The sequence below is a fragment of the Triticum urartu genome, chromosome 7 (assembly GCF_003073215.2).
Source record: "Triticum urartu cultivar G1812 chromosome 7, Tu2.1, whole genome shotgun sequence".
In the NCBI taxonomy this organism is placed as follows: Eukaryota; Viridiplantae; Streptophyta; class Magnoliopsida; order Poales; family Poaceae; genus Triticum; species Triticum urartu.
Genome location: NC_053028.1, coordinates 430079863 through 430151951, shown reverse-complemented (window position 1 = coordinate 430151951; position 72089 = coordinate 430079863). Strand labels below are relative to the sequence as shown.

General features: G+C 45.2%; 1 protein-coding gene and 1 long non-coding RNA gene across 3 annotated transcripts; one reads left to right on the top strand and one right to left on the bottom strand.

Moving 5' to 3' along the window:
* The first annotated feature begins 34461 nt into the window (after positions 1–34461).
* LOC125519781 (N-acetyl-D-glucosamine kinase-like) lies at positions 34462–38790 on the top strand. 2 transcript variants are annotated; one of them, XM_048684550.1, is made up of 7 exons: positions 34466–34771; positions 35428–35575; positions 35918–36109; positions 36649–36777; positions 37381–37550; positions 37975–38105; positions 38475–38790. In XM_048684550.1, the coding sequence occupies exons 1-7, from the start codon at positions 34576–34578 to the stop codon at positions 38550–38552; spliced, it is 1044 nt and encodes a 347-aa protein (XP_048540507.1). In that variant the 5' UTR covers positions 34466–34575; the 3' UTR covers positions 38553–38790. The 2 variants fall into 2 exon arrangements, with proteins under 2 accessions (XP_048540508.1, XP_048540507.1); XM_048684551.1 differs by lacking the exon at positions 36649–36777 and having other exon boundaries at positions 34462–34771.
* Positions 38791–42037: 3247 nt separating this feature from the next.
* Positions 42038–49116, bottom strand: LOC125519782. Its single transcript, XR_007288316.1, has 5 exons — positions 48654–49116; positions 47804–47868; positions 47264–47459; positions 46582–46902; positions 42038–42393 (listed from the first exon to the last, which is right to left on the bottom strand). It is a non-coding gene; the product is annotated as an uncharacterized LOC125519782 (long non-coding RNA).
* Between the last annotated feature and the right edge of the window lie 22973 nt (positions 49117–72089).

Below are 72089 nucleotides of genomic sequence, written 5' to 3'. Positions count from 1 at the left end.
CATCATTCTCCTAATGATGAGATCACGTTAATCAAATGACAACTCATGTGTATGGTTAGGAAACATAACCGTCTTTGATCAACGAGCTAGTCAAGTAGAGGCATACTAGAGACACTCTGTTTGTCTATGTATTCACACATGTATTATGTTTCCGATTAATACAATTCTAGCATGAATAATAAACATTTATTATGATATAAGGAAATAAATAATAACTTTATTATTGCCTCTAGGGCATATTTCCTTCAGCACGTACATCGGCCAGGGTGCAAGAAAGAAAATACGTCCATGTACGTACGTATGGGCGGGGCCTCGAACGCCTACTCGCATGTACGTATGGCCAGGGCTCGTGTACATGGCTGGGTCGAAACGGAGAAACTGCATCGTCGTCATGTTCATGGGGAGGCAATGGAATACGTCGTGTTCATCGGGAGGCAACGGAACATGTGCTGTTCATCGGGATCCAACCGGCTTGTACGGAACAGTCGATGGAAACGAGGCCTGGCGTACCGCAGAACGGGGGAAACGGCCTTGTGTTCGACCGGCCACGGTCGAAACGGGATCCTGTTCATCGGGAGGGATCTGGCGTACCGCAAAACGGAGGAAAGAAACCTCCTACGGTCAAAACAGGGTCCTGTTGATCGGGAGGGGTGTGGTGTACCGCAAAATGGAGGAAACGGACTTGTGTTGGAGCGCTACGGTCGAAACGGGGGTCCTGTTCATCGCGAGGGGTGTGGCATACCGCAAAACGGGACTCCACGGGATACTGTTCATCTCCACCATCGACTGCCTCGATGGGCTACTGTTCATCCACCGTCGACTGCCTCCACGGGCTCTTGTTCATCCACCATCGACCTCCTTCAGCCTCCACCTGCGACTGTTCATCCGCGGGCTCCTGTTCATCCAGCCTCCACCGCTCCTCCACCGGCTATTGTTCAGCCAGCCCTCTCCACGGGGTCTTGTTCAACCACCCCTCCACAGGCTACTGTTCATCCAGCCCTCCACCGGCTACTGTTCAACCAGCCCTCCACGGGGTCCTGTTCATCCAGACCTCCACGGGGTCATGTTCATCCACCGGCTCGATCGATCGAGGTACTGTTCATCCAACGGCAACAGCCTCTACTACCACGGGGTCCTGTTCATCCAACCCCCCACCAGGAACTGTTCATCCAAACCCCCTCAACAACGCTCATTGTTCATCAAGGGAAGGAGGCAGCAGTGTTCGATCGGCTTCAGTTAGCAGAAGTAGCAAAGGAATCATTCAGGTTCAGTTAACAGCAAGGGATCGATCGATCGCTCGGGTCCAGTAACACGTAGCTTGTAGTGCAATCGCTTGGGTTCAGTTAGAGCCCAACACCTCGCACACACACGCGTATGTACGATAGAAACGCGCATCGCTCCGCCCCCGACCACCCACCATAACCGGGAACTCCCCGATATTTTCCTCGCCCTCGCTTCTACCATGATTTTTTCTGTCATGGACGGCCCAAAGAATGTCATGCAGCTGCGTCTCCGGCCCGCCCAGGACGAAAAGCCCATTTTCTGTCATGTTTTTTGTCATAGAAGTAGGACCCCACCACATCTATGATGATACCGGGTTTTGTCACAATTATCGTCATAGAAGTGTCATAAGTATGACAGAATTTTTTTTGTTCGACCCAAAATGTCACGGATGTGTCTTTTTTTGTAGTGTTCGTCATGGTCTAGTAACATGTCTTCCAGAACAGGGTTACCGTACCACTCTAGTGCGGAACGTGCTATGGTTGACCTACGAGGTTCGGTAGTAACTTGATCTGAAGTTTCATGATCATTATCATTAGCTTCCTCTCTAGTTGGTGTAGGCATCACGGGAACGAATTTATCTGATGTGCTACTTTCCAAATTGAGAGAAGGTACAATTACCTCATCAAGTTCTACTTTCCTCCCGCTCACTTCTTTCGAGAGAAACTCCACTAGAAATGTTCCATTCTTGGCAACAAAGATCTTGCTTTCGGATCTGTGGTAGAAGGTGTACCCAATTGTTTCCTTAGGGTATCCTATGAAGATGCACTTCTTTGATTTGGGTTCGAGCTTATCAGGCTGATTGCCTTTTGACATAAGTGTTGCAACCCCAAACTTTAAGAAATGACATTTTAGGTTTCTTGCCAAACCACATTTCATATGGTGTCGTCTCAACGGATTTAGACGGTGCCCTATTTAACGTGAATGCAGATGTCTCTAATGCATAACCCCAAAACGATAGTGGTAAATCGGTAAGAGACATCATAGATCGCACCATATCTAATAAAGTATGGTTATGACGTTCGGACACACCATTACGCTGTGGTGTTCCAGGTGGCATGAGTTGTGAAACTATTCCACATTATTTTAAATGAAGGCCAAACTTGTAACTCAAATATTTGCCACCTTGATCAGATTGTAGAAACTTTATTTTCTTGTTACGATGATTCTCCACTTCACTCTGAAATTCTTTGAACTTTTCAAATGTTTCAGATTTGTGTTTCATCAAGTAGATATACCCATATCTACTCAAATCATCTGTGAAGGTTAGAAAATAATGATACCCGCCGCGAGCTTCAACACTCATCGGACCGCATACATCGGTATGTATTATTTCCAATAAGTCATTAGCTCGCTCCATTGTTCCAGATAACGGAGTTTTAGTCATCTTGCCTATGAGGCATTGTTCGCAAGTGTCAATTGATTCGTAATCAAGTGATTCCAAAAGCCCATCTGCATGGAGTTTCTTCATGCTCTTTACACCAATATGACCTAAACGACATTGCCACAAAAATGTTGCACTATCATTATCAACTTTGCATCTTTTGGCATCAATATTATGAATATGTGTATCACTACAATCGAGATTCAATAAACCATTTACATTAGGTGTATGACCATAGAAGGTTTTATTCATGTAAACAGAACAACAAGTATTCTCTGACTTAAATGAATAATCGTATCACAATAAACATGATCCAATCATATTCATGCTCAATGCAAACACCAAATAACTTTTATTTAGGTCCAACACTAATCTCGAAGGTAAAGGGAGTGTGCGATGGTCATCTTATCAACCTTGGAATCACTTCCAACACACATCGTCACCTCGTCCTTAACTAGTCTCTGTTCATTTTGCAACTCCTATTTTGAGTTACTAATCTTAGCAACTGAACCGGTATCAAATACCCTAGGGTTAATATGAACACTAGTAAAGTACACATCAATAATATGTATACCAAATATACCTTTGTTCATTTTGCCATCCTTCTTATCCGCCAAGTATTTGGGGTAGTTCCGCTTCCAGTGACCATTCCTTTTGCAGTAGAAGCACTCACTTTCAGGCTTAGGTCTAGCTTTGGTCTTCTTCACAGGAGTGGCAACTTGCTTGTCATTCTTATTGAAGTTCCCTTTCTTTTCCTTTGCCCTTTTTCTTGAAACTAGTGGTCTAGTTAACCATCAACACTTGATGCTCTTTCTTGATTTTCACCTTCGCCGATTTAGCATCGTGAAGAGCTCGGGAATCTTTTCTGTTATCCCTTGTACATTATAGTTCATCACGAAGTCCTAGTAGCTTGGTGATAGCGACTAGAGAACTCTGTCAATCACTATCTTATCTAGAAGATTAACTCCCACTTGATTCAAGTGATTGTAGTACCCAGACATTCTGAGCACATGCTCGCTGGTTGAGCTATTCTCCTCCATCTTGCAGGAAAAGTACTTGTCAGAGGTCTCATACCTCTCGACATGGGCATGAGTCTAAAATACCAATTTCAGCTCTTGGGACATCTAATATGCTCTGTGGCGTTCGAAACGTCTTTGAAGTCCCGGTTCTAAGAAGTAAAGCATGGCGCACTAAACTATCAAGTAGTCATCATATCGAGCTTGCAAAACGTTCATAACGTCTGTATCTGCTCCTGCAACAGGTTTGTCAGCTAGTGGTGCATCAAGGACATAATTCTTCTGTGTAGCAATGAGGATAATCCTCAGATCATGGGCCCAGTCCGCATCATTGCTACTATCATCTTTCAACTTAGTTTTCTCTAGGAACATATCAAAAAATAAGGGTGCTAAATTGCAAGCTATTGATCTACAACATAGATATGCAAATACTATCATGATTAAGTTCATGATAAATTAAGTTCAGTTAATCAAATTACTTAAGAAGTCCCACTTAGATAGACATCCCTCAAGTTATCTAAATGATACGTGATCCAAATGAACTAAACCATGTCCGATCATCACATGAGATGGAGTAGTCATTAATGGTGAACATCTCTATGTTGATCATATCTACTATATGATTCACGTTCGACCTTTCGGTCTCTAGTGTTCTGAGGCCATGTCTGTACATGCCAGGCTCGTCAAGTTTTACCCGAGTATTCCGCATGTGCAAAAACTGTCTTGCACTCGTTATATGTGAACGTAGAGTCTATCACATCCGATCATCACGTGGTGTCTCAACACGACGAACTGTCGCGCGGTGCATACACGGGGAGAACACTTATACCTTGAAATTTTAGTTAAGGGGTCATCTTATAATGCTACCACCATACTAAGCAAAATAAGATGCATAAAAGATAAACATCACATGTAATCAAAATATGTGACATGATATGGCCATCATCATCTTGTGCTTTTGATCTCCATCTCCAAAGCATCGTCATGATCTCCATCGTCACCGGCTCGACACCTTGATCTCCATCGTAGCGGCGTGGTCGTCTCACCAACTATTGCTTCTACAACTATCGCTAACGGATAGTGATAAAGTAAAGCAATTACAATTTACATGGCGTTTGCATTTCATAGAATAAAGAGACAACCATAACGCTCCTGCCGGTTGTCAGATATCTTACAAAACATGATCATCTCATGCAATAACATTTATCACATCATGTATTGACCATATCACATCACAACATGACCTGCAAAAACAAGTTAGACATCCTCTACTTTGTTGTTGCAAGTTTTACGTGGTTGCTACGGGCTTCTAGCAAGAACCGTTCTTACCTACGCATTAAAACCACAACAGTGTTTCGTCAAGTTTGTTGTTTTAACCTACTTCAAGGACCGGCCGCAGTCAAATTCGATTCAACTAAAGTAGGAGAAATAGACACCCGCCAGCCACCTTTATGCAAAACTAGTTGCATGTCTGTCGATGGAACCGGTCTCATGTGCGTGGACAGGTAAGGTTGGTTCGGGCCACTTCATCCCACAATACCGCCGAATCAAAATAAGATGTTGGTGGTAAGCAGTATGAAAATCACCACCCACAACTCTTTGTGTTCTACTCATGCATATCATCTACGCATAGACCTGGCTCATGATGCCACTATTGGGGAACGTAGCATGCAATTTACAAAAAAATCCTACGCTCACGCAAGATCTATCTAGGACATGCATAGCAATGAGAGGGGCAGAGTGTGTATACGTACCCTCGTAGACCGAAAGCGGAAGCGTATGACAATGCGGTTGATGTAGTCGAACTTCTTCTCGTTCCGACCGATCAAGCACTAAACGTACGACACCTCCGAGTTCTGCACACGTTCAACTCGATTACGTCCCTCGAACTCTAGATCCAGCAGAGTGTTGAGGAATAAGATGAGTTTCGTCAGCACGATGGCATGGTGACGGTGATGGTGAAGTGATCCGCGCAGGGCTTCGCCTAAGCATTGTGAGAATATGACCGAGGGTGTAATCTGTGGAGGGGAGCGCCGCACACGGCTAACACATGTTGTTGCATTCTAGGCGCCCCCTTCCCATGTATATATAGGTGGGAGGGGAGGGGAGCAGCCACAGGGTGCCCCAAGTAGGAGGAATCCTACTTGGGGCCTAATGCAATTCGCCCCCCCCCTACCATATTTTCCGGAGGGGGAAGGAAGGAGGAGGGAGGAGGGAAGGAAGGGGGAGGCCGAATCCCTCCCCTTCCTTCTCTCTTCCCCTCTTTCCTTCTCCTCTCGTGCGGCCCATATGGGGGCGCAGCAGCACCTGTTGGCTGCTGTGTTTCCCCTCTTGGCCCATTAGGCCCATATCTTTTGCCGGGGGTGCCCGGAACCCCTTCCGGTGACCCGATATGTACCCGGTACCCTACGGAACACTTCCGGTGTCCGAATACTATCGTCCTATATATCAATCTTTACCTCTCGACCATTTCGAGACTCCTCGTCATGTCTGTGATCTCATCCGGGATTCTGAACAACATTCGGTCACCAAATCACATAACTCATATAATACAAAATCGTCATCGAACGTTAAGCGTGTAGACCCTACGGGTTCGAGAACTATATAGACATGACCGAGAAACCTCTCCGGTCAATAACCAATAGTGGAACATGGATGCTCATATTGGCTCCTACATATTCTACGAATATCTTTATCGGTCGAACCATTATGACAACATACATCATTCCCTTTGTCCATCGGTATGTTGCTTGCCCGAGATTTGATTATCGGTATCTTCATACCTAGTTCAATCTCGTTACCGGCAAGTCTCTTTACTCGTTGCATAATACATCATCACGCAACTAACTCATTAGTCACTTTGCTTGCAAGGCTTCTTATGATGTGCATTACCGAGAGGGCCCAGAGATACCTCTTCGATACTCGGAGTGACAAATCCTAATATCGATCTATGCCAACCCAAAAAACACCTTCGGAGATACTTGTAGAGCATATTTATAATCACCCAATTACGTTGTGATGTTTGATATCACATAAGGCATTCCTCTGGTATCTGGGAGTTGCATAATCTCATAGTCAAAGGAATATGTATATGACATGAAGAAAGCAATATCAATAAAATTGACGATCAATATGATAAGCTAAAGTATGGGTCTTGTCCATCACATCATTCTCCCAATGATGTGATCCCATTCATCAAATGACAACACATGTCTATGGTTAGGAAACTTAACCATCTTTGATTAATGAGCTAGTCTAGTAGAGGCTTACTAGGGACACGGTGTTTTGTCTATGTATCCACACATGTATCAAGTTTCCGGTAAATACAATTCTAGCATGAATAAAACATTTATCATGATATAAGGAAATATAAAATAAAAACCTTATTATTTCCTCTAGGGCATATTTCCTTCACTTACATGCCACAAGTTAAACCTAGCAACAAGAGTAAGATAGATTCTTCTTCTAGTAGTAACAATAACCATGTTAAATCCAATATTGTTGCTTCTAGTAATTCCCTTGATTCCACTAACGATTCTATTAGCCAAGTTACCCTTGAGCAAGAAAATAGCTTATTGAAGGGAATTATAGAAAAAGCTATTTACAAGAGTCTTGCCGGGAGTAAGCAATTCGAAGAAATTGTATGCAAGCAAAGAAGACACTGGAAGAATCAAGGTGTTGGTTTTCAATGAAAGTTCAATGCCAATGGAGTTGAATGGAAGAAGATCAATACCCCAAGACGAAGTTTGTTCCTTAACAAGAGAAGTATGACCCCACTTCTTTTGAGGGAACACAAGCTCAAGATGATCTTCCACCACAAGACCACAAGCTAAAAGGCAAGGACAAGCTTCAAGAAGAGATTTACTCGTTCAAATAAGCACCTAAAGCCATGGTCAAGTGGGTTCCCAAGACTTCATCAAGCTCTACTTCATCAATTTCAACTATAACTCCAAGGATTCCCATCAAGTTGATGTGGGTCCCAAAGAAGAAGAACTAGAGTGTTCTTGAGGGTGACTCTGCCAACATATTTCACTCATATTCATTTTGGCAAGGACTTTTGCAACCAACTTTCACATCTTGCACTAGTTCATGGAGTTACAAACCCTCTTGTTGGTAAGATAAGGGACAAGGTAACTCAATGCATTCATGGACATCATCATATGTGCTATTCATTCTATGTCTATGGATATCCTTGTATGTTCCTTGTGGGACTAACCCATGTAGGTATTGAAAGTACAAAAGTCCAAAGGATTGCTCCGAACTCTTGATGGACTACATTAACATTGAGCATCCACATCTTGACTATCTACATGAAGTCATCATCGATAAAACCCAAGGTTAGTTCATCCCTCCTTGGGGGATATCACATCTACGGGGAGCTTTGCTCTAAAAATTGAGCTAAAGTAACTCTAATGGTGTGAACACATTAATGCTTTATGTAAAAGTGGTAACCTGTGACGCCCGGATAATTAGCTATAGCAATCCCACGTTAATGATGCCACGTCACCATGGTTACTGTTGTTAATCTCGCGTCAGTTCAGAAACTGATTCAAATCAAATTTGAAATTAAGTCAAACGATACAGGTTTTCAAATGTTAAAACTATAATGTTCGGAGTGAGCCAAATAATACACACGTAATTGTAGTGGAGGAACCATACTTTTATAAAATGTTTAAATATTTAAATGGTAATAAAATAGTAGCAACTATTATTTAAATGCATTAATTATTAATTAATTACAAAACTATTTTAGTTGGGTAGCAAATTAATGTGTTAGTGACAAAATTACATATACTAAACTAGACACAACTTTAGTATTGTACTAAAACTAAAGTATTTTGGAAATAAGAGAAAGCAGTAAAGGAAAATAAAAGAAAAGGAAAATACAAAACAAAAAACAAAAAATGAAAAGAAACCCCCGGTGGGCCTCGGACCAGCTGCACCCCCCAACCAGCCGGCCCACCCCCCCACTTCCCTTGGCCTATATGGCCCTATCCCCTGAAACCCTAAACCGCTACCCCACCCCACTCCCCTTGTCTCTTCCCTCTCCCCCCCCCCCGATCTGGATCGGGGGGCGCACGCCCAACTCCGCGCGAGCACGCCACGCCCCCAAGCACCGCCATCCTCTGCGCCCCCGCCTCCTACCACCGGTGCCCCGTCAGCCTTCGTGCGTTCCGCCCCTGCCGCACGTCCCTGTCGTTGGTGTCGTCCCTGACACTGCCGGCGCTCACCGTCACCACCGTCCTTGCGCACCGTCCTCTTCGTCGCCGGTGTCGCATCGTTGGACCTCCCCGACTCCTCCACGAGCCCGTTGCCAGACCCCTACAGCTCCGCCGTGAGCTCCAACCTCCTCTTTCCCCCTCCTCGTTGTGCATTGCCCTGCCGCGCGTGCATCGCTGCACGCCGCGCCCACACGTCAACCGGCCGGCCCTTCTCTCGGCTCCTCCCGTGTGGCCCCCGCAACCACCTCCACCGCTGTTACACAGCACCATCGCTGCCATGTGTCGGCGCTGCATTTGGGCACACCTTCACCGGTATCACCTCACGTCGACCGGCCGGCCCAGATTGGACCGTTTGAGGTCTGGTCGCTACATTTTCCCGGATGTTCCCCCCCTTCACCGGTATCACCTCATACCGCGTTAGGGCACACCTAGCATCACGCTTTGTCATGTCATGCATCGTTATGCATTTTTTGCATTATATTTATTGTTTCTTCCCCCTCTTCTCTCGCTAGACACCGAGACTGACGCCGTTGTTGGTGCCCCGGTCGACTATGCTGCTGACGACCCCTCTCTCTTGCCAGAGCAACCAGGCAAGCCCCCCCCCCTTTGATCACCAAATATCACCTACTCTCCTCTATACTGCTTGCATTAGAGTAGTGTAGCATGTTACTGCTTTCCGTTAATCCTATTCTAATGCATAGCCTGTCATTGTTGCTACAACTGTTGATACCTTACCTGCAATCCTAAATGCTTAGTATAGGATGCTAGTTTATCATCAGTGGCCCCACATTCTTGTCGGTCTGCCATACTATACTACCGGGTCGTGATCACTCGGGAGGTGATCACGGGTATTTACATACATATATACATACTATATAGGTGGTGACTAAAGTCGGGTCGGCTCATTGAGTACCCGTGGTTGATTCTGATGTTGAGGGCTGAAGGGGCAGGTGATTCCACCCAGGTAGTGGAGGGCCTAGGTTCCCGACGACCCCCGACTGTTACTTGAGGCGGAGCGACAGGGCAGGAGGAGACCACCTAGGTGAGAGGTGGGCCTTGCCCTGGTCGGCGTTCGCGGTTACTTCAAAATAACACGCTTAACGAGATCTGGGTATTTGATCTGAGTCTAGCTACCGGCCTATACGCACTAACCAACTACGCGGGAACAGTTATGGGCACTTGACGTCGTGGTATCAGCCGAAGCCTTCGTGACGTCAGCGACTGAGCGGCGCGTGCCGGGTTGGACCGCGTAACGCAACTTCCTTTGTAATGGAGGTTGCTAGGTCTGCTCTCCGGCCGCCCTCGCAACATGCATGTGTGCAATGGGCGATGGGCCCAGACCCCTGCGCCATAGGATTTAGACCGGCGTGCTGACCTCTCTGTTGTGCCTAGGTAGGGCGGCGACGTGTTGATCTTCCGAGGCCGGGCATGACCCAGGAAAGTGTGCCCGGACAAAGGGGATCGAGCGTGTTGGGAAATGTGGTGCACCCCTGCAGGGAAGTTAATCTATTCGAATAGTCGTGATCTTCGGTAACAGGACGACTTGGAGTTGTACCTTGACCTTATGACAACTAGAACTGGTTACTTAATAAAACACACCCTTCTAAGTGCCAGATACAACCCGGTGATCGCTCTCTAATAGGGCGACGAGGAGAGGATCTCCAGGTAGGATTATGCTACACGATGCTACTTGGTGAACATACCATCTACTCTCTTCTACATGCTGGAAGATGGAGGTTGCCAGAAGTGTAGTCTTTGATAGGACTAGCTATCCCCCTCTTATTTCGGCATTCTGCAATTCAGTCCACATATGTTACCCCCTTTTCCATTTGATACCAATGCATACATATGTAGTGTAGTTCCTTGCTTGCGAGTACTTTGGATGAGTACTCACGGTTGCTTTGCTCCCGTTTTCCCCCTTCCTATACCCGATTGCTGTGACCAGACGATGGAGTCCAGGAGCCAGACGCCACTGTCGATGACGACTGCTACTACTCGGGAGGTGCCTGCTACCTCTTTTAGCACTGCGTTGGTTTTCCCCGAAGAGGAAAGGATGATGTAGCAAAGTAGCGTAAGTATTTCCCTCAGTTTTTGAGAACCAAGGTATCAATCTAGTAGGAGGCTACGCGCGAGTCCCTCGTACCTGCACAAAACAAATAAATCCTCGCAACCAACACAAATAGGGGTTGTCAATCCCTATAGGGCCACTTACGAGAGTGAGATCTGATAGATACGATAAGATAATATTTTTCGTATTTTTATGATAAAGATGCAAAGTAGTATAAAGGCAAAATAAATAGCAAAGTAAATAACTAAGCAGTAGGAGATTAATATGATAAACATAGACCCGGGGGCCATAGGTTTCACTAGTGGCTTCTCTCGAGAGCATAAGTATTCTACGGTGGGTGAACAAATAACTGTTGAGAATTGAGCATAGTTATGAGAATATCTAGGTATGATCATGTATATAGGCATCACGTCCGAGACAAGTAGACCGACTCCTGCCTGCATCTACTACTATTACTCCACTCATCGACCGCTATCCAGCATGCATCTAGAGTATTAAGTTAAAAACAGAGTAACGCTTTAAGAAAGATGACATGATGTAGAGGGATAGACTCATGCAATATGAAGAAAACCCCATCTTGTTATCCTTGATGGCAACAATACAATACGTGCCTTGCTGCCCTTACTATCACCGGGAAAGGACACCGCAAGATTGAACCCAAAGCTAAGCACTTCTCCCATTGCAAGAAAGATCAATCTAGTAGGCCAAACCAAACTGATAATTCGAAGAGACTTGCAAAGATAACCAATCATACATAAAATAATTCAGAGAAGATTCAAATATTATTCATAGATAGACTTGATCATAAACCCACAATTCATCGGTCTCAACAAACACACCGCAAAAAGAAGATTACATCGCATAGATCTCCACAAGAGAGGGGGAGAACATTGTATTGAGATCCAAAAAGAGAGAAGAAGCCATCTAGCTACTAACTATGGACCCATAGGTCTAAAGTAAACTACTCACACTTCATCACAGAGGCTATGGTGTTGATGTAGAAGCCCTCCGTGATCGATGCCCCCTCCGGGGGAGCTCCAGAACAGGCCCCAAGATAGGATCTCGTGGATACAGAAAGTTACGGCGGTGGAATTAGGGTTTTGGCTCCTCTTCTGATCGTTTGGGGGTACGTGGATATATATAGGAGGAAGAAGTATGTCGGTGGAGCAACAGGGGCCCCACGAGGGTGGAGGGCGCGCCTGGGGGGTAGGTGCGCCCCCTACCTCGTGGGCTCCTGTTACGTGGCTTGACATGGGGTCCAAGTCTCCTGAGTTGTATTCGGTGAGAAAATCACGTTCCCGAAGATTTCATTCCGTTTGGACTCCATTTGATATTCCTTTTCTTCGAAATCCTAAAACAGGCAAAAAATAGCAATTCTGGGTTGGGCCTCCGGTTAATAGGTTAGTCCCAAAAATAATATAAAAGTGGATAATAAAGCCCAATAATGTCCAAAACAGTAGATAATATAGCATGGAGCAATCAAAAACTATAGATACGTTGGAGACGTATCAAGCATCCCCAAGCTTAATTCCTACTCGTCCTCGAGTAGGTAAATGATAAAAACAGAATTTTTGATGCGGAGTGCTACTTGGCATAATTTTAATGTAATTCTTCTTAATTGTGGTATGAATATTTAGGTCCGAAAGATTCAAGACAAAAGTTCATATTGACATAAAAATGATAATACTTCAAGCATACTAACTAAGCAATTATGTCTTCTCAAAATAACATGGCCAAAGAAAGTTCATCCCTACAAAATCATATGGTTTAGTCATGTTTCATTTTCGTCACACAAGAATGCTATCATCATGCACAACCCCGATGACAAGCCAAGCAATTGTTTCATACTTTAGTAATCTCAAACCAATAAACTTTCATGCAATATATGAGCGCGAGCCATGGACATAGCACTATAGGTGGAATAGAATATAATGAGGGGGGTTATGTGGAGAAGACAAAAAAGGAGAAAGTCTCACATCAATGAGGCTAATCAATGGGCTATGGAGATGCCCACCGATTGATGTTAATGCAAGGAGTAGGGATTGCCATGCAACGGATGCACTAGAGCTATAAATGTATGAAAGCTCAACAATAGAAACTAGTGGGTGTGCATCCAACTTGCTTGCTCACGAGGACCTAGGGCACTTGAGGAGGCCCATTGTTGGAATATACAAGACAAGTTCTATAATGAAAAATTCCCACTAGTATATGAAAGTGATAACATGAGATACTCTCTACTATGAAGACAATGGTGCTACTTTGAAGCACAAGTGTGGCAAAGGATAGTAACATTGTCCCTTCTCTCTTTTTCTTTTTTTTCTTTGGCCTTTTTTATGGCCTTTCTCTTTTTTGGGGGGCCTTCTCTTTCTTATGGCCTTTCCTCTTTTTTTATATTCCTCACTTGGGACAATGCTCTAGAAAATGATGATCATCACACTTCTATTTATTTACAACTCAATGATTACAACTCGATACTAGAACAAAGATGACTCTATATGAATGCCTCCGGCGGTGTACCGGGATATGCAATGAACCAAGAGTGACATGTATGAAAGAATTATGAACGGTGGCTTTGCCACAAATACTATGTCAACTACATGATCATGCTAAGCAATATGACAATGATGAATGTGTCATGATGAACGGAATGATGGAAAGTTGCATGGCAATATATCTCGGAATGGCTATGGAAATGCCATAATATGTAGGTATGGTGGCTGTTTTGAGGAAGATATAAGGAGGTTTATGTGTGAAAGAGCGTATCATATCACGGGGTTTGGATGCACCGGCGAAGTTTGCGCCAACTCTCAATGTGAGAAAGGGCAATGCACGGTACCGAAGAGGCTAGCAAGGATGGAAGAGTGAGAGTGCGTATAATCCATGGACTCAACATTAGTCATAAAGAACTCACATACTTATTGGAAAAATCTACAAGTCATCAAAAACCTCGGTACTACGCGCATGCTCCTAGGGGGATAGATTGGTAGGAAAAGACCATCGCTCGTCCCCGACCGCCACTCATAAGGAAGACAATCAAATAACACCTCATGTTTCAAATTTGTTGCATAACGTTTACCATACGTGCATGCTACGGGACTTGCAAACCTCAACACAAGTATTTCTCAATTTCACAACTACTCAACTAGCACGACTTTGATATTATTACCTCCATGTCTCAAAACAATCATCAAGCATCAAACTTCTCTTAGTATTCAACACACTCATAAGAAAGTTTTATTATTAATCTTGCATACTAAGCATATTAGGATTTTAAGAAAAATACCATGCTATTAAGACTCTCAAAATAATCTAAGTGAAGCATGAGAGATCAATAGTTTCTATAAAATAAATCCACCACCGTGCTCTAAAAGATATAAGTGAAGCACTAGAGCAAAATTATATAACTCAAAAGATATAAGCGAAGCACATAGAGTATTCTAACAAATTCCAAATCATGTATGGCTCTCTCAAAATGTGTGTACAACAAGGATGATTGTGGTAGACTAACAAGCAAAGACTCAAATAATACAAGATGCTCCAAGCAAAACACATATCATGTGGCGAATAAAAATATAGCTCCAAGTAAAGTTACCGATAGAAGTAGACGAAAGAGGGGGTGCCTTCCGGGGCATCCCCAAGCTTTGGCTTTTAGGTGTCCTTAGATTATATTGGGGGTGCCATGGTAATCCCCAATCTTAGGCTCTTGCCACTCCTTGTTCCATAATCCATCAAATCTTTACCCAAAACATGAAAACTTCACAACACAAAACTTAAAGTAGAAAATCTCGTGAGCTCCGTTAGCAAAAGAAAACAAAAGACCACTTCAAGTTACTGTAATGAACTCATTATTTATTTATATGGGTGTTATACCTACTGTATTCCAACTTCTATATGGTTCATAAACTAATTTACTAGCCATAGATTCATCAAAATAAGCAAACAACACACGCAAAACAGAATCTGTCAAAAACAGAACAGTCTGTAGTAATCTGTAGCTAGCGCAAGATCTGGAACCCCAAAAATTCTAAAATAAATTTCTGGACGTGAGGAATTTATCTATTAATCATCTGCAAAAAGAATTAACTAAATAGCACATTCCAAATAAAAATGACAGCAGTTCTCGTGAGCGCTAAAGTTTCTGTTTTTTACAGCAAGTTCAACAAGACTTTCCCCAAGTCTTCCCAACGGTTCTACTTGGCACAAACACTAATTAAACACCAAAAACACAACCAAAACAAAGGCTAAATAATTTATTTATTACTAAGCAGTAGTAAAAATCAAGGAATGAGAATAAAATTGGGTTGCCTCCCAACAAGCGCTATCGTTTAACGCCCCTAGCTAGGCATAACAAGCAAGAATAGATCTAGGTATTGCCATCTTTGGAAGGCAATTCTTCAATGAGGCATCTACCATCTTTAGGAGTTTCTTTATTTTTATTAATTATCAAACTTTTAGGCACAAGATCAAAAAATTCATTTGTAACAAATGGTTCCTTAATGATAGCAAAGAGATTGGGATGAACACTTATAGATTTAAGATCCGCATTTTCCTTACTAGATGATTCACCCTTATTTTTAGGAACATACATAAGCTTGGCAACCTTAGTGGAGGAACTTGGAGTATTCTTTACAGAAGAAAAATCGGTTCCCAAATTGGTAATAATATTCTCAAGTTTATCGATCCTAACGGAATCGTGATTTATTTTCTCATTAACTATGGGTTCCTTTTCTTTAATATCTTTCAAAGTAACTCCTACTTTAGATCCATATTGAGAGATTCGGTTGTGGATCTTTTTATCCAAATTTTCAATTAACTCAACGGTAGTAACCTTATTTTCAATAATTTCAAGCCTTTGCATTACATGCTCCAAAGTTAATATAGTTCCATTAACCAAAAGAGGGGGGAGCCAAATAAATCTAACATAACATTATAAGAATCAAAAGTATGGCTACCCAAAAAATTCCCTCCGGTAATAGTATCAAGAATATAACGGTGCCAAGGAGTAATGCCTACATAAAAATTGCGAAGGAGAATGGTAGTAGATTGCTTCCTAGCAGATTTATTTTGAGCATTGCAAATTCTATGCCAAGCATCTTTTAGATTTTCACCCTCCCTTTGCTTAAAATTTAGAATTTCATTCTCGGGAGACAACGGAGAAGATAAGGGACTAGCCATAACGACAAGCAAGCAAACTAACACACAAGCAAACAAAAAGCAAGTGGAAAAAGAAAAAGGGCAAATAGAGAAAGAGAGGGGGGATAGAGAGAGAGAGAGAGGGCGAATAAAACGGCAAGGGTGAATTGGGGGAAGAGGAAAATGGGAGGCAAATGGCAAATAATGTAATGCAGGAGATAAGGGTATGTGATGGGTACTTGGTATGTTAACTTTTTGCGTAGACCTCCCCCGCAACGGCGCCAGAAATCCTTCTTGCTACCTCTTTTAGCACTGCGTTGGTTTTCCCCGAAGAGGAAGGGATGATGCAGCAAAGTAGCGTAAGTATTTCCCTCAGTTTTTGAGAACCAAGGTATCATTCCAGTAGGAGGCTACGCGCGAGTCCCTCGTACCTGCACAAAACAAATAAATCCTCGCAACCAACGCAAATAGGGGTTGTCAATCCCTATAGGGCCACTTACGAGAGTGAGATCTGATAGATATTATAAGATAATATTTTTGGTATTTTTATGATAAAGATGCAAAGTAAAATAAAGGCAAAGTAAATAACTAAGCGGTAGGAGATTAATATAATAAAGATAGACCCGAGGGACATAGGTTTCACTAGTGTCTTCTCTCGGGAGCATAAGTATTCTACGGTGGGTGAACAAATTACTGTTGAGCAATTGACATAATTGAGCATAGTTATGAGAATATCTAGGTATGATCATGTATATAGGCATCACGTCCGAGACAAGTAGACCGACTCCTGCCTGCATCTACTACTATTACTCCACTCATCGACCGCTATCCAGCATGCATCTAGAGTATTAAGTTAAAAACAGAGTAACGCCTTAAGCAAGATGACATGATGTAGAGGGATAGACTCATGCAATATGAAGAAAACCCCATCTTGTTATCCTCGATGGCAACAATACAATACGTGCCTTGCTGCCCTTACTGTCACCGGGAAAGGACACCGCAAGATTGAACCCAAAGCTAAGCACTTCTCCCATTGCAAGAAAGATCAATCTAGTAGGCCAAACCAAACTGATAATTCGAAGAGACTTGCAAAGATAACCAATCATACATAAAATAATTCATAGAAGATTCAAATATTATTCATAGATAGACTTGATCATAAACCCACAATTCATCGGTCTCAACAAACACATCGCAAAAAGAAGATTACATCGAATAGATCTCCACAAGAGAGGGGGAGAACATTGTATTGAGATCCAAAAAGAGAGAAGAAGCCATCTAGCTACTAACTATGGACCCATAAGTCTGAAGTAAACTACTCACACTTCATCAGAGAGGCTATGGTGTTGATGTAGAAGCCCTCCGTGATCGATGCCCCCTCCGACGGAGCTCCGGAACCGGCCCCAAGATGGGATCTCGTGGATACAGAAAGTTACGGCAGTGGAATTAGGGTTTTGGCTCCTCTTCTGATTGTTTGGGGGTACGTGGATATATATATAGGAGGAAGAAGTACGTCGGTGGAGCAACAGGGGCCCCACGAAGGTGGAGGGCGCGCCTGGGGGGGTAGGCGCGCCCCCTACCTCGTGGGCTCCTGTTACGTTTCTTGACGTAGGGTCCAAGTCTCCTGAGTTGTATTCGGTGAGAAAATAACGTTCCCGGAGGTTTCATTCCGTTTGGACTCCGTTTGATATTCCTTTTCTTCGAAACCCTAAAACAGGCAAAAAACAGCAATTCTGGGCTGGGCCTCCGGTTAATAGGTTAGTCCCAAAAATAATATAAAAGTGGATAATAAATCCTAATAATGTCCAAAACAGTAGATAATATAGCATGGAGCAATCAAAAATTATAGATACGTTGGAGACGTATCAGTGCCTACTACTTCGTGCAGGCCACTGACGACGACCAGGAGTAGTTTAGGAGGATCAAAGGCAGGAGACCTGCGCCTCTTTCGATATGTATCCAAGTTTGTGCTAGCCTTCTTAAGGCAAACTTGTTTAACTTCTGTCTGTACTCAGATATTGTTGCTTCCGCTGACTCGTCTATGATCGAACTCTTGTATTTGAGCCTTCGAGGCCCCTGGCTTGTAATATGATGCTTGTATGACTTATTTTATTTGTAGAGTTGTGTTGTGATATCTTCTCGTGAGTCCCTGATCTTGATCGTACATGTTTGCGTGTATGATTAGTGTACGATTGAATCGGGGGCGTCACATAACCCCACTTGTGCTTAAACGATGAGTATGACCTATCAAATGTTCTCATTCAACTCCTAAGTCAATATACTCATATATAGATGACCTAGTCATTGCCAAGCTTGATATATGCTAGAATTGGATGTGCATGTTTGACACATATTTCATTTGCTATCTTATTGTGTGAGCATGTTGATTTGCATGTTTTCTTCATTCAAGGACAATCCATTTGTTGTTTTGATTGTCTTGGTTTTCTGTCCAAGTGGATGTACAAGAATGCCTAAGAACCTTCTCTAGCTATCTATGCTTTCTTGTATCAAACTCTATTCTTGCTACATCACAAAAATTGAAGTCTTTTTCGGACCCTCCGGGTGAGGCGCACTTGGAGCCACCGACCTGAAAGGGCTGAACTCCAAAACCTTCAAATTTGTTTCGGCGTGACCAATCCATAACCATTCAGACTCACCAAAACTATTTGATTGATCTGAGTTTTAAATCTCGGTGTAACTGATTTGGATCAACTCGGCGTCAGTAATATGCTATAACCGCTAGCAGTTACAATGTAATGTCTCAGTGCAACCGATTTGCTCCACTCGGTGCCACCAATAGCAGCTGGGTATATAATCCCATGGGCCCGTACAATTGAAATTTCTCAAACACTTCATTCCCACACCCCCTCTGTTGATGTTGCCCCTGTCTCCGGACTTTGTCGTTGCATCCAGCGTGCCCTCGCCCTTGGATTCTGCCGCTATCAACAGATTTTCCTTCCCTCGGTTGCCGTCGTAGGGGATTTGCGCCAAGTTAGGGTAAAGTCCCACCCCCTTGTGCCTCTATTTTCTGATTATATGCACTAGGGATTCACCATGATTCTTGCTACGTATGAAAGACTCCTGGTCACAAGATCAATTTCGTACAATGGAATCGAGCAAAAAATTAGGGTTAAGTTTCTGCAGAACGAATCTCAGAGCCACCAAGTTGGAATTTTCGGCGTCACTGATTTGGTTTAGGCCATTGCACTAGTGCGTCTCGGTTCCATTGAGTTGTACTAATCGCTAAGACCTAAAAGTAGTTTCTGTGAAACCCTAGCATCTCAGCAAGACCGAAACCCATCTCGGTCTGACCAAAGTGGTGTGCCAAGTCTCTGTCTTATGCTTTGGCTTCACCGAAATGTTCAACTCGGTCGATCATATACTCTGTGAAAACTTTAAACTAATATTTGAACTCAATTTTTTTAAAACATCTGCTTTTTGTGATGACTCATCTACTCTTCCCATACCTACCTATTCACAGGGTCAGTTTGTAGGATGTCAGAAGCAAGTGATAGTCAGAATGTCTCAGAACAGCATGCAGATCTCAGTGAAGGATCAAGTCATGAAGGAAGTTTTTATGAGGGAGAAAGAAGTTCTCAGGATCTTCCAAAGGCATCCACCAAAACTAGAAAGAAGAGAACCTTAGATGATGAGGATGAGGATTTTGTGGCTAGTGAGGCAACTTTAAAGAAGAAGAAGGTTGTTCTTGCTAAGGAGTATGGCACAACAGCTAGCTCTAGACCTTCTGATAGTGCCAAGGAGAGAACAACAGTAAGGAAAGTACCACTCTCTAAGGCAGACAAAGCCACTGGTCCTAAGAAGACCATGACATTTACACTTGAGGAGCCAAGTGACTCAGAGACAACAACTGCAGGAAAGAAGAAGAAAAGGGCAAGGAATACAACTGCTTATGTTGTTGGCAGGCCCTCCATGATGGTTGATGATGATGATGAAGAGGAGGAGGAGGAACCAGCAGCTAATGCACCTCCCGCCAAGATTCAGAAGCTTATGTCTGATGCTATGAAGTCTTCTGCCCCCTGCAAGTCAAAGCCCAATGCTCCAACACCTAAAGGTCTACAAGGAATATATCTGCTAGTGAGAAGAACAAGGCCCCAGTGCTTGAAGCTGAGATTGATGATGAGCCACTAGTGCTCATCAGATTGAGACCCAAGATCCCACATCATGAAAACACACATCCAGATGCAGAAAACACGATGCTGAGGAAGGACAAAGGTTTGCGTTAGTGGAAACTGTCTGATCCATATGCTACAAGGAGAAGGACTGCTTGTGATTATCGTTTCCACACCAGAGCAACAAGATTTCTATGAGACTGTGTTGCTTGACAAGAATCTAATTGTTAGTGATATGAAGTGGGTGGATTGGAAGTATATTGATGCAAATGAAGACAACTTCCCCCATGTTCATGAAAGCTTCAAGCTTGCAGGTGTTGATGATTTTGTTGGGAAGAAGCTTACCATGTGGAATGATGAGATGATCATGCAGTTCTACTCTACTGCTCACTTCTATCAAGATGGCAGGATAGTGTGGATGACTAAGGGAAACATGTACCAGTCAACCATCTCAGAATGGGTTGATCTTCTTGGTGCTCCAGAAGAAGAGGAGAATGACATTGATGTATATGCAAAGCCTAAGATGGACCACAATTCCATGCAGAATATGTACAAGCCTATTCCTGAGGATGATGTTGAGACTCACAAGTTTGGTTCAGTAAATCACTTGCTAGTTGGTTTGGCCACCATCAATACTATATTGAGGCACACTCTTTTTCCCAAGTCTGGAGATGACAAGATGACCCGTCGCCACTCCATCAACCTACTGCACTTATTTGATACACCTCAGAAGTTCAAAGTGTTGAAACAATTAAGAGAACCGCAACTGACCAGAAGATCATGTGGATTTGCTTCGCACATTCAGTTTCTCATCAAATCCAAGGTTGGCACGAGCACATATCTACTTTCGTGACCATCTCCCATTATATCCAGAATTCGAGGGCAATGTGGTGGTGATGGATCCTTCACACCCTACATTTGTTCAAGCTCAAGAGAAGATCCAGGCAGCTGCTGCAGCTAAAGCAGCCAAGAAGGCATCTTCTCCCAATGGTCCCATTGTAACCTCAAGTCCAAGAACAATCAAATGACTTATCTGCTAGAAGCAACCCATAGGATTGAGCGAGGTCTGGTCAACCTCACTAAGAACTAGGAGAGCCTAGAGCGGATGGTCGAGACTAACATTCATGATCTTGATGTGAAGATCACAGAGGTACAGACTAAAGTGGAGAAGCTATGAGATGATGTTGATACAACCAGAGCTACTACTGATGATAGTGGAGATGATAGACCAACAACTGGCAGGTTCCAGACAGTGCCTAGGGCACCCAGGTCTACTACAATGCCTGGTGCATATACGAAGACTACAGTTTCTGCACCTGTTGCTGCGGCTTCTACAGTGCCACCTCCAGTTTCTACTCCACTAGCCCAGCAGACATCGGCCGAAGCCTTCACAGATGCACTTCTCTCAACGCCATCTACGCACACTAGATCTTCTAGCCAGCAATTGCCATCAGGAGCTGCCGAGGATCATGCCTAGAGAGACGTATAGCTCTATACCTATTCGAACTTCTTGGTACTTGTTGCCAAAGCGGGAGAATTTGCATAGATCATTAGGCTTCGAGAGAGAGTGTCTTGCTTTTGCTCGTTGGTTTTCTTGAGTTTTTTGGCTACTATTTGGTTTATGCTACTTTGGTTTTATATGCTTGTGAGATACTATGTGTGTGATTGATCATACTATGCTTCATTTGATGCTTAATGCTTATCCTTATCATTAGGGCGACGAGAGAGAGAGAGAGAGAGAACTGAGACGAGGGAGATAGCAGGCCCGACGGCAGGTGGGGGTAGGCAGAACACCTCGTAGATCAAAAGCGGAAGCGTTTGACAACGCGGTTGATCTAGTCGAACTTCTTCTCATTCCGACCGATCAAGCACCGAACGTACGACACCTCTGAGTTTTGCACACATTCAGCTCGATGACGTCCCTCAAACTCTTGATCTAGCAAAGTGTCGAGGGAGAGTTTCGTCAGCACGACGGCGTGGTGACGGTGATGGTGAAGTGATCCGCGCAGGCTTCACCTAAGCACTACGACAACAGGAGGCGTAAACTGTGGAGGGGGGCGTCGCACACTGCCAACAGATGTTGTTGGGTGTTCTCGCGGTGCCCCCCCCCACATATATATAGGTTGGAGGGGAGGAGAGGAAGCCAAGGGGGCGCCCCAAGTAGGAGGAATCCTACTTGGGCGCCTCCCAATTCGGCCTCCCCCCTTCCATATTCATCCGGAGGGGGAAGGAAGGAGGAGGGAGGAGAGAAGGAAGGGGGAGGCCGAATTGCTCCCCTTCCTTTCTCTCTTCCCCTCTTTCCTTCCCCATTATTTCGGCCTACATGGGGCGCAACAGCCCCCTAGGGGCTGGTCTGTCCCCTTCTTGGCCCATTAGGCCCATGTAGTTGCCGGGGGGATGCCCGGAACCCCTTCCGGTGACTCAATATGTACCCGGTACCCTCGGAACACTTCTGGTGTCCGAATATCATCGTCCAATATATGAATCATTACCACTCGACCATTTCGAGACTCCTCGTCGTGTCTATGATCTCATCTGGGACTCCGAACAACATTCGGTCACCAAATCACATAACTCATATAATACAAAATCGTCATCGAACATTAAGCGTGCGGACCCTACGGGTTCGAGAGCTATGTAGACATGACCAAGACACCTCTCCGGACAACAACCAACAACGGAACCTGGATGCTCATATTGGTTCCCACATATTCTACAAAGATCTTTATCGGTCGTACCGTAATGACAACATACATTATTCCCTTTGTCATCGGTATGTTACTTGCCCGAGATTCGATCGTTGGTATCTTCATACCTAGTTCAATCTCGTTACCGGCAAGTCTCTTTACTCGTTCCGTAATACATCATCCCATAACTAACACATTAGTCACATTTCTTGTAAGGCTTATCATGATGTGTATTACTGAGAGGGCCCAGAGATACCTCTCCGATACTCAGAGTGACAAATCCTTATCTCGATCATGCCAACCCAACAAACACCTTCGAAGATACCTGTAATTAAGCATCTTTATAATCACCCAGTTACATTGTGATATTTGATAATACACAAGGTATTCCTCCGGTATTCGGGAGTTGCTTAATCTCATAGTCGAAGGAATATGTATTTGACATGAAGAAAGCAATAGCAATAAAACTGAACGATCAATATGCTAAGCTAACGGATGGGTCTTGTCCATCACATCATTCTCCTAATGATGTGATCCTGTTTATCAAATGACAACACATGTCCATGGCTAGGAAACTTAACCATCTTTGATTAACGAGCTAGTCTAGTAGAGACTTACTAGGGACACGATGTTTTGTCTATGTATCCACACATGTATCAAGTTTCCGGTTAATATAATTCTAGCACGAAGAATAAACAATTATCATGATATAAGGAAATATAAAATAACAAATTTATTATTGCCTTTAGGGCATATTTCCTTCAGTCTCCCACTTGCACTAGAGTCAATAATGTAGTTCACATCGACATGTGATTTAACACCAATAGTTCACATCTTTATGTGATTAACACCCAAAGGGTTTACTAGAGTCAATAATCTAGTTCAAATCGCTATGTGATTAATACCCAAGGAGTACTAAGGTGTGATCATGTTTTGCTTGTGAGAGAAGTTTAGTCAACGAGTCTGCCACATTTAGATCCGTATGTATTTTGCAAATTTCTGTGTACACAATACTCTACATGGAGCTACTCTAGCTAATTGCACCCACTTTCAATACGTATCCATATTGAGATTTAGAGTTATCCAGATCAGTGTCAAAGCTTGCATCGACGTAACCCTTTACAACAAACTCTTTGTCACCTCCATAACCGAGAAACATTTCCTTAGTCCTCTTTAGGTACCTAAGGATAATTTTAACCACTGTCCAGTGATCTACTCCTGGATTACTTTGGTACCTCCCTGCTAAACTTTATAGAACCTATGGATGAGGCATAGGGAATGAATTTCAATCTCTTTCTATCTTTTGCCGTGGTCGAGCTTTGAGTCTTACTCAACTTCACACCTTGCAACACAGGCAAGAACCCTTTCTTTGACTGATCCATTTCGAACTTCTTCAAAATCTTGTCAAGGTATGTGCTTTGTGAAAGTTCTATTAAGCGTCTCGATCTATCCTAGTAGATCTTGATGCCCAATATATAAGTAGCTTCACCAAGGTCTTTAATTGAAAATTTCTTATTTAAGTATCCTTTTATGCTATCCGGAAATTCTATATCATTTCCAATCAATAATATGTCATCCACATATAATATCAGAAATGCTACACAGATCCCACTCACTTTCTTGTAAATACAGGATTTTCCGAAAGTCTGTATAAAACCATATGCTTTGATCACCTCATCAAAGCGTATATTCCAACTCCGAGTTGCTTGCACCAGTCCATAGATGGATCGCTGGAGCTTGCACACTTTGTTAGCACCTTTAGGATCGACAAAACCTTCCGATTGCATCATATACAACTCTTCTTTAAAAAATCCATTAAGGAATGCAGTTTTGACGTCCATTTTCCAAATTTCATAATCATAAAATGCGGCAATTGCTAACATGATTCGGACAGACTTAAGCATCGCTACGGGTGAGAAAGTCTCATCATAATCAACTCCTTGAACTTGTCGAAAACCTTTCGCGACAAGTCAAGCTTTGTAGACAGTAACATTACCATCAGCGTCAGTCTTCTTCTTGAAGATCCATTTATTCTCTATTGCTCGCCGATCATCGGGCAAGTCAACCAAAGTCCACACTTTATTCTCATACATGGATCCTATCTCAGATTTCATGGCGTCAAGCCATTTATCGGAATCTGGGCTCATCATCACTTCTTCATAGTTCGTAGGTTCATCATGGTCTGGTAACATGACTTCTAGAACAGGGTTACTGTACCACTCTGGTGAATGTGCTCTGGTTGACCTACGAGGTTCAGTAGTAACTTGATCTGAAAGTTTCATGATCATTATCACTAGCTTCCTCTCTAGTTGGTGTAGGCATCACGGGAATATTTTTCCATGATGAGATACTTTCCAATTCGAGAGAAGGTACAATTACCTCGTCAAGTTCTCCTTTCTCCCTGATGTCTGCTAACTATATCGGTATTTCCCCAAAAAGAAAGGGATGATGCAGCACAGCGACGGTAGGTATTTCCCTCAGTGATGAGACCAAGGTTATCGAACCAGTAGGAGAACCAAGCAACACTATGTAAAAAACACCTGCACACAAATAACAAATACTCACAACCCGACGTATTAAAGGGGTTGTCAATCCCTTTCGGGTAATGGCGCCAAAATTTGGCAAAACAGACGTGAGAGAGTTGTAATAATTTGATAGATCAAACGCCAAATAGAATAAATTGCAGCAAGGTATTTTTGTATTTTTGGTTTAATAGATCGGAAAATAAAAGCAAAGGAAAATAGATCGCAAAGGCAAATAGATTAAAGAAGAGACCCGGGGGTCGTACATTTCACTAGTTGCTTCTCTCGAGAAAAATAGCAAACGGTGGGTAAACGAATTACTGTTGGGCAATTGATAGAACTCCAAATAATCATGACGATATCCAGGCAATGATCATTATATAGGCACCACTCGGCCGTCCCGCGTGTCGCCACTCGGTTGGTCACCTCATAACCACTCGGCCGCCCCGCGCGTCGCCACTCGATTGTTCACCTCATAACCACTCGGTCGCCCCGCACGTCGCCACTCAGTTGGTCACCTCATCACCACTCGGTCGCCCCGCGTGTCGCCCCTCGGTTGGTCACCTCATAACCACTCGGTCGCCCCGCGCGTCGCCACTCGGTTGGTCACCTCATAACCACTCAGCCGCCCCGTGCGTCGCCACTCGGTTGGTCACCTCATCACCACTCGGTCGCCCCGCGCGTCGGCACTTGGTTGGTCACCTCATCACCACTCGGCCGCCCCCGTGCGTTGCCTCTCGGTTTGTCACCTCATCACCACTCGGCCGCCCCGCGCGTCGCCACTCGGTGAGACACATCTATATCAATCGGCTGCCCCCGCGCATCGCCATCGGTTGAACACATCTTCACCACTCGGCCACTCGCATGCCTTCAGACAGCTAAGTCATTCTACATGCACTACATTCTGTTATTTCAGCATTCCTGAGTATCTCGTAATTCACACATCACATACACTCGAAGGCCACGCCACCAAGTGTACCTCTACGCTCAGCTGCTTATTTTCACATACTTGCTTAGTACTGGTTATGTGACTCCCTAGTCCAACTTCCATTTTTTCGCATACATCATTCACGAACACCATGTTTCGTTCTTCATTTCGAGTTTGCATCGGTCCTCCGGGGCTGCAACTCAGTTGAAACACTACACTTCCGTTTTATTTGAGCCAATATCCCAATGAGTTCAGTCGGATCCTTCGCTTCGACAAGTTTGAACGGATCCTTCGCTCTTTCAGACTCTTGCTGGTTAACCAGCAAGCCCCTTGCACTCCCAGCGGGTGTCTATGGGTGTCATTCACACAAATTATTTTAGCACACGTCAAATTTCTCGAGAAATTATTACGTTGGCTTGTGCTATTTTTCATACACAAGTTACGCGACCACTCGACGGCCCTATGCGCCAACTTCATTGCTACTCAGACTCGGTCACCATACTGGTCTTAGCGCACCACAACACCGACCTTGTCGCTCTGTTGACTTCAAACACATCCGGCCGACCCCTCTGTGGAATCCTCTTTGTCGTATCAATGATATAGACCTCGTCATCTCGTTGGGCATGAGACAGATAAATCTCTTTTATAATCAAACTGCACACTTCACTCCTTTGAGAGTTTGCATCTTTCGAGCATCACGCGGAAGCTTCTCCTTATCTTTACCCAAGTCCGACTTGATGAATTACAAATCATCCTTTCAAAACTATATTTCTCGTATTATGAAATGCTCATTGTCGAAGCCTGTAGTACGCTTGGGGGCTACGCCGCACTCGGGGGTTACATCTCATTTGGAATGACACTCTCCTGAGTGGTCGAGTACTTCATCACCATTCAGATCCTTCACTTCGATAAGTGCATTCGATCCGCCAGTTTGACAAGTTTTATAATCACCCAGACGCTCTGCACGCCATCTTCATTCCTACTCAGACTCAGTTGTCACGCCGGTCTTGTTGTGTCGCAACCACACTACACCGACCTCGTCGCTACATTAGCTTCGAAAGTATCTGGCTAACTCCTTCGAGGACCATTTTAGCCACTTGGCTGGACACACAATCTGTCACTCGGCCACCCCGCGCATCACCACTTGGCTGGACACGTAGTTCTTCACTCGGCCACCTCGTGCATCCCCACTCGACCACCCCGCGCGGCGCCACTCCGTTGTGCACGTCATCACCACTCGGCCGTCCCACACCTCGCCACTCGATTGTGCACGTCTTCACCACTCGGCCGCTCCGTGCGTCGCCTCTCGGTTGTACATGCCTTCTCCACTCGGCTGCCCCGCGCGTCACCACTTGGTTGTGCATGTCTTCACCACTCACCCCCTCCCCCGCGCGTCGTCACTCTGTTGTACACATCCATGCCCCTCAGCCGCCCCGCGCGTCGCCACTTGGCTGGATATGTAGCCCTACATTCGACCACCTCGCACATAATGACTCGGCCGCCCCACGCGTCACCACTCGGTTGTGCACGTCTTCACCACTCGGCAGCCCCGCGCGTCCTCACTCTGTTGTACACATCCGTGCCCCTCGGCCGCCCTGGGCGTCGCCACTTGGCTGGATATGTAGTCCTACATTCGACCACCTCGCACATCATGACTCGGCCGCCCCGCGCGTTGTCACTTGACTGTACACATCATCGCCCCTCGGCCGCCTTGCGCGTCACCATCAGTTGGACATGTCTTTACCTCTACACCCCCAACACAGGGACAACTAAGTTACTCGTATGATCAAACCTCATATCACACTTTGTAGCAAGCTTACCTCTTTCGAGCATCACTCGGGGGCTACGCAAAGCCGTTGGCCATGCCGCCCTCAGGGGTTACGCCCATTCAATCAACCCATGATCACATCAGGAATATCTTTCTGACCATACATGCTCGGTCCGCCGAAAAGCTATAAGGGTAGTACTGTCCACTTGGACGATCGCCCAAATCATTACCCGAAGTCATATTCAGGACTACAAAAGGGTGAAAACGACGCTCCTCTACGGATACACTTGGCCCTATCGTAGGTTCTAAGGTGTCAGTTTCACAAACTTGGACTCAGAGATGGCATGTGCTGGTGTTCCCCCGGGATAATGAGTGGCCTCTCTCTAGAGAGTCAGCCCACACACTAGCCTCGCCACTCGGGTTTCATGGCACGTCCATGTCAGACCACTAGTCTATCTCCTCCGGGAGACATACGAGTGCCACCAAGTTTTTCCTTGCGGTCAACATACCCCAACCATTCGGGAAGCACGTCCACTCGGACAAATACCCCTTTCATGGAAAAGGGTGAAAATGAAGCTCCTCTACGGATACAATGTACTCTTACAAATACCCCTTAAACGCAAAATCTAACAGTCTATATAAGAAGTACTACTGGCACGATTACTCCCTAGAGTGTCCAGCTTTTTTCTACAGTCGGCAGTTTCAAAGCTGAATTCATTCACCATGCCGAGAGCACGAAGATTCACCTACTTGACCGAGTTACAGGCTGAATTTATTCCGTGCCGAGTGCACGAAGATCAGTCCGACTCAGCTCCAGGCTAAGCTTATTTACCATGTCAAGCGTCTGAAGATGCATCCGATTGACTCAATTTCAGAGTAAAAGATATTTACCGTGTCGACTACGTGGGGGTTTACCAGGAGACTTAAACCCTCTGCCCGACTCATCTTGTCCGACAGAGGCTCGGGGACTACACCCAGTGGGTGCACTCAGCATGCCCCCACTGGAAGAGAACTCAGAAAGAAACATTTTGTTTGATGCAAGACCATCTCCATATGACTCAAGTGCTATTCGACTTCCGAGTCGAGGAAGGGCAAGCTAGACCAGTACCAGATCTTCAAGTAATACTCGACCTCCGAGTCGGAGAGGAACAAGTTCTATCAGTACTAGCTAAGAAGATTTTTAGTTCTCTCAGACCCCCGGCGGTCTCGGGGATTACACCCAGTGGGTGCACTCAGCGTGCCCCCACTGGAGTAATCTCCACTCGGTACGGCCTGACTGGTCTGAGTGGCGAACAACAAACAAACAAGTTCTAAGGCTCCCGTTGGCTACCAAAAAATTGCTATAAGGTGAGTTTAACGCTCCTCCGTGGACCTGTTTTGACCCTTCGTCTAGGACTCAAAGTGTGAAACTCATAAGTTTGGATCTCCAACCGACTCGTATTGACGTTCCTCCGGGATAAGAATGGCATCTCTCCGAGACAGCAGTCCATGCGTCAATCTTGTTGCATAGATTTAATGACACACCCATACTATAATCACGAGTTAACCTCTTCTGAGAGATGAAGAATGTCACCAAGTTGCTCCTCGCAGGCACTTACCCTAGATCAGCCGGGAAGTGTAATGCCAGAATCCATTGAGATTTTGTTCAAACCTTGGTTGTCTGAAAGCACGATGATGGGTACCGAGTATTTCCGTAATCACTCGGGCCAAATTGTGTCTTTCACAAACTCATTCTGCAAAATTGCAATCGATTCGGGGGCTAATGTTAGGGATACACATAACAGGTAGGCCCATGAAGGGTCGAAATATCATAAAACATGGGGTCCACACAACATATGGGTCCGGATAAATTTCATACAGACATACTATCCACTCGGACAAGCAGCATACCATCCACTCGGACAGGCAGCATACTATCCACTCAGACAAGCAACATACCATCCACTCGACCGTACGACTCACTCGGGTATACGAAGACCAGCAGGCAGCAAAGCAGTCAAAGCATCATTCACATAGTGAAGGCTTGGTACTGAGCTAGCATTATGGCATTCATGCCCCACTTTGTAACATAGGAGGTGAGGGGTTGGCGCACTCTATATAAGCCACCCCCACCACTAGACTCGGGGGCTCTTTCCACTCTCATTCTTCTCCCTCTACTCTCTCGCCATTACTCTCAGGACTTAGCTCAGGCATGGGGATCCGTTCTCCTCTCTCTCTCGCATACATTGTAATCTCCGGATACATACTCTGATAATACAAAGCCTCTCCGGAGCATGAGACGTAGGGTTGTTATCTCCACCGTGAGAGGCCCGAACTCGCTAAAACCACCGTGTCTCCCATTTGCATCTCGATAGATCATGCTCCTTTACCCTATCCCTTATTATTGTTGGAATCATTCCCACGACAGCTGCTACGGGCTTCTAGCAAGAGCCGTTCTTACCTACGCATCAAAACCACAATGGTGATTTATCAAGTTTGCTATTTTATCCTTCAACAAGGACCGGCCGCGATCAAATTCGATTCAACTAAAGTTGGAGAAGCAGACACCCGCCAGCCACCTTTATGCAAAACTAGTTGCATGTCTATCAGTGGAACCGGTCTCATGAACGTGGTCTTGTAAGGTTGGTCCGGGCCACTTCATCCAATAATACTGCCGAATCAAAATAAGACATTGGTGGTAAGCAGTATGACGATCACCGCCCACAACTCTTTGTGTTCTACTCATGCAAATCATCTACGCATAGACCTGGCTCGGATGCCATTGTTGGAAAATGTAGCATGCAATTTCAAAAAAATCCTACGCTCACGCAAGAACTATCTAGGAGATGCACAGCAACGAGAGGGGAATAGTGTGTCCACGTACCCTTGTAGACCGAAAGCGGAAGCGTTTGACAACGCGGTTGATGTAGTCGAACTTCTTCTCGTTCTGACTGATCAAGCACTGAACGTACGGCACCTCCGAGTTCTGCACACGTTCAGCTCGATGACGTCGCTCGAACTCTTGATCCAGCAAAGTGTCAAGGAAGAGTTTCATCAGCATGACGGTGTGGTGATGGTGATGGTGAAGTGATCCACGCAGGGCTTCTCCTAGGCACTACGACAATATGACCGGAGGCGTAAACTATGGAGGGGGGGGGGCGCACATGGCTAACAGATCTTGTTGTGTGTTCTAGCGGTGCCCCCCACATATATATAGGTTGGAGGGGAGGAGAGGCAGCCAAGGGGGCGCCCCAAGTAGGAGGAATCCTACTTTGGCGCCTCCCAATTCGGCCTCCCCCCTTCCATATTCATCTGGGGAGGAGGAAGGAGAAGGGAGGAGAGAAGGAGAAGGGAGGAGAGAAGGAAGGGGGAGGCCGAATTGCTCCCCTTCCTTTCTCTCTTCCCCTCTTTCCTTCCCCCTTATTTCGTCCTACATGGGCCGCACCAGCCCCCTAGGGGCTGGCCTGTCCCCTTCTTGGCCCATTAGGCCCATGTAGTTGCTGGGGGGATGCCCGGAACCCCTTCTGGTGACCCGATATGTACCTGGTACCCCTGGAACACTTCTGGTGTCTGAATATCATCGTTCAATATATGAATCTTTACCTATCGACCATTTCGAGACTCCTCGTCATGTCCGTGATCTCATCAGGACTCCAACAACATTCGGTCACCAAATCACATAACTCATATAATACAAAATCGTCATCGAACATTAAGCGTGCGGACCCTACAGGTTTGAGAACTATGTAGACATGACCGAGACTTCTCTCCGGTCAATAACCAACAGCGGAACCTGGATGCTCATATTGATTCCCACATATTCTATGAAGATCTTTATCGGTCATACCGTAATGACAACATACGTTATTCCCTTCGTCATCGGTATGTTACTTGCGCGAGTTTCGACCGTCGGTATCTTCATACCTAGTTCAATCTCGTTACTAGCAAGTCTCTTTACTCGTTCCGTAATACATCATCCCATAACTAACACATTAGTCACATTGCTTGGAATGCTTATCATGATGTGTATTACCGAGAGGGCCCAGAGATACCTCTTCGATACTCGGAGTGACAAATCCTTATCTCGATCTATGCCAACCCAATAAACACCTTTGGAGATACCTGTAGAGCATCTTTATAATCACCCAGTTACGTTGTGATGTTTAATAGCACACAAGGTATTCCTCCAGTATCCGGGGGTTGCATAATCTCATAGTCGAATGAATATGTATTTGACATGAAGAAAGCAGTAGCAATAAAATTGAACGATCAATATGCTAAGCTAACGGATGGGTCTTGTCCATCACATCATTCTCCTAATGATGTGATCCCGTTTATCAAATGACAACACATGTCCATGGCTAGGAAACTTAACCATCTTTGATTAACGAGCTAGTCTAGTAGAAGCTTACTAGGGACACGGTGTTTTGTCTATGTATCCACACATGTATCAAGTTTCCGGTTAATATAATTCTAGAATGAATAATAAATATTTATCATGATATAAGGAAATATAAAATAATAACTTTATTATTGCCTCTAGGGCATATTTCCTTCAATAAGCAGTATCATGCATGCCAACTAGACAAATTTGATGAGGTGACATAGGATTAAATGAAGAAAAAGAGGGTTGAGTATCATATCATGATATCGTATCATATTAAATGTTGTGCTACTATGTGTCATGCATGTCAATAAATGAAGTCATCTGTGATACTAACATATGGTACTAAGCACTACGGATGTAGTATCATACACTAGTATCATATGCATCAAATGCATGATACTAATACATCATACTCCGTCCATTCCCTTATATAAGGCCACTATAAAAAATACATTTTACATCTATACAAGGCCACAAACAGTAATCGAGGCAACAATTAATGATGTTACTAGCAACTTGTTTAATACTTGCATGCATGTAGTCATAAGAGCATCTCCCGCCATTCGGCCCTCCAGGGGCTAGAAAAAGGCGCCACCTATGGGCGAACCGGCGATAACTTCGGCGTGGGGGCGATCGGGTTCCCAGCCACCGCCCCTAGGTCGCCCCAGACGCCCTTTTTTGAAAAGGAAATCGGCCAAACACGACACAAAATTCATCCAAACTCGGCGATTTCATTGATATTTGTACAAAAACTTAAAAACATAAATTAAAACTAAAAACGACATTACTACGCCGCCGCCCGCCTTCTACATGCCGAGGAGCCTGTAGAACCGGGTGTAGTCGTCGTCGTCGCCGCCCTACGTGTCGCCGTCGTCTTTGTTGCACCTCTGACCAGCGTCATCGATGCGCGGGGGGTTGGACGGCCCGGGCGCCTCCTCGTCGTCGCTGTCGAGGATTACGTCGTCGCCCTCGTCCGTGGCTCCGAGTTGTGATCTCCTCGAAGGCCTGGCGCTGGCGCTCCATCTGCTTGCGGACGTAGTACGCCTTCGCCCTGTCGACGGGGGGGGGGGGGGGAGCGTCGGTGGCGAGGGTTTGTGCGTTCACCGGCGAGGGAGGTCAGCTTTTATAGCCGCGAATGGGCGGTGAGAGGGTTGCCGCCGTGTGCCGTGTGGCGGGACGCGCGTCACCGCGGTTTCACTACGCTGCCCATGAGGCATCAATGGAAAGCTGACCGGCGCGTCAGCCTTGGCATTGATTCCCGCGGGAACCGAGACGATGAGGACGACGAAGACGGCGAATCACTGACTCGGTGGGCCCAATTCATTTCGCGCCAAAAAAATGTTTTCCCCGATGCCCCCGGGCGGCCCAGCGCGCTGGGTTCGGCCTGGGTCCGCCCGCGCCAAAATCGGCCCAAGTCGACGAAAGGTGGGCTTCTGGGGGCACGACTGGGCCGATTTTTCGGCGCCGGCGACAGAAAAGGGCCTTGGGGGGCTTGTTGGGGATGTGGCTGGAGATGCTCTAATGACTCTCAGTTATTTCCTTCTCATTCCTTCCTTGCATGCAAGCTGCGTATTGATGATCCGAATAACGAAAAAAATAGTTTGCAAAGCAGTCATTAAATTTTACCTTAATACCTATAATTTGAGTTTGTAGTCTTGTAAGTTCTTCTTTTAGACAATGTAGCCTTGTAAGTATAAGGGAATGGAGGGAGTACTCGTCATTACGACCAGCCTAATGCCGGATCATCAATCGGTTATTAGCGTATTAACGAAAACAATAGTTTGCAAAACAATCCTTAAATTTTAACTTGGTACCTCTACCTTCTAAGTATAAGGGATCGGTTATTAGAGTCGGCCTGATAAGAAAACCAGCCATCGTTTTCCATATTGGCTAATTATGGATTAGTTGCCGATCCATTAGGAAACTCACAAGCGCGAAGACATCTCTAAACGCAGCACTCCAACAGAATAGAGGTCCCCTTTCTGAACAGAAAAAAAAAGATCTCCTCTCTGAGCTTTGACTCATCCTCTGTCTCTCACACCCGGGGAAGAGAGGAACGGCCGAAGGGAGATGGGCGGCTACGAGAACGGTGACTCGCCGGCGGCCGCCGCCTGGGAGGGCGGCGTGATCCTGGGCGTGGACGGAGGCACCACCAGCACCGTCTGCGTCTGCCTGCCGGCCGCAATGCCACCACCGGAGGCGCCCGGCTCCGTCGCCGTGCTCTCCCGCGCCATCGCCGGCTGCTCCAACCGTAATTCCGTCGGAGGTGCGTAGCAATCGTTGCCCTAGGTTCGCACAATTCGGGGGCGCTTAGATCATGCCCCGTCTTAATAATTGGATCCTGGGGCTTGATGATTGGTCCCCGGCTTGAATCCTGGTTATTTGGGATGTCGTTGCGTACCACTAGTCCTGCGTAACTGCGGCGAATTAGTGCTTAAATTGGCGAGAGTTTCAGGGATGTAGTTGAATTATTTCCATAATTGTCCTTCTGGATGTTCAGTTTTATTATGCGAACTTGGGCTCGCCTATTTTCACTCTACTGTCCAATTGTAAATCATGTTTGTTTATCAGTTATACGCTTTTCTACTTGTCAATCATCTGATGAAGTTGTTACCTGTGCTAATGATGATGCGTACAGAAGTTCGGAAAAAAATGGTATCTATAGAGTACTGTTGTTATTTTTACTGATGGTGAACACACACATATTATGTACGGTATTTGGGCTTGTATAAGTCCTAGAATCATACATAAGTTGTGTACGACCATCCTGCAGTGTAAAGTATGTTGTTCGGTCTTGGGAATGTCTTCTGAGTGATGCTTAATATTTTTCTCTTTGTATTATAATATGTGTAGCATCGCATGCTCTAAGTGACTAAGTCTTTGCTCAAAACATACTGATCTCTTTGTTTTTCCATCTTCCAGAAAACGCTGCACTGGAAACTCTAGAACAGGTCATGATGCAGGCCCTCACAATGGCCAACACTGATCGTTCTGCTGTTGTTGCAGTTTGCTTATCTGTATCTGGGGTGAACCATCCTTCAGATCAGCAGAGGATGCTGGACTGGATCTGGTACAGTTCTTTGTATACATTTCTTAAAATGTATTCCCCAGGAAGAAACTGATATATATATATATATATATATATATATATATATTTGTCCACTGCAACTACTTGATTTCAGTTCAGGGAGATTATAATATTTTCTGAATGCTTACAGAATGCTCAAATGGTTTAACCAATTTTTATGTGCATTCCTTATATTTTTCTACAAATGCTGTTATGATTTATGACTACCAGTGAATTTTAACTCGCCATTAGTTCATTGGCACATAATTTCTGAATGCCGCCAGGCAGACAAGGCATGTGCCAAATTACTCCTGTCATTGTTAAGTATGCCCTTTTGTTATCCAGCAACCTATTCCCTCGCAATGCCAAGTTTTATGTGGAAAATGATGCGGTGGCGGCTTTAGCCAGTGGTACAATGGGAAAGCTACATGGCTGTGTATTGATTGCTGGCACAGGAAGCATTGCTTATGGGGTCACTGAAGATGGAAAAGTAGCGAGAGCAGCTGGTGCCGGTCCTGTCTTAGGCGACTGGGGTAGGTGAGTTGCATTTTTCATGAAAACAGAGTAATAATGTAACTAACTCGCAAGATCAATCTAGTGCAATCCCCTGCAAGCTACTGTTTTTCGCTCAAAAAGTAATTTAATCAAGTGCTTTTGAACCATCATTCATTCTGTAGGGTTTTGACTGTTGGAATAGATATAACTATAAAAATTAACTTCAGTTGCCCTTTACTCTTTCCGCAGGAAGTTAATATATGATTTCTAATGAGGATGGGATGATATATGTTATTCATTTCTTGGAAGTATAGATCTTTATCTATGTAGGAATCCATAGTTACAAATCGAGCATGACATGTTAGACTTAGAGTGAACAGCCAGAGAAATTGTTAATCTGTGAAATGCACAAATATTGTACTCTATATTTTCCACATTTCGAACATTGTGAAACCCTTCAGTAATGAATGGATGCAGTTTGAAATTTTTGAATTATGACTAAGAAACCTATTAATTTGATCCCCATACCATAACATGTCACAAAGGAAAACATAGTTGACTTCATGTGTACATTAATGCAGTGGCTATGGCATTGCTGCACAGGCCCTCACAGCAGTAATAAAATCACATGATGGCCGTGGACCACAAACTAATCTTACAAGAGATATCATTAGGAAGCTTGAAATTTCTTCACCAGATGAGTTGATTGGGTAAGTCCTCTCACACATACTCTATATGTACAATATTCTATAGGCACCATCTTTTTCTTTTTAGGAACTTCTTCGAACTGTTGGCTGATTGTGTGGTAGCTGTTGTTCTGCATCTTACATTGTGTGGTCATGTGTTACTTCTTGCCAGCTGGAATGCTAGCTTAATCGCTAACAACTATATAACCACGATAAAATTTACTACAGATCATTTGTGTGAAAAACTGAAAATGTGTGCAGTATGATGACAGCTGCAATGGGCTAAATGTGACAACTGAAGATGGTGTGATATGTTGCATCAGTGTATACATAAACCTTTCCAGGCTTGCATGCTATTAGAGTGTTGAGCATTCTCATTTTGACTAGTATAATTGTTTTTCTTAATTTAAAGTTTACTCTGTGGTTGCTCTGAGCTTGCCGCATCCAACAAATGTTTTAAAACACTTAGAAAGATGGCACCGAATTGTACAAGGACAAAGTAATATTTTACTGGGAACTTAAATTTTTTTATGAGAATTGTCCAATGCTTTAGCTGATAGAACTACTGGGATCTGGAATACTATATATACTTGGTTGTCATTCAACTCATTTAAGTGTCTGGCACAGGTGGGCATATGCGGATCCATCTTGGGCCCGTATTGCAGCTCTTGTACCTGTTGTGGTATCTGCTGCTGAAGATGGTGACAAAGTAGCAAACACGATACTGCATGATGCAGTGCAAGAGTTGGCTGAAAGCGTTGTAGCTGTTGTTCGGCGCCTTACATTGTGTGGTGAAGGTAATTATTACATTAATTTTTTAGCACCATCTGCCATTTTTCCACCAGCTCTATGCTGATTATTCATGAAATGAATGTGGAAATTGCATCGTCGCAAGTAGCAGTATTGGGATTCCCATGGTAAACTATTAGCAGTCCTGTTGCTCTAGAAGATTATTCAGCACACTGCTGGATCCAACCAGTGAATCGTCTTATGCCTTGGATATATATTCTTTGTTGGATTATTACTGTACTGTCATTTCAAGATATGGTGCTGCATGCATGATGATTTAATATTTCCGAGATGCACCAAATTTGGCACAAAATGCGGGTTGTTAGAGGCTTATTGTTTTGTAATATCATGTTGTTAATTGTTTGACTGGTGGATTAGAATTGAAAGGAAAACATTATTGTGTATAACTGGAGGGCCTTTTTCACTGTACAGATGGGAAGGACCAATTTCCACTTGTATTGGTTGGAGGTGTCCTCGAAGGAAATAAGAAATGGGACATCAGTGGTGAGGTCATAAAATGCATTTCCAAAGTATTCCCAGGTGTCTGTCCTATTCGGCCCGAGGTCAGTATGAGAACTGATATACGCTGTTATGAAGTCTATCTTATTAGCCATTGCAATTCTCTGGAGATTGAACATTCTGAGGCTTTGGACAGTTTGGTATGCGTTCAGTTATGATATTGAAGTCCAAGCTTTTGTTTTGGTAGTTCTAGATGATGAATGACGCCTTTAGGTAAACAATAGGTAATAAGTGAACATCTCTGTCACCAAGAAAACTAAAGCCTAAAAGTACGAATAAATTTTCCACTGTTTAGGCAGCATGCATGGAGCCTGCCCTAACTTGTTTGGGACTGAAAGGCTTTGTTGTTGTTGTTGTTGTTGTTGTTGTTGTTAGGCAGCATGCATGGCTGAGCTAATATGGTTGTTTTCTAGGTGGAACCTGCAATTGGTGCGGCGTTGCTAGCTTGGAGCCATCTTCGTAAAGAGTCAAAGCTGCAAAATGGCAGCTGATTCCTAGCATTGGAGAATGATGAATGTAAGTTGGACAGCCTAAGTTGGATGGATTGCAAAACTAACGTGCATTCATTCTGTAAAAAGAAAAGAAAGGCGCATTCATCAGCGCCAATTCTGCTGATGTGTAAAGAATGATGTGGCGTTATAGTGTGCATGGGGAGGATATTATGTGATTGTACAATTATGATGTAAAGTTGTAGGCAAAGAAATGACCGCTGGATCTTGATTCTTGTTCTGACCTGTACTTGGTTTATCGTTGTACCGGCCAGTGTATCGTGGATATAGCCGCCCATTTCTCAAATGTGTGTTTTGGCCTGTTTGGTTTATTGAAATGCTAAAGCTTTGCCATTTTTGCATTTAGCAAGGAAAAAGGCGATTGCAAATGCATCAATTACATGTTCTACAGCCTCCTGCATCTAATTGAGTTGATGTTGGGTCTAAAATCTAGGAATATCTGCGAGGGTTTTTTGCAGAAGGGTTGAGTGACTCCTGGCATACCTCATGTGTTTATTTGGTCGTTTCCCAGGTTATTCGTGTTGGATGATCCGATGGATACGCAATTCCATATTCTGGTATTTCTTTTTTCCACAATCACCGTCGTGGCTCACTTGAGATAAAACTGCAAAATAGGTCATTTTGTCATGTTCGCGACGAAATATTCAAAAGAGAAGTGCTCTCTTTTCAGGTTGCGAAGCCCCGAAGGGGGTTGTGAAACCTGACATTTCTTCTGAAAACGAGATTGCATGGAAGGAACTACCAGTTGGCATCTTCAGCTTGTACACCTTAAACGAGAGCAGAAGTCTTTTGGATGCAATACTCGACTACTACTTTCTCTTAACGAAATACTAGATGACCTGTTGCGCCGAGGGCGAGAGAGAACCAAACTTCCAAACCATGCAAACAAAAATATTTAAAAACCAATTATAGGAGGGCGCTAGGCATCAAACTACTGAAAACTAGCATCCATCAGACTACTCGTAGACCGTCCGATAAGAAGTAGGGCGTTCCTTTGATCTGTTGATTTAAGCCTGAACGGAACTGCCGATCCTTGCTTCCTGGGATTGCTTCTGTCAATCATGTGGTGCCCTGATCACGTGGTATTAACTGCCGGCATGAATGGATTTAGGCCCCTGATTATGTGGTATTAACTGGCAGTTTGCGTGGGGACCTCGGTTATAGGAAACAGACTTAGTACTCCCTTCGTTTCTAAATATTTATCCTTTTAAAGATTTTAAATGGACTATCACATACGGATGTATATAGACACTAGTTTAATGCCCGTGCGTTGCCACGGAATAAATAAAATGACATACCAATTAAAAAACTTAGCTATTTCAGATCGAAATATGTATATGGCAACCGTGTGGCAGATTGCGAAACAGCCACACGCATCCAACGCCATCAATTCTCTCCTGATTTCCTTCCTTTTTCGCATGACCTCCCGATTTCTTTCCTTTCCCTCACGTCCTCCTCCGATTTCTTTCCTTTCCCGCACGTCCTCCCCGATTTTATCGAACACACCCGCTCGTGCCTTTCTAATTTTCGCAATCGTCATTTATGGCCCCACATGTCTTCTCGATTTTCAGCAAAAATAATGCTTAGACTAGGATTTGATCTTTGGTCTGCAGGTAATTAACAAAGGGAGCTAACCACCTCACCTATGACACTCATTGTTGAACATTCTAAGGGAAATACTGTTTTCGACATGTTTTTGCCTTTAATATGTTAGCACTGAAAAACTTTTTGTTTCAAGCATCATGGTAACTTTGATCATTGGAAATAAATTTGTTGAACCCGCCCCCCCGGTAATTTCTGTAAATAGCACGATAACATTCACGCCATAGACCTGATAGTTTAGATACAAACATCGTGATAACTTTAAGCATTGGGGAAAACAAATGTGAAAAGATACCTGATAATTTATGCGTAAATAGATGGTAATATACGCGGCGCATATCTGATAACTGAGGTAGAAGCACCATGGTAACTTTGACCGTAGGGATTTTTTTTTTTGAAAAGATACTCTGGTATCTTCTGTGTAAATAGCACGGTAGTATACCTCCCTCCCCTGGCATTTTGATGTGTAAATAGTATGGAAACATATGCACTGCGATAACTAAACACCATGATAAGTTTTTGACCCGTGGAAGGGGGGGGGGGCATTTGTTGCTGAAACATATCCCTGATAAATTTTGTGTAAATAGTATGGTATTTTAAGCACTGCAGGCTTGATAGGTTACCTAGAATCACCATGATAACTTTTTGCCCCGGGAAAAAGTTGTTCAAAACATCCCCAATAATTTTTGTGTAAATAACATGATAATATAAGCACCGCATAACCGATAACTTGCAATATAAACATGATGGTAACTTTTTTACCAAAGGAAAATATATAAGTTGTTAAAAGCATACACTTGCCTTGCGTGTGGGCCTCTTGGATGAACACAACACATGGCGTCCCACGGGAAAGTCACATGATGTTTAGTGTCATGAGGGGCACACGTGCTATAGGCGTGATAAGTTACGCAAAAACATCATGGTAATTTTTTACCTATGGAAAAAGCTACCGAAACGCACCCAGATTTTTAGGTGCAAGTACCATGATAATATACGAACCGTAGACCCGGTAACTCATGTACAATCCCCCATGGTAACTTTGACCGGGGAAGGTTGATGTACATATATCCTGATAACTTATGTGTAAGTACCACGGTATTTTACACATCGAAAACCTTATAATGTGTGTACAAAACACAGTGGTAATTTTGAAAGGGTGTAGTTGTTGAAGCATAGTACCTGATACATTCTATGTAAATAGCACGGTAAGTTATGCAGCACAGGCCTGATAACTTGCATATGAATATCATGGTAACATTGTTCTGAGGAGAAATCATGTGATAGACGTGAAGAAGTGGCAGTTTTCTAGGGGGTGAGCGTCCGAGATGTGCGGGAGAAGCAGGTTAAGCAGGTTTCTCAGGCGAGCCTGCGGGATCATTTGAGAAGAGGCGAGGTCAAAGAACGAGGAATCGTATGGTACTTTAAAATAAAATAAATAAAGGTGTTGCAGTTTTATTTATATGGCACACGTGTGTCAAATATGTATCTGTCTAATGTTGTGGCTTGATTTCCATCGAATACATATCAATTCCCTTTCTCACATCTTTCCTCCTCGACAACCACCACTCCTTGCATGAAGACAAAGTGTCATGTTTTTCCCGCCCCTCATTCCCTTCCACTTCCATGCTCTTCATTCACCCTCTTAACAAACCTAGTATGCAACACTTATCGCAAAAAAGTAGTGTTAAAGGGACTGAACAAAGTTGTTTTTCGACTCTGTAGTGTGCCAATCTTGTGGTTTTTCCCATCTGTATGATAACATGAAAAACTTCTCTTGCTTCTTACCTATTCGACTACCATGGACTACTTTGACCCTGATGATGATGCCTCTACGGCAATTAGAATATGGGTGCTCATAGATTAGCTTAGTTCTTGGTTACAAATTTATTTGCCTTGTAGGGTGGCTTCCCTACAAAGCACGCGAAACAAGTATTTTCAAATGATTTCATTAACCAAGAAGCTCAGCAGAGTCATTGGCAACCAAAATTGATACGAAGTCTGGGTTAGACTCTAGCCAGAATATAGAAGCCGTAGCCGAATGGTACCCAAATTTCGCTATGGCATGGGCAACAGAATTACATGAAAACAGCAAAAGATAAACTCATGCCTATCAGACGGTCGCCATGCAGGTACTCCTCACATTATGAGGTAGTACACCATAATCCGCCACATAAAAATCACCGGCATTGAGTGCTTGGATCAACGTCTGTGAGTCCGACTCCTGAATATGGGAGAAAAATAGTCAGAAACTGTCAGTAATTTATCCTTTCTGAATCATGTACTTACAAACCAGCCGAATGAAATAAACAAATTACTTTCCTTAGAACAAGTACATAATGTTTGTTTTTTGTTTCTATTGCAGTAGCTTTTGTACTTTTGAAAGAATTCATAGTGCTCCTGAGACTAACACCTTTTTTCCATTCATACTCATATAATTTCTAAAAAATAGAATTATATGTTTCAAATGTGAACGAATACCTTTGCAGATGGTATATATAATTTTTTAATTGTGTAATACAACAGATAAAAATAAAATAAATTAGCCAGGTAGGAGAGAGGAAGCACCACTATCTCATGGCCATACTAAAGTTCACATGATAGCTTTTTCATTTTCCTGTAAACTCAGAATATAATCTCAGATAAAGGCACTATAGAACAAGATCAGATTTTCTATCAATTTTAGCTAACCATTGGTACCTTCATTATAAGTACTAATTCAACTGCTCGCTTTGGAGCTAGAACTGAATTTTCGTAAGGGGGTTGAAAGAACAATGGTATCAACTATATATTTACCTGATATTTTACTAATCCTAATATATTATTGCAAATAGTACAATGGTGCTTGAGTTAAAATTTTGAACACAAATCAGGTGGCAATCAAATTATGTCATGTATTGAATTTAATTCAATTTATTGACAATTTACAGAAACAGTATGATATAAAACCTACAAGTAGGAATGTTGCGCCAGCTCTAATTGATTGCCTTTTTTTGCCTGAACTAATGGACTGGCTTTTGTCCCTGAGCTACTGTATTGTATCCACAACTACCAACAACAACAAAGCCTTTAGTCCCAAACAAATTGGGGTAGGCTAGAGGTGAAACCCATCAGATCTCGCAACCAACTCATGGCTCTGGCACATGGATAGCAAGCTTCCACGCACCCCTGTCCATAGCTAGCTCTTTGGTAATACTCCAATCTTTCAGGTCTCTCTTAACGGACTCCTCCCATGTCAAATTCGGTCTACCCCGCCCTCTCTTGACATTCTCCGCACGCTTTAGCCGTCCGCTATGCACTGGAGCTTCTGGAGGCCTGCGCTGAATATGCCCAAACCATCTCAGACGATGTTGGACAAGCTTCTCCTCAATTGGTGCTACCCCAACTCTATCTCGTATATCATCATTCCGGACTCGATCCTTCCTCGTGTGGCCACACATCCATCTCAACATACGCATCTCCGCCACACCTAACTGTTGAACATGTCGCCTTTTAGTCGGCCAACACTCCGCGCCATACAACATTGCGGGTCGAACCGCCGTCCTGTAGAACTTGCCTTTTAGCTTTTGTGGCACTCTCTTGTCACAGAGAATGCCAGAAGCTTGGCGCCACTTCATCCATCCGGCTTTGATTCGATGGTTCACATCTTCATCAATACCCCCATCCTCCTGCAACATTGACCCCAAATACCGAAAGGTGTCCTTCCGAGGTACCACCTGGCCATCAAGGCTAACCTCCTCCTCACACCTAGTAGTACTGAAACCGCACATCATGTACTCGGTTTTAGTTCTACTAAGCCTAAACCCTTTCGATTCCAAGGTTTGTCTCCATAACTCTAACTTCCTATTTACCCCCGTCCGACTATCGTCAACTAGCACCACATCATCCGCAAAGAGCATACACCATGGGATATCTCCTTGTATATCCCTTGTGACCTCATCCATCACCAATGCAAAAAGATAAGGGCTCAAAGCTGACCCCTGATACTGTCCTATCTTAATCGGGAAGTCATCGGTGTCGACATCACTTGTTCGAACACTTGTCACAACATTATCATACATGTCCTTGATGAGGGTAATGTACTTTGCTGGGACTTTGTGTTTCTCCAAGGCCCACCACATGACATTCCGCGGTATCTTATCATAGGCCTTCTCCAAGTCAATGAACACCATATGCAAGTCCTTCTTTTGCTCCCTATATCTCTCCATAAGTTGTCGTACCAAGAAAATGGCTTCCATGGTCGACCTCCCAGGCATGAAACCAAACTGATTTTTGGTCACGCTTGTCATTCTTCTTAAGCGGTGCTCAATGACTCTCTCCCATAGCTTCATTGTATGGCTCATCAGCTTAATTCCACGGTAATTAGTACAACTCTGAACATCCCCCTTGTTCTTGAAGATTGGTACTAATATACTCCGTCTCCATTCTTCTGGCATCTTGTTTGCCCGAAAAATGAGGTTGAAAAGCTTGGTTAGCCATACTATTGCTATGTCCCCGAGACCTTTCCACACCTCAATGGGGATACAATCAGGGCCCATCGCCTTGCCTCCTTTCATCCTTTTTAAAGCCTCCTTCACCTCAGACTCCTGGATTCGCCGCACAAAACGCATGCTGGTCTCATCAAAGGAGTCGTCTAGTTCAATGATAGAACTCTCATTCTCCCCATTGAACAGCTTGTCGAAGTACTCCCGCCATCTATGCTTAATCTCCTCGTCCTTCACCAAGAGTTGGCCTGCTCCGTCCTTGATGCATTTGACTTGGCCAATGTCCCTCGTCTTCCTCTCTCGGATCTTGGCCATCTTATAGATGTCCCTTTCACCTTCCTTCGTGCCTAACCGTTGGTAGAGGTCCTCATATGCCCGACCCCTTGCTTCACCAACAGCTCGCTTTGCGGCCTTCTTCGCCATCTTGTACTTCTCTATGTTGTCTGCACTCCTATCCAGGTATAGGCGTCTGAAGCAATCTTTCTTCTCTTTAATCGCCTTCTGGACGTCATCATTCCACCACCAGGTATCCTTATCTTCGCTTCTCCTTCCCCTGGACACTCCAAACTCCTCCGAGGCCACCTTACGAATGCAAGTCGCCATCTTTATCCACACATTGTCCGCATCCCCTCCTTCCTCCCAAGGGCCCTCCTTAATGACCCTCTCCTTGAACACCTGAGCTACCTCCCCCTTGAGCTTCAACCACTTCGTTCTAGCGACTTTGGCACGCTTATCCCGCTGGACACGAATCCGAAAGCGGAAGTCAGCAACCACCAGCTTATGCTGGGGTACAACACTCTCTCCAGGTATCACCTTACAGTCTAGGCATGCACGCCTATCTTCTCTTCTTGAGAGGATGAAATCAATCTGGCTAGAGTGTTGGCCACTACTAAAAGTCACCAGATGTGATTCTCTCTTTCTAAAGAGGGTGTTAGCTACAATCATGTTGTAGGCTAGAGCAAAGCTTAAGACATCTTCTCCTTCTTGATTCCTGATGCCATGGCCAAAGCCCCCATGCGCCCCTTCAAAACATGTGTTAGATGTACCCACGTGCCATTGAGGTCTCCTCCTATGAAGAGCTTCTCACCAATCGGTACACTCCTAACCATGTCTTCCAGGCCTTCCCAGAACTCCCTCTTGGTGTTCTCATTGTGGCCTACTTGCGGGGCATACGCGCTGATAACATTGAGAACCAAGTCCTCAACTACCAGCTTGACCAGGATAATCCGGTCCCCACGTCTCTTGACGTCTACCACTCCATACTTGAGGCTCTTGTTGATCAAGATGCCTACGCCATTTCTGTTTGCAGCCGTCCCCGTGTACCACAGCTTGAAGCCGGTATCCTCCACCTCCTTCGCCTTCTGTCCTCTCCATTTGGTTTCTTGGACGCAAAGGATATCAACACCTCTCCTCACCGCTGCATCAACTAGCTCCCGAAGCTTCCCTGTCAGAGACCCTAGTTCCAGCTACCTAAGCGAATCCTCCTAGGCTCGGCTAGCTTCCTTACCCTTCGCACCCGTCGAGTCAAATGCGAAGACCCTTGCTCATTTTCCACTACACCCGGGCGCCGATGTAGCGCGCCACTAAGGATGCGACGACCCGATCCTCGCTCACTTGCCACCGTATCCGGATCAAGATACGGCGCGCCACTTGGGGGGTGACGGCCCGGCCCTTGCCCACTTTCCACCACACCCGGGTTCCGATGTGGTGCGTCGCTGAGAGGGTTACGCCCCAACGAAAATCTTTTGGGTTTCATCTCCATAAGAGTGGCTGAGTTTTTACGTTGGCTCGCCAAGCCTATCACAACCCTCCTTTACCCGGGCTTGGGACCGGCTAAAGGAGGAGGGTTGTGATAGGCTTGGCGAGCCAACGTAAAAACTTATCCACAACTACCAAAGGAATGAAAAAAACTTAGGGTGACTGCTTACTTTGTAAACCAGGACTCATTGATACTGGGGGCATAATACAACCATTTAGTGGGGAAGATTAATATTGCCTTTTCCAAATTTCAGATCTGCAATGAATCAAGAGATGGATAATTGTTTACATCATTTTGATGTCATCAACCTTGGTATGGCCTACACTTTCAGGCTTTCAACACATATCACTGTAAAGTTAATTAATAGAAAAAAGAACATAACATTGCCTCATTATATTCTACTTCCAACAAGCCTTTCTCCTGACTCCATGATATCATCCTCGTCCACTGGTCCACGCTATTGCGCGTTAAGGTCCTCACTCTTTTGACCCTAAATTCAGACGCAACCAAGTTGCAGATGCCAAGTTATCACATAAGCCCCACTTGTGCAAAAGGTAACATATTAGACAAATTAAACTACTGGAAGGTGCAGAACCTGAGTGCTTTCATTCTTAGACATTACAGTAAAAATAAATGAATATAAGGCTAGAAAATGTATCCTATTTCTTTTCTTCATGAAGCTACAGTACATGTAAACAGTAACTCATGATATGATCTGGCAAAAAATAAGTTAGTCAGGTAATGTAGTTTTGAATGTGACAAATTCTCACGAAATCTACATACAAATTATACATAAGAGATATATTAGATTTCCTCCAGATTCTACATACTACGTGAAGATCATGGATCACCTTATGCTTCCCTGTGAAAGCTGGTTATGGCAATGAGAATTTCACTCCGATGGCTTGAGGTGAACTTCTTCCTCCAAAGGTGCTCCGATGGCAGACCATGCAATATATATGCGTTCTTCAGTGTTTGGATTTGAGCAGTGGCATCACCATTTAAGCATATTAATTTGTTAGAGATTATTTAATACATCACCGCCACCTAAATAAGACAGTGTTAAATATATTAGATCAGCTATAAACTAATGCACAGGATAGGCATAGTACTTGTACTAAAAAATAGAAGAAAATGAAGCAGAATAGCAAGAGGGAGAAACTAAAATCGAACTTGGTGGTTCCATCATGAAAGTTCTCTCAGTTCATGCACATTCCTCTAGAATGGACAGACGCCCCAATAGGTTGATGTAAAATCCCCGCCACCATCTTACATTATTAATTTATTGCTTTGAAACGTTGCAGTGTGCTACCAATTCTAGCTACAGATTCAGCAGGCTTTTACTAAGTTGCATTGATCTACCATTTTAAAAAATCTAGAGAGTAACTCACAAAGAAAGGTGCTCGGTCATAACAGCCACATGAGGAAAGTACTGGGCAAGATAACATATTTAATCCTGCAAACAAATACAAAAACATGGTTTCAAAGAAAGAATAAATGAAGCAAACAAATAAATGAAACAAAAAAAAAGACGCGTACAATAGCTGGAAGGAGTCTCCATGCTACAGCAATGATGAACAAGTCTGCCAAGCAGTAACGCATTTGGCCACCACACCAAAATTTCTATTCACTACAGCCAAGAAACCGCCGTCACAAATGTGATTATGTTGCCGCTGTTGATAGATACTACTCGCCCTCCTGCACGCTGTTGATAGATACTACTCGCCCTCTCTGAATTGCAACATTAGTTTTTCCTCCTTCATGCTGCAATTCAGAGAGGAAAAACTAATGGGTGTGGGCGGTAGGAATTAGAGGAGGGAGGCGTGGGAGGGAGTGGATCCAGGTCATCGTGTCCACGGGGTCTAGATCGACGCCTCCATGCATTGAACAGGATCAGCGTAAGAGGGAGGACATGTGGCATGGGAGGGAAAGCCCGTCAGCGGGTGAGTCGCTGCGCTGCCGGCAGTATGTAGCGCCGGTGCGTGGCGGCTTTGGGACGGGGAATGGTTTAATTTTTGAGTGGGCCGTCGACGACAGCGGTGGCCATGCCAGCTACGATGTCCATGTCGCACAGAAGGAGGAGACAACGATGAGCAGAGTGGTGCGCTCTCTCTCTCTCTCTACATCGCTCCTACCTATTTCTTCCACGGCTGGCAATGTCGCCACGCTCCTGTCTGGTCTCTCTCTTGCACGAATCAATAGAACGATTTAAGAGAATTCAGGAGAAGGGTTAGCACGTACAAGTTGGGCGGTCTCCCAGGCGAGCGAGATGGTGGACTGGACTGCACGACATTGGTGCCTTGCTCGCCCTCGATTATGTCCCCGTCCCCTTCCCTTCCACCACCACCTCCATGTACTTCTCTGTCTGCCGCCGGCTCCTCCTCCCTACTGCAGTACGGCTCACCGCCGGAGCATCGGGCATTGCGGAGAGCCCCAGATATTGGCGCCTGGAGAAGCGGTGGAGCGTGGAGAGAAGGCTCGGGTGAGGGCACGGTGAGGCGCCGGTCCGAATCGTGGGGCGGCGATGCGGCACCATCGACGCGCAGCAAGGGCTATCGCGAGGAACTTCGGGCTGTTTTCCCTCCGTGCTGTGTGGGGGATCGTGGGATGTATTCCAGGTCGAATCGGGAGAGATGGATAGGTCATGGGAGAACGTCGGGAGCGGTGGGCTGGTTTTTCAGTTTTCTTTTACCGTGAGAAGAGACAGATCGGGAGCGGGATGACGCATGGATAGGACGTCGAATCATCACGACGTTCAATCCTGCTTTAATAATAAAGATATTAAAAATGTAGATTCATTCATTTTATTTTGTATGTACTTATTTGTTGAAATCTTTATAAAAAACAAATATTTAAGAACATGTGATGTACCAAACATTATCTAAATTTGCATCCAATGCAAACAATACGTGCATCCACCCTGGTTTATAATCTCGTGTATTAGGACACTTTAAACAAAATTATATCATATTTCCATTCGTTGGAGAATTTGCTTCTGTGGTGAATGAAATCTGCTTCGATTTATTTGACATTTTATGTGTCATTTAACATGATATTTTGTTTCAGAAGCATCGCACGCAAAAAAAAGAAAACATCACACTATCTTGCTTGCATCAACTAAAGAATTTCTTTGAAGTCCCTTCCATCAATAATAAAAATTTTCCACATGTTTGAGAAGCATCACAATCTTATTTCCAACGACTATAGAATTGCTTCCAAATAAATATTATCTTGCTTCCATCAGAGAGAAAATATATCCAATCATAATTACACATGGTTCCAATTCGAATTTGGGGTTTGTTTGCAAACAAATTGCCGTTGTCAAATGGAGAGCTTGCTTCAACAGGAGAAGTCAAATTGCTTACATGCTACAAATTTTGCTAATTTAAAAGTGACCTAATCATCATGTGATGGAAGGTCTGATCCCTGGCGGAAACTTAGGTGCCCTTTCCCGAGGGCTTTGATCTTCTTCATTGTATCGTCCTTCGAGTTGTATACACTGAATGTGTGAGCCAGGGCGATCACTGCCTGAACTCGACTTGCCATTTCTGAAGTAGACGCATCTGGCCTTGATCTCTGGGCGCCCTCGTCGTCGTCATAGAAACCTATGTGAGAAATCAAAAAAATAAGAAGAATTGCTGACACAAATAAATGATTTGATGCTATCATGCAGTAGAAGCACATATATTTGATTTGAGAAATCCTAACGATTGTCAGCCAAGATCTTAGCATGCAAGATTTGGGTGTATACATTTAATCAAGCATACATTCACCCATCTGATGAAAATAGTTGTACGGAAGCAAAACATTCGAAATAAGAAACTTATTTGTTTAACATAGTACATCAAGAATGTTGGAAGCATGAAAATATGGGAACTCAACATTAGGGAACTAAATATGGAGCATATATCATTAATAGTTGATAAGAAAGTAAGATTGGTACCATCCTGGGTATGCATCTATTGTGTTGTCAATGTAAAAATTGAACCAATTATCGCTTAATGGATAGAAGAAAAATCATAGACGAACGAAACTAAATGTTTACTAACTAGAAGCACCGTGGTGAGAAGCAAAATTGCACTCACTTCATAGGTAGCATTACTTGGAAATACGGAAATTTGAAAAAAAAAATAGCCACCAAATGGGGACTACGGGATGCTAAATACATGAGAAATCTACATAACTAATATTGGTATGAAAGATAGAAAATTGAGAATGGATACAAAAAACTAAGCCTGGCAGCAAGGTGATGATGCATCTTCTATGCCGCCAACTTCCAAAATAGAACCGGAATTCTGTGGAAGCATTTTTATAGTCCCTTGAAACAAAATAATCACAATATAGAAGCACCTAGGTAAGAAGCTGGGAAATAATACCATGGGTGCATTATCAGTGCTAGTTGGGAGCATGAAATTTCAAATATTGAATCTGTGCCAATTGTGGACCCATATTTGTGAAAGCCCTATATACAGGAAGCAATGAAAGATTGTTCTGTCAACAATTCTCATTTTAATTCGAAGCACTGATGATTGAAACTACGTAATAAGCATGATTGTCTAGCTCCATATCTATGGGCACACAAACGAATCTGTCGTGGAAATATCACGGCAGATGTCCTAGTGTGAGGACTTAGTCGTGAGGTCAACGCATCTATGTGGTAGTTTGAGAGGGGTTGAGCGGAATCGAGAGACGCAACACAAGACGAGGATTTAGACAGCTTCGGGCCCCGGGAAACATCATCCGGTAATAGCCCTACATGCTGTTTGTGGCTAGATCTCATTATGATCATGAGGAAGTCGCCGTAAACCGGCTCTCCCAGTTATCCCTAACCCTTAAGATTGTTTCTTCTTACTTGTCCCTCCTTGGGGAGCCCTGCCCCTCCTTATATAAGTTGATGGGGCGGGTTACATGTAGAGTCCAACTCGGACTTAAGACTTAACTATTATGACTTCTCTTCATGGGCTTCTTAACATTTTGGGCTTCATAACGTCTCGGGCTTCATAACCCCTGGCAACCCAGTTATCAATATCTGTCGGGTTATAACTGGTGCCTGTTTATGATGGTCTGCCGGTTTATGATTGTCTGCTGAGTTATCATCTGACTTAACTCCTGCCGGGTTATCATCCGACTTAACTCCTGTCTTAACTGTCAGTCGGTTTAACAACCTGCTAGTTTACCGTCTGGGTTAATTGCCTATTTTACCTGTCTGTCTTAACTGTCAGCCGGTTTAACAACCTGCCGATTTACCGTCTGGGTTAACTGCCTGTTTTACCTGTCTGTCTTAACTGTCAGCCAGTTTACTAAGTCCCAGCCGAGTTATAACTATGGCCGGATCATACTGTGGGGGTATATCCCCGACATTAGCCCACAGTTTAATTTGGATTTATCCATGTTAAACTGATCATGATCATCCTTAAGTCCTTGCCATTTCCTCCTTCTAGAAAATCCAGGTCAATAGGTCAGCTTCATAATCAATTTGCTAACATTGGTTTGTCACAGAGAAATACTGTGAAGAATAATTTATTTGACTCAGCTCCCAATGCTTAACAAAAAAATATTGGTCTTTGAAATACTCATCTGATCTTCAGCCGGTTTAAGAATGTAGAACCTTGCCGGTTTAAGAATGCAGAACCTTGCCGGTTTAAGAATGTAGAACCTTGCCGGTTTATCATTGTCGGTTTACAAATATTGATGGTACCAGATCATAATTGTTTGTTAACATCAGTTTTGAAAATATACCTCTTATATGCCTATCACTTGTAGCCCCCAAGTCTTAAGAAGGCAGCGTAGTAACAGTTTAAGATTTGCTTCAATATGAATGTCACAAGCTTGAAGAAATCCAAATTGTTCATCTCAGTCACTAGTCAAAACTGAATATTCTACATATGTAGCCCCCAAGTGCCGGGTTGTCATGCTTGCAGCAACCTGGGACTTGTAATTGCCTGATGCTCATAAAAATTTCAACCAGTGTAGCCCCCAAGGGCCGGCTCGGTAAGATAATATTGAGTTGGGACTTTATATATACTTCATTGAGAATAACATTATACGACGTAACCCCCATCATGGGGCTTGAACCCACGTCCACAAGGTTGAGAGGTTTGTGCTTTACCAACTGAGCAGTGGATCCTTCAATAATAGATGAAAAATTGTGTACCTTGAATTGTTGACAGGAGCAATTGGTAACCCCCAAGGGCCGGCTCATTATGATGTGATGAGTCGGGTCTTCAATAAGTGAGCAAATAATGACTTTGCATTAGCCCCCAAGTGTCATGGTGCATGCTTGCAGCGACATGAGACTTGTGTATTTGATGTAATCCCAACTTGAATAATGTAGCCCCCAAGTGCCGGGTCGTAAGCCTGCAGCGACTCGGGACTATTCTTTCCATTGTAGAATAAATCATATCCATTGATAAAATAATAGTCATTGTGCTAAAGCGACTTTGAAAACCTCAGTCATAATATTGGTTATTGATAACCATAATAAAGAATCCAGCCGTGTTGGCTATTAAAGATTTGAATAAGTATAACCTGGTTTGAAAACCGATTCCTGCCATATAAGCCGGTATATCCATGCACATATGATACATGCTATGATGATGTAATGATGATGTATGATGGAATATATGATGATACATATGTATGATCAAGAGGGTTTAAGCTATGGTTCAGATACGACTAGAGCCCTCATGTAGTCATAATTATGGCATTGCATCGATCAAGAGGTGTAGCTATGGTTCGAATACGACCAAGCCCCCAAGTGATTTCCCTAGTGCCCTTATGCTTATCAAGAGGTGTAACTATGGTTCGAACCCATAGCCCCCAAGTGATTTCCCTGATGGCCTTATGCCTATCAAGAGGTGTAGCTATGGTTCGGATACGATCAAGCCCCCAAGTGATTTCCCTGGTGGCCTTAAGCCTATCAAGAGGTGTGACTATGGTTCGAACATAGCCCCCAAGTGATATTGTGAGCTGTGCTCAAGGGATACCCATGTTTGAGCTGTGCTATGCAGCAGACTCTCTTCGGCCCCTTATGATAATATTGGCTTGATAGCCGGATTACCGAAATAACCAGAGCTATGCTCTTATGATAATATTGGCTTGATAGCCGGATCAAGAGTTGTGCTCAAGGGGTACCTATGTTTGACCTGTGTTGTGCAGTGGACTCTCTTTGGTCCCTTTAATTTTTCATGAAAACTCGAACTTGCGAGAGATTATTCTTTTTGAACCGGAAATTCTTAAACCGGATATTGAGAGTTTCAAAGCTTTGTGAGAGACAATTTTCCCTTGAGCCGGATTTTAAACCGGAATCCTTCTTTTTAAGCCGGAAATTTTCTGACGGCCGTTAAATTTGCACCAATATGGCGGTTTAGGGTCCTGCATTAGATAACTTTGCAAGCCGGAGTAATTGCTCTTCTAAAGAAAGCAATATATAATAAAAAATATACTGGATGGATTTCACCTGATACACCAGGCCAGTAGTTATCCACTACGGAGTTAATGATCACCATGGTGAAGCGAAAATCAATCATAGGTGAGTCCGCCGTAGGAGCAGACAGATGAGTCGGACGTCCGTGGAGCAGCGAGCGGATGCGGTCCTGGTGATTTAATGTTGCCTGAGTCATACGCGCGGCGACTTGTACTCGCTCCGTATCCTTGGCATGAAAACACTTTATAATGAACAATTGTCCTGATTTGTTCGGACGACAGATGATCTGTATGTGCGTTTATTGGCATGTTTCATGCAGACGGCAATTGATATCATGTTTTTCTCTTCATATAGTACTCTAAAAAATCCTCGCAGAGCACTATTAGCGATTGACATTGAATTTGCCTCTCCACGTAAAGAGGATTCTGTCAGAACCTAGGAATTTGTGCATATATTCCCTTTATGCCAGTGGTCATGAAGTGATAACTCTTGGGCACTTTTCATTGTTCCAGTGATCTCTGCAGACTGCAGCCTATTGTTTCTTGCAGGAGGTTCTGTGAGGTGGTAATATGGCCGTAACAGCAGCAGCTTTCATCGGGCCACACCGGCTGATGGTGCCGTCATGATACGTATTTTCCTGTTAATCTGGTAGAGCATCTGACGTGTAGGGGTTCTCGGAGAATTGCTTGCATGCATATATAGGGTCGATCTCCACCCCTCCCTTTGAACCTTTTGTAAGACCAATGCTTAACCAAACCGCCAGCACGTGCTAGCACTGCTGCCGCAGTCTTCTCCATTGTCCAGTGTGGCCTCACAAATAATGTCTATTGATTTGAACTGTGTACTACTCCAGACAAGGGAGTATTTCTTTGTTTTCCAAATCGCCTGTTTCAATGTGTGATGGCTTCTGTTCTTTGCAACTAGCACCTAGACAGGAGAGTTGATAAACAGGCAAACCGGTGAGGCACGACTTGTCACAGCCAGAGCCGAGGCGGAGGCGAGGTCACAGGTGATGGCAAAGGCTAGTCTTAAAACGGGCTCCTCTTGACGAGGGCAGCTCAAAACGGCCGCAGGCGGGCCCGGAAGGCGGAGCGACCCAGAGACGAGGCCACTTGGGAGCGAGTCCGAGTGGAGGTGGAACGGGGTCAGGGCAACCCGGCGCGGCTGCCGCTGAGGAGGCCCGCGGCGAGGCGACTGGCGGCCCAACGTGCGGTGGCTCGAGGCGGAGGCGAGGCGGGTGAAGGTGATGGCGGCTCGACCGGGGCTGCTCAACAACGAGCAGCCGAGGCAGGCGACGACTCCTGGACGTGCTTGCGGCAGCGGGAGCAGAGGCGAGGCTGCTTCTGCCAGGGCGGCCCAAGGCGAACAGCGGCTCAGATACACCATGACGGCCGACTCGAAGGTGGCCAGCGGCGGCGATTTGAAGATGGAGCCCAGCATGGTTCAGCACGAGACGGGAAAACTTAAGCTCTGGTGGAGGCTAAACCGGCTGGCGGCTTGAAACTGCGGCACTTGGCACGGTAACTCGGACATGGGCGTGGGCGCGGCTTGACTCGGAGGCGGCGTAACCCGGGTTTTGATCCGGTTTTGAGGCTGCAGGATCGAGCTTGGCTGTGGTGAACTGTAGGTGGCTCGACGGCGCGTCTCGGGCGCGGAGGTGAACCGGCCACATCGAAGGCACTCTGGCGGGTCGACGAGGTGCGTCTGCTGCAGCGACAGGTTGGAGTGGCACGGCCGTGGCCAGTTCAGCGCAAGCGCACAAAGCAGTAGGAGTTATGCGCAACAAGTCGAGGCGAAGCAGCATCTCGGCGCGGAGGCGGTCGGCGGCGTCCGGCAACTCAGCGTGCGGCAGCTGAACCGGCCGCAACAGCGAGACCCGGCGGGGGCACCCCAACCGATCCGAGGCGGAGCCATCCAGCAAGTCAGGAGACGAGCGCGTGGCCGGCGAGTCCGGGTTCGGATCAAGCTCGAGCAGCCGTCGGAGGCACGCCTGATTACGGTGGTTTAGGAACGAAGACAGAGGCAGGTTTCAGCAAGACGGGTCAACTAGCGGAGGCGTGGTGACTCATGGAGGCAAAGGCGGCTCAAGTGCGAGGGTGGCCACGACCGGGTCACGCGGAGGCAGCTCAAGGACGAAGAAGACGGCGACTTTGCGAGGCGGCGGTTCAGTTCGACCGCAACGGCGACTTGGTAATGGCGCAGCTTAGCGTGGCATGATGAGGCAGTGCCGGTCCGTGGAAGCGACGATGGAGAGTCAGATGGTCGTGGCGGATTGTAACGATGATGGCCAGCGAGGGCGGTTCAAAGCGGAACGGCGGCTCATCGGCAGGATGCCAGTAACCCGGAGCGAACAGGGGCAGCGTCCAGCAGAAACGATCCAACCACTCTTCGATGGCGAGCCGGCAGCAGCATATGAGTCCGTAGAGATACCTTGATCCGGTTCCGGGAGCTGGTCCCCTGACTCTGATCCAACTTGTCCTAATACTTGACAGGTTACTGTTTTGGACTACGTGACGTCCACCTTAGTTTGACTTGGTCTTCATGGGGGAAAATAATGAGCCTCGGCAGAAAAGCAAACCGGCCCCGAGGCAAGGCGGGCCCGGTTCGGAACGGCTTCGAGGGCAACTTGACGCCGACCACAACGGGGGCGACTTAGCAGAGGGACAAATCGACGCCGGCCACCAGTTAAAAATCAATTTGACTCCACGCGTGACTCCACAAGCAGTGGTAATCAGCTCCTTTTTGGCGGCGATTTAGAGGCCGGGTCATAGCAGGTTTGACTCCCCTGGCACTTACGGCGCCTTCGGTTTTGACGGTTCACCGGAACCTTGGCGACTTAACCCTAATTTGTTTGGAACTCAAACCTTGTCCGGACCTTAGATCTGACTTGCAAAGCTGATGCAAACTTTTCCAAACCAGTCTTTCTTCATCCGGAAAATTATGAACTTCTTGATCCCTGAAAAAAAATACCTTCAAAAACTCATCACCACCGTGCGCGAGCCCCATGGTGGGCGCCAAAATTATTTGATGATTCATAATCTAATACATGAAGTCACGGACAGAACAATACTAGGTAGATGAAGAACATATATACTCCCAACTAGTACTCCTCTCACACGAAGGGGGGGGGCAGAGAGATTGACGTTGTGCAATACCTTCAGTGTGCCACTTCCAATAGGGGTGGGGGAGCCGGAAGCCACTGCAGGTTCTTCGGGCACAGACTTCTATACGCACCGGTGGAGAGGACGGTGGGGTAGTCGTGCTGCTCGACAACGAGGATAGAAGGGGGAGAGGAGGATGACCTAGCCGCCTAGGTAAGATCGTGGTGTTGCTGGACGAAGATAAGAGAAGGAGGCCGCTGGGTGTGATGCGGGCGAATATGGGTGAGGCCAACGAGGTGGAGGAAGGGTTTGTGGCGGTGTGTGCGATTAGGGACGAGATTAGTGAGAGAGATTTACGGACGGGGTTGTGGGTAGTTATTCAGATGGGATTTCTTTTTCTTTTCCTCTTTTACAAATGAAGCAAAATCTTGAGCGGTAGATATCGATCAGATCGATGGCCTTCGAGTGGTCTGACGCAGTAGTCTCTTCAACCTATAGGTAGAAAGTGTTTCCCTATTGTTTTATGCCCCTAGCCAGGCATAATGCATAGTTTCAAGTGTTGTCATCTTTAGTTTTAATAATCTTTGTAGGGGTTTTCTCAAACCTAGGAGGTTCTTTACGCCTCCCATTATTCTCAGGGAAAGATGCCATCTTAAGATCTAGAATATCCAACCGTTTATTACATAAAGTGATTAAAGTATTCATGCAATTAAGGTTTCCACTAATATTTTTGAAAGGCTCATTAGACTTTCGCAACTCAGCCAATTTTTTCTGCAGATCACCTAATTTGTCTAGTATTTGAATTCCCTCTTGAGTAAAAGCAAATCCTTTTGTGGTGGTGAAACCCCAATATCCCCTCTATTATTTCATAGGCAGTATTGGCATCACTCTCAATTAAAAGTTGTCTATGGTGCATGGCTAAACCTATATAAAAATTGCGAAGCAAAATTTTTAGATCTCCTTTTATAGAGAAAACACAGTAAGATTCCATTAACCTATACCAAGCATCCTTAAGATTTTCTCCTTGTTTCTGTTTGAAGTAAAGAACTTCAAAATCTGGTGACAAAGGAGGGATAATTATGCTAGTCATGATGACAAGGTAAACCAATCAAGCAAAAAGGCAGACGAAATATATTCTTATATTTTTATAAAAACTTTTTTATAAGTGGGGGGATGAAAACGAGAGGTAAATGGCAAATAATGTAAATGCAAGGAGATGACAGTTTATGCGAAGGTACTTGATAGTTGTTGATGATGTCTCCCTGGCAACGGCGCCAGAAATTCTTCCTGCTACTTGTCTACGTTGCGATTTCACCGAAGAGGAGAGGATGATGCAGTACAGTAGAGATAAGTATTTGCCTCAGTTGTGAAACCAAGGTTATCAATCCAGTAGGAGAACCAAGCAACGACTCGTGAGCAACACCTGCACACAAACAACAAATACTTGCAACCCAACGCGAACAAGGGGTTGTCAGTCCCTTGACGGTTACGAGCAAGATTAAATTGTATACTTTTTGATAGATAGATCGAACAAAAATACAAAATAAAATAAATAAGAGAAAATTGCAGCAAGGTATTTTTGGTTTTAATATATGATAAAAGATAGACTCGGAGGCCATAGTTTTCACTAGAGGCTTCTCTCTTGAAAACAACATACGGTAGGTAAACAAATTACTGTTGGGCAATTGATAGAAAAACAAATAATTATGACGATATCCAAGGCAATGATCATGTATATAGGCAACAGGTCCGAGACAAGTAGAACGAAACGATTCTGCATCTACTACTATTACTCCACAGATCGACCGCTATCCAGTATGCATCTAGTGTATTAAGTTCATGGAAAAACAGAGTAACGCCTTAACCAAGATGACATGTTGTAGACAAGATAAACTCACATATGAATAAACCCCATCTTTTTATCCTTAATAGCTATGATACATGCGTGTCATGTCCCTTTCTGTCATGTCAGCCAAACGATATCGTTAAATCGGAGAAGAAATATGAGGCTATAACAATCATGCATAAAAGAGTTCAGAGAAAACTCAAATAATATTCATGGATAGATCTGGTCATAAACTCACTACTCATTGGATCCCAACTAACACGCTGCAAAAAGTCATTGCATCGAATAGATCTCCAAGAACACAGAGGATAACATCGTATTGAAGATCAAATAGAGAGAAGAAGCCATCTAGCTACTAACAATGGACCCATACATCCGTGGTAAACTACTCATGCATCATCGGAGGGCAGCAAGGATGATGTAGAGTCCCCTCCGTAATCGAATCCCCCTCCGGCAGAGTGCCGGAAAAGGCCTCTAGATGGGATCTCGTGGTTCTAGAACTTGCGGCAGTGTAAATAGTATTTCGTGGATTCCTCTGTTGGTTTCACGATTTTAGAGAATTTATAGAGGCGGAGTTAGGTCAAACGGAGCCACATGGGCCCCACCACCCACCAGGGCGCGCCCTGGTGCCTTGTGGGCCCACGGTACATTATCTGGTCTTCTCCTCAAGCTTCTAGTGTGTCTTTTGTCCAAAAAAATCTCCAAAAAAATTCGTGGCATATGGACTTCGTTTGATACTAATATTCAGTGAAACCAAAAATAAGCAAAAAAACAGCAACTGGCACTCGGCACTAGTTAATAGGTTAGTCCCAAAAAATGATATATAATTGCTTGAAAGTGTATATAAAACATCCAAGATTGATAATATAATATCATGGAGCAATCAAAAATTATAGATGTGTTGGAGACGTATCATCCATCAGCTTCGTGGTCGGGCAACCGTGATTTTTACCACTCTCTACGTTGATGACGCAACTATCTTCGTTGCCCCTATTAAAGAGGATATACAGAACCTTGCGACCATTTTGACCAGCTTTGGGGAAGTTACATGGCTTATGGCAAACCCCCTAAATAGTATTGTGGCGCCCATCCGTTGTGCAAATATCGATCTGGATGATATCCCCCAAAGCTTCTGTGCCATCCGAACTGGATTCCCGCTACGTAACCTGGGCCTTCCTCTTTCCACACATAGCCTCAGAAAATCTAATTGTCATTTCTTGGTGGACACGGTGGCCCAGAAACTTCCTCCTTGGCAAGGCAGAAACATCAACATTGTTGGGAGATCCACTCTTGTGAAGTCTGTGTTATCCTCCCAGGCCATCTACTACCTCACCGCGCTCGATATTCTAGTTGGGACCACAGATGATATAGCTAAGATTCAAAGGGCCTACTTGTGGGCCGGCACAAATAAGGTGTCAGGAGGTCAGTGAAAGGTTAACTGGAAGCTAATTTGCAGACCCCTAAACCTAGGTGGATTAGGAATCCTCAACCTTACTAAGTTCTCTAGAGCACTCAGGCTTCGGTGGCTATTGTTTCAATGGGTGGACCCCCAGAGAGCTTGGGTTGGTTTTGACATCCCTTGTGATGACGATGACCTAGATCTTTTCTACTCTGCGACGACTCTTACCATGGGTGATGGCACGAAGGCGAGTTTCTGGTTCGCTCCCTGGCTACAGGGGCAAAATCCAAAAGGACATGGCTCCGGGTATCTTCGCCCTTTCAAAGCGCAAGAATGCATGTGTGGCAAAGGCTCTGACAAACAGTGACTAGATCCGCTGTATCGACATGCAGGGAGGCCTCTATGTCGACCACATACAACAATTCGTTAATCTTTGGAGCAAGGTCCAGGAGGTACAACTCACGGTGGGCACAGAGGATGACATTCGATGGAAATTTACGACGGATGGATGCTACTCTGTTGTATAGGATCAAAAGTAGGTCTAGAGGGGGTGATTAGACTACTTGACCAAATAAAAATCTAACCTTTTCCCAATTTTAGTTGTGGGCAGATTTTAGCAATTAGCACAAGTCAAGCAATCAACCTACACATGCAATTTTAAGAGTGTAGCAGCGGAAAGTAAAACATTGCATATTGAAGATAAAGAGAAAGGTTTGGAGAGTGCAAACGCAATGGAGACACGAAGATTTTTGGCATGGTTCCTAGGTGGTCCTATCGTACATCCACGTTGATGGAGACTTCAACCCACGAAGGGTAGTGGTTGGGCGTACGGAGGGCTCCACTCACGAAGGGTCCACGAAGAAGCAACCTTGTCTATCCCACCATGGCCATCGCCCATGAAGGACTTGCCTCACTCGGGTAGATCTTCACGAAGTAGGTGATCTTCTTACCCTTACAAACTTCTTGGTTCAACTCCACAACTTGACGGAGGCTCCCAAGCGACACCTAACCAATCTAGGAGACACCACTCTCTAAAAGGTAGTAGATGTTGTGTTGATGATGTGACGCCCGGATAATTAAGCTACAGTAATCCCCCACTAATGATGCCATGTCGCCATCATTACTATTGCTAACCTCACTTTGATTCAAAACCAGTTCGAATTCAAATTAAAAAAAGTCAAACAAAAAAAGTTTTCAAATGTCAAAACTATAATGTTCAAAATGTGGCAATTAATACATAGAAAATATTGGTGGAGAAATCATCCTTTTATAAAATGTTTAAATGCACTAAAGTAAATAAACAGTAGCTGAAACAATTAATTAAATGTCTCTGAAATAATTAAATTATTATAAATTATTTTATTTAACTACCAAAAATTATTGTGGTAAGAGAATATTTAGTAATACTAATTTAGGAACTATTTTTATTTTTTATAAAAATATAGTAAATGGGAAAATAAAATAAACAACAAAAAGAAAAATAAACTAAATGTAAAAAAGAAACAAAACCAAAACAAAAGGAAAAGAACAAACCCCCCTAGACCTTAGTCCACAGCCGGCCCAGCCCACCTAATCCCCTCATCCCCTACCTATTTGTTCATCGAGCCCCTTGGACGTTGAGGGTGCGTCCATGGCCGGGGATCGCCACACGGCGCACATCGAGCACCTCCACGACGTCCTACAAGTGCCCCTCGATGCCCCGGAAACACTAGCTCCTCCATTGCCCCCTCCTCGCGTCATCTCTTCCTCTCCCTCTGGATCTGCCCCCTCGAGCTCACCTGAGCGGGCTCATCACCTCTGCCTCAACGTTGGCGTGGCCACCGGCCTCCCCTCGCCGCCCCTCATGTCCAGGCGCTGCCTCTACCTCGCCTACATCATCTGTGTGTAGCAGATCAAGCTCCTTGTCAGGATCGGATTTTTTTAAAACTATGATGATTTTTATAGCAAATTCGGAAACTATAATGGAGAAAAATCAAAAGTATCACCCCGTCGGCCTCCTGTTGGCCGAAAAGGGACTTTTCGGCCTCCTGTTGGCCGAAGAGGGACTTTTCGGCCAACCGTTGGCCAAAAAGTACTTTTCGGCCAACCGTTGGCCAAAAAGTACTTTTCGGCCAACAGTTGGCCAAAGAGTCCCTCTTCGGCCAACACCTGCTCTACTGTTTAAAAAAATTCATATCAAATAGGATTTTTAGTATTTTAATTTGATTCTTTTTGCATTAGATTAGAAATTTTATGAAGTTTCTGTAGATATCATGTTTGACTAGATTTGAAAGTTTGAATTTAATTTTTTCATGAATTTGCTCAAATAACTAGATTGCCTATAATTTGAGTTAGGAGTATTTTTTAAGATGATTCTTTTTGCTACTGGTTCTTTGTGAATTTGTTTATCAGTACTAATTAATTGGAGAATTTTATAATTATTTAAAATTAGGTTTTTATGAAGACAATTCTGTTTTAGTGTTTGTTAGGTTTTATGCTATTTCTTTTAATTTTAATTGCTTTAAAAATTTTTATTTAGTTTTTTGACTTATTCTTTTTGTTTCTGTTTAGTTATTAGTAGCTATTTTATTTGTAGTATTTTTTTGTATTTTATTTCTTTTATCCTACTAGAAAACTTGTTTTGAGCTTCATAGGAGTTTATATTTAAAAGTGCCTTGTAAATCCTGTACAACCATTGCCGTTTTATACATGACAAAAAAATACTTTCCCGCAATCTTTTTCCCTCCATTTTCTTTGCCGCCATTTTATTTCCCGCCATTCTCTCCCGCCACACTAAGGAGTGCTGCATCGACGGAGGATGACGATGATGCCTTCATGTGGAGTGTGAAACACTGTGTGAGAGAAGTCATAAGTGTGAAATACTCTCCAATGATGATGACGAAGCTGCAAACACTTATGACTTCTCTCAGACAGTGTTTCACACTCCACCAGCAGCACCGACGCAGGAGACACATACCGTGTCAGACGATGTTATCTACGATCGTGGACACCATGAGGCTCGTTTTATAAGTTGAGAAGTGAAGATGGCGAGAAAGAAGATGGCGGGAAAGAAGATGGCGGGAGAGAATGGCGGGAAAGAAAATGAAGGGAGAGAATGGCGAGAAATAAAATGGCGGGAGAAAATGGAGGGAGGGAATGACGTAAAAACCTAATTTTAAATAATCCTAAAATTCACCAATTAATTACTACTGATAAACAAAGTCACAAAGAACCAGTAGCAAAAAGAATCATCTAAAAAGAATACTCCTAGCTCAAATTATAGGCAATCTAGTGTTTTGAGAAAATTTATGAAAATTCAAATTCAAACTTCCAAATCTAGTCAAACTTGATATCTACAGAAACTTCGTAAAATTTCTAATCTAATGCAAAAAGAATCAAATTAAAATACTAAAAATCCTATTTGATATGAATTTTCTAAAAAGTAGAGCAGGTGTTGGCCGAAGAGGGACTCTTTGGCCAACCGTTGGTCGAAAAGTACTTTTTGGCCAACCGTTGGCCGAAAAGTCCCTTTTCGGCCAACAAGAGGCCGACGGGGTGATACTTTTGATTTTTCTCCATTAGGGTGTATAGTTTCTGAATTTGCTATAAAAATCATCATAGTTTCAAAAAAAAATCTTAGGATCGAGCCCTTCTATGCCTTCGGTCGCCGCACGTCATCGCCGTCGGACCACTCGCCTCCGGCCACCCTGCACCTCACTGAGTCGCTCAAGACCTCCCCGGTGAGCTCTCCCTCGATCAATCCCTGGTTTTCCGCCTTTGGTTCGTCGCCTAAATCGCCGTAGCCGCTGTAGTCGAGCACCCACAGCAGACGCGCTCACCGCGTGATGGATGCGCTCCACGTGCCTCCCTGCTGCGCTCCACCGCGTTCCGAGCCTCTTCTTGGCCGCACCTCACCCGTGTGCGCACCCGCAGGCCGCGCCCAACTCCTTCTTCTCCCACTGTTGCCTCCGTTTGCCGCCGCCGCTACTTGCCGCTTCTACTGTCGGACGCTGCTGCCTCCCCCAGCTGTTGTTTGCCTTGTTGCGCTACTTGCCACCGCCCCTGTTGCTCCCGCTCCTGCTGTTTGGCTGCTGGTGTCACCCCTCCTGTGTTGCTCGCTATCCCCTGCCTCCGCCCGGCCGCACTCAGGCCCTCTTTGTCCGGGCTGGAGCCCCTCCGGCGCCACCCATAGCGCGCCCCTGGCCGAGCCCGAAACCGCCGCACCCAACGCCGTCCACACCCGCCTGCCACTACCTATTGCTCTGGAGCTACTGCTGCACACGCTCCCACCGATCTGCCGTCACCGCTGGCAGGTTGACCCGACCCCGCGCACGCCCCACTGCCACTTCTGCCGAGTCCGCATCCGCCTCCCACTCCCCTTGTCGCACCCGCCGATGGCCACTCGCCCCACGGCCACCACCGTCCGTGGTCGTGGCCTCGCCGTCACCTAGCGGGCGTGTGCCTGCTTGACCCGTGCGTTGGCCACCGACCCGCGCGCCCACAACCACCCCCACCGCCTGCCTCTGCTCACCGGCCGGAGTCCGCTCCTGCCAGCCCGTGCCCGCAAACCCGTCCTCTCTCTGCTCGCCCGCGGAGTCCGGGGGCTCGCCCGGTGACCTCGCCCCGCACCGGGAGGGTATGCCCTAGCGCCTCATAGCCCTTTAGCCCACACGCCGCTCCAGTGGCCCTTGGGCGACAGACAGGCGGGGCCCACGCCCCTAAAAAAGTAAAAAATATATTAACTAAAAACTGATAGATGGATCTGTTAGTATGATATGCGGGCCCCCTGGTCAGTTTGACTAGTCAATGGGTCAACATTGATTGCTGACTGGGCAGTCAATAGGGCCCATTGTCAGCCTCTAGGGTACTCGGGGTGCATTGCACTGGGTGCGCTTAGCATTTTTGCAATTTAATTTTGTATTAATAATAAATCAATTAGCTCCAGAAAATCATTTAAACTTTGAAAAATCATAGAAAATTAACCGTAACTCGGATTAAACTAATTTACATATGAAAGTTGCTCAGAAAAATATGACGATTCTGAATATGCACCCATTCATCTATCACATGCCCCTAGCATAGTGTACATGCAACCGGCCCCCTCTGTTTCATCTGCCCGAAAATGCCTAACACCGGGAATACTTTCCCTGATGTTTTCCACCTTCGCCGGTAGCAACTAGTACTGTGTTAGCTCACCTCTAGCACTGCTTATTGTCATGTCATGCATCATCCTGCATCTGTTTGCATTATATTCATTGTTTCTCCCCCCTCTTCTCTCCGGTAGACTTCGAACTGACGCGACTGCTGCCCCAATCGTCTACGGTGTTGACGACCCCCCTTTTCTGAGCAGAGCTTCCAGGCAAGCAAACCCCCCTTGATCATCTCGATATCGCCTACTCTTTCCCTCTACTGCTTGCATTAGAGTAGTGTCACTGTTTCATCGGTTTGATCCTATTCTGTTGCATAGCCTGTCCTTGTTACTACTATTGTTACCTTTACCTGCAACCCTAAATGCTTAGTATAGGATGCTAGTACTTCATGAGTGGCCCTACATTCTTGTCCGTCTGCCATGCTATACTATCAGGCCATGATCACTTGGGAGATGATCATGGGTATATACATGCATACATGTTATACTTGATACAGTGTGGTGACTAAAGTCGGGTCGGCTCGTAGAGTACCCGCGAGTGATTCACGGACTGGGGGCTGAAAGGACATTGTTGGGGATATTACTACTGGGCGTAAACCGGCCTATCTGGGCCGGGTTAACTTCGTCAGTAGTTAAGCCCAAGAAGACAGAGGAGGGCTCAAGGCCCATGGTCGGCTCAAGGCCTGCAGCCGTAAACCGGCGTTAGTAGTTAACCTGTATTGTAAGTTAGGAATAAGAAGAGACCAAACCGGACACATCTATGAGCCGGTATTGGGACTCCGTAAGCCGACGAGAGTCACCCGTGTATATAAGGGGACGACCCGGCGGCGGTTGAAGGACAACAGACAACAACTTGAGACATAGGCGAAGCTTGTTTGCTCCCTAGTCATCGAAACCCCATCAATTCCATCACAACTAGACGTAGGCCTTTACCTTCATCGAAGGGTCCGAACTAGTATAAACTCTCTTGCGTCCTTGTGTCCGCTTTAACCCCTTCAAGCTAACCCGTCGCGATGGCTCCATGACTAAGTCCTTTCTCTAGGACATCTGCCGTGACAAAACCACGACAGTTGGCGCCCACCGTGGGGCAATCGCACGATGGTTTCCGGTTCTTGGAGGGCCGCTTTGAAGGACTCGAGGGCTACGCTGTAGGCCGGATGACTAAGAGTCGTCGCGGCAAGCTCTACATCGACGACGCAGGCTGGGGCCCCGAGGCCGGCTCAATTGAGTACGGGTACCGGGTCCCCTTTGGTAGCATTCACGTTTTCATTGGCAAGATCGGTGAACCGGGCCCTGAGCCGGACATCTGCACCGACCTCGTCGAGACGGCTCAGCATGCGCGATCCGCCCGGGTTAAACCGGCCATGAAGCGTGCCTTTGTTGGAGTCATCCATGGAGGAAGTTATGAGGATGGATCGGAATTTCGCGGGGCGACTGTCGTTTGTTTCGGTGACGAATCTTCGACCGAAGAAACCGAATCTCTTTATCAGCTACAAGATGGCCGGATTGGGAGCTGTTCCGATGGCGACAGTATTCCAGACCCCTCTGATCTGCCCAACCGGGTTGGAATATTCATGGCCGGAACACAAGCAACGCTTCATTCTTCGACACCTGCGGCAACGATCTCCGGTTCAGCAGCGGCGACGGCTGCCGGGGCAGGAGGCCCTGTGCGCCCGCCGGCTCAGGTTCTATCAGAACTATTTGATGCGTTGGCTGTGCTTATGGCGGAAGTTAATCCGCCCGATCAGGAAGTTCACATCACGGAGATTGCAAAGGTAAAGGAATAGATCACCCAGGCCAAGGCGGATCTGGCGGCTGAGGACACCAGGATGGCCGCAGAGCGGGCCGCTTTAGACGCACAGGCCTACAGGCTTATGTTGGACCAGAGCGCGTCGCATGAAGTCATGAGGAGGAAGCACCGATCCCGCTTACCTCCGGTTTTCGAGGCCAGAGACCTTTTCAACACTCCAGGACCAAGAGCCGGCAATCCGCTGGAGGGAAACCGGGCAGAAGCCCCTGGGACCGGTGCACCGGTTCAGCCTCGTCAGATGGACCCGCCTCGTCAAAACACCGTTATACCTCAGGCTGCTTTAACACCTCCGGGTCACTACTCCAACCCAATGGATAATCTTGTTGCCGCTGCTGCACGGCTGGAGGCCATTCCAATTGAAGGTGACTCGCCACAGGCAGTAGAGACGCGACGGGTCAAGGAACTTCTGAGGACAGCTTTGGCCCAACAGGAAGCGTACTCGTACAGCCGCGACCGGATCCACTCGACCCCCGTCCAAGCCGGAGCTATAGCAGACATATGGATGAACCAGCAGTGTCGAGTAATGAACGACGTGGGGCACCCCGTGACAACAACCCGGCGGGTGGTGCTGATAGCGCTCAGGGAGTGGTGGACCGGGCCCGCGCAGGGAGGCCGAGTTAGCCACACAGCATCAGGCTCGGCAGCTCACGCCGGTTCGTCCAACCACCTTGACTGAACCTGGTGTTACTTCTAGTTCTTTGGGGGTGCCTTACCTTATCCCCGCTTTACGCAACGTGCGCCCGCCCAAGGATTTCAAAGGCCCGCGCAAGGTACCAAATTACACGGCGGATCAACCTCCAGAGACATGGGTGGAGAGCTATGAGATGGCCATGGAGATGCTTGATGTGGATGATGCGGCGTGTGCGAAATACTTCACCATGATGCTTGAAGGAACGGCCCGTACTTGGTTAAAAAGCTTGCCGGCTAATTCTATCAGTTCATGGGCCCAATTACGAGCCCGGTTTATCAGCAATTTCAAAGATACCTGTAAACAGCCTATGTCGATAGTGGACTTAGCTGCATGCGTCCAGGAGGAAGGAGAATCAATGACTCATTGGGTGCGCTGGGTTTCACAAGTGTTGCACTCCTCAGACCGCATCAACGCTGACACCGCAGTATTAACCCTAGAAGGCAACTACCGGTTTGGGCCCCTGAAGTTGAAATTGGGACGGATGAAGCGTCATTGCACCGACATGGGGACCCTCATGGCCTCTTTGGTGAAATATGCTGATTCTAATAGTACCAAGGATCCAGAATCTGATGATGACAAGACAGAGAAAGGGAAGAAGAACAACAGCTCCAAAGGTCAGCAACATCACTGGATAGGCAATGGCGGAGGAGGCAAGCGTAAAGCGGATGGTAACATGGACTTTGTGGCTAATACCAACGCACAGGACAATGGCCAGCGACGCAAGGGTAGGCCGAAAAATCATAATGGAGCACCCAACCCTAACCCAAACCACCTAAACTATCTGCTAAGCCAGCCCTGTCCAAGACATGGGACGAAGGAGGCGCCAGCAAACCACCTTTGGAAGGATTGCTTTATTATGCAGGAGTTCAAGAATTCTAATAATTTCTGGTATGATCATGAATCTGGCAGTGGCTCAGGATCCGGGCCGGGTTATGGTGGAGGAAGTTCCGGTTCAGGATTTAATGGTAATCCGGGCGGACATAATGGTCAAAATAGTCATAACAACCAGGGTGGTTACAACCAACAGCAGCAACAGTCAGGTTACCAGAGCAACCCAAAGCAGTTGAGTAGTGGGCAGTACCATGTCTTCACCACTAGCTTGGACAAGCGAGACCTGAAGGTTCAGAGGCGGGCAGTCAACTCTGTTGAACCGACCATACCCCGTTATCTACGTTGGTCTGAACAGCCAATCATATGGAGGAGAGAGGATCACCCACCCCAGGTCGATAATCCAGGTCAGTTGGCTCTGGTGGTGGCGCCTCAGGTGGGAGGTTATAAGTTCACCAAGGTGCTCATGGATGGAGGGAGCAGCATTAACATCCTGTACTATGAGACCTTCCGTCGTATGGGACTAACAGATAAGAACCTCAAACTGTCTAATACAGTATTCCACGGTGTAGTGCCTGGTAGATTAGCATATCCCATTGGTAAGATAGCTCTGGAAGTGGCTTTTGGGGATGATCATGATTCCAGGTCGGAGACATTGACGTTTGAAGTGGTGAAAATCCAAAGTCCATATCATGCCCTGTTTGGGTGACCGGCATACGCCAAGTTTATGGCTCGGCCCTGTTATGTGTATTTGCAGCTCAAGATGCCGGGTCACAAGGGGACAATAACGGTTCACGGAAGCCGCAAAATCGCTTTGGAATGTGAGGAAGGAGATGCGGCTTATGCAGAGTCGGTTTGTGCCACCGAGGAGTTGAAGTACTATAAAGACAATGTTGATCCGGCGGACATGACTCCGTTGAAGAAGCCAACTACGGAGCATGATCCAGCCCTGAAGTTCAAATCGGCAGCAGAAACTAAGCTTGTTGACTTCATACCTGGCGATTCGTCCAAGCAGTTCAGCATCAGTGCCAACTTGGATCCAAAATAGGAAAGCGCGCTCATCGAGTTCATCCGTGAGAATCGGGACATTTTTGCATGGAAGCCCTCCGACATGCCAGGTGTACCGAGGCAACTCGCTGAGCACACACTTAATGTGGATCCTAAATATAAACCGGTGAAACAGTTCCTTCGCCGGTTTAACGAAGAAAGACGCAAGGCGATTGGAGAAGAGGTAGCCAGGCTCTTAGCAGCTGGCTTTATTGTTGAAGTTTTTCACCCTGAGTGGCTTGCCAATCCGGTGCTGGTCCTCAAGAAAAACGGCACCTGGCGCATGTGTGTGGATTACACAGATCTTAATAAAGCTTGTCCAGCAGATCCTTTTGCCCTCCCCCGTATTGATCAAATTATTGATGCTACGGCGGGTTGTGAGCGTTTAAGTTTTTTGGATGCGTATTCTGGCTATCATCAGATCAAAATGGCAATTAAGGACCAGGAGAAGACAACATTTATAACTCCCTTTGGAGCCTTCTGCTATGTGTCTATGCCCTTCGGGCTCAAGATTGCCCAGGCAACTTACCAACGGTGTGTACAAAATTGTCTTCACAAGCAGATTGGCCGTAATGTACATGCTTACGTGGATGATATCGTGGTTAAATCCAGGGAGAAGGAGACTCTGATTGATGATTTGAAGGAAACCTTTGATAACCTGAGAACATACAAGATGATGCTTAATCCGGACAAGTGTGTCTTTGGTGTACCGGCGGGCAAGCTATTGGGTTTTCTAGTGTCCAACAGGGGAATTGAGGCTAATCCGGAGAAGATCACGGCTATCACCTCCCTGGCTAAACCGAAGTGTATCAACGATGTTCAACGCCTGGCAGGCCGGATTGCTGCGCTAAGCCGGTTTATCAGTCGCCTGGGTGAGAAGGCAATCCCTTTGTATCAGATGTTGAAAAAGACGGATCAGTTTGTCTGGAGTTCTGCTGCTGATGAAGCATTTGAGGACTTAAAGCGGCAATTGGCCAATCCGCCTATGCTCGCCGCTCCCATTGACAAGGAGCCGTTACTGCTATATGTTGCTGCTAATGTTCGGGCGGTCAGCGTAGCTATTGTGGTGGAGCGAAAGGAGGCAGGTAAGGAGCATCCGGTTCAACGTCCGGTCTATTATATCAGCGAGGTGCTCATTGAGTCCAAGCAAAGGTATCCGCATTGGCAGAAGCTGGTGTATGGAGTTTTTATGGCAAGCCGGAAGCTTAAACAATATTTCCAAGGGCACTCAATTACGTTGGTCAGTTCTGCTCCTTTGGGAGATATCATCCAGAACTGGGAAGCAACTGGCCGGATTGCAAAGTGGGCCATAGAGCTGGGGCCGTACGGTTTGAAGTATGTGCCTCGGACAGCGGTTAAGTCTCAAGCACTTGTTGATTTCATCAATGATTGGACGGAAATGCAAGCACCTGAAGAAAAGCCGGATCATACGTATTGGACCATCCATTTTGACGGATCCAGGCAGTTGGAAGGCTCGGGGGCTGGAGTCGTATTAACTTCCCCACGAGGTGATAAGTTTTGTTATGTTCTCCGTTTAATGTTCCCTTGTACTAACAATGCAGCTGAGTATGAAGCCTTGCTCCATGGTCTCCGGATGGCTAAGGAGATGAATCTAAGTCGAGTTAAGTGCTTCGGTGACTCGGACCTTGTGGCTCAGCAAGTGTCTGGCACCTGGGACTCCAAGGACCCACTCATGGCAGCATATCGTCGTAAGGTGGATACTGTCGCAGGTTATTTCAAAGGCTATCAGGTAGACCACGTGGACCGGCAGAAAAATGAAGCGGTAGACGCTTTAAGCCGGCTGGGCTCTCAGCACAAACCGGTCCCACCCAATGTTTTTCTGGATGTGCTGCACAACCCGTCGGTCAAGATCCCTGGTGAAGAGGATTTGGCTATTCCTGATCCGGAGGCTCAATTGGTGGCGGCTCTTCATGTTATTCCAGATTGGACACTTCCTTACCTGGCGTACAAGAACCGGTGTGAGTTGCCAGAGGATGAGATTCTAGCCCGGCAGATAATCCGGCGATCCAAGTCCATGGCTATCATCAATGGCGAGTTGCATCATTGCAGTATATCAGGAGCTTTTCAACGCTGCGTGTCTCCTGAAGAAGGCCGTGAAATTTTGCGTGAGATCCACGAAGGAGATTGTGGTCACCATGCCGGTTCAAAGTCTCTGGTGGCTAAAGCGTTTCGCCATGGTTTTTATTGGTTAACTGCTCATGCTGATGCGGAGGATCTGGTCAGACGATGTGATGGTTGCCAAAGGTTTTCAAGGCGTGCTCATGTACCGGCTCAAGAATTGAGAATGATTCCAATTACTTGGCCGTTTGCGACTTGGGGGCTGGATATGGTTGGGCCTTTCAAAAGGTCCAAAGATAAGAAGACCCACCTCCTGGTGGCG

Bases quoted from the DNA above. Each gene is read 5' to 3' on its own strand.
- LOC125519781 (XM_048684550.1), top strand. From the start codon at position 34,576: ATGGGCGGCTACGAGAACGGTGACTCGCCGGCGGCCGCCGCCTGGGAG. The intron at 36,110-36,648 runs GTGAGTTGCATT...ACATTAATGCAG, and splicing joins GTCTTAGGCGACTGGGGTAG to TGGCTATGGCATTGCTGCAC. The intron at 36,778-37,380 runs GTAAGTCCTCTC...TGTCTGGCACAG, and splicing joins TCACCAGATGAGTTGATTGG to GTGGGCATATGCGGATCCAT.